General features: G+C 44.6%; 1 long non-coding RNA gene across 1 annotated transcript; it reads right to left on the bottom strand.

The window, feature by feature from the left end:
- Window positions 1-33,642: 33,642 nt before the first annotated feature.
- Window positions 33,643-36,745, bottom strand: LOC119952097. Its single transcript, XR_005457761.1, has 3 exons — window positions 36,704-36,745; window positions 35,858-35,910; window positions 33,643-33,902 (listed from the first exon to the last, which is right to left on the bottom strand). It is a non-coding gene; the product is annotated as an uncharacterized LOC119952097 (long non-coding RNA).
- Between the last annotated feature and the right edge of the window lie 35,344 nt (window positions 36,746-72,089).

Below are 72,089 nucleotides of genomic sequence, written 5' to 3'. Positions count from 1 at the left end.
TAGAGAACCTAGTGGAGTGGTGTAACGACAACAATCGCTCCCTCAATGCCAGCAAAACTAAAGAGCTGATCATTGACTTCAGGAAGCAAAGTACTGTCCACACCGCTGTCTGCATCAATGGGGCCAAGGTGGAGATGGTTGACATCTCCAAATTCCTAAGTGTGCCACCACCAACCATTTGTTCTGGTCCACCCACATCGACACTATGGCCAGGAAAGCACAACAGCACCTATACATCCTCAGGAAGCTAAGGAAATCAGCATGTCCACATTGACTCTTACCAATTTTTACAGATGCACCACAGTAAGCATCCTATCTGGCTGCATCATAGCCTGGAGTGGCAACTGCTCGACCCAAGACCGTAAGAAACCAGAGTGTCGTGAACACAGTCCAGTCCATCACACGAACCCACCTCCCATTCATTGACTCTGTCTACACCTTCCGTTGCCTGGGTAAAGCTGGCAGCATAATCAAAGACCCCTCCCACTCTTCCCACTTCTTCCATCGGGCAGGAGATAAAAAGTCTGAGAACATGCTTCTTCAAAAACAGCTTCTTCCCCGTTGTTACCAGACCCCTGAATGACTCTCATTTGGACTGATCTGATCTCTTCACACATCTTCTCCACTGAGTAGTAATATACTCCTGTCTGCTTCACCCGAAGCCTGTGTCTATGTATTTGCATTGTGCATTTATGTATGCCCTATGTTATTCTTCATGTATGGAATGATCTGTCTGGACTGTGTTCAGAACAATTCTTTTTACTGTATCTCGGTACACGTGACAATTAAATAAATCCAATCTAATACTAGCAAATCTTTCTGGATTTCTTCCATGGGAATTTATGCGATCATCAGCTCAACAATTCTGTCTGCTCATTCTGTATTGAAAAGGCCACAGTACATACATTTTCTCTTCATCTGCTGAGAGCGGTCCTTTGAAACAATATGAACTCTGTTGATGAATGCAGAGGTGTAAGCTGATTCTGAACTTTTCTTCCAATGGGGATCCCTTAACTCTTCTTCAGTTAACCCTGAGAGCGGCAGCATAATCAAAGACCCCTCCCACCTGGCTTACTCACTCTTCCCACTTCTTCCATTGGGCAGGAGATACAGAAGTCTGAGAACACGCACGAACAGACTCAAAGAAAGCTTCTTCCCCGCTGTTACCAGACTCCTAAACGACCGTTTTATGGACTGACCTCATCAACACTACATCCCTGTGAGCTTCACCCGATGCCGGTATAGTTACATTGTGTACCTTTTGTTGCCCTAATATGTATTTTCTTTTATTTTATTTTATTTTTATGTACGTAATGATCTGTTGAGCTGCTCGCGAAAAAATACTTTTCACTGTACCTCGGTACACGTGACAATAAAACAAATCCAACACTGAAGTGTTCAGCCTATGAAGACATTCATTCCAAATTGCTTGGTGATTTTGTTATAGCTTGCTTGTGTAGTTCAGACATAGCTGAATCAGGAAATCATTTTAAAATTTTAAAATAAATTTAGAGTACCCAATTATTTTTTTCCAATTAAGGGGCAATTTTAGTGTGGCCAATCCATTTAACCTGCACATCTTTAGATGGTGGGTGTGAAACCCACGCAGACACGGGGAGAATGTGCAAACTCCACGCAGACAGTGACCGGGGGCCAGGATAGTACCCGAGTCCTCAGCGCTGTAAGCAGCAGTGTTAACCACTGCGCCATCGTGCCACCCATCAAGAAACCATTTAAACACTTTGACCGGGATTTTCCGTTATAGAGACGAAGTGCTGACGCCGGGACTGAATTACCAGCCCACGACATCCCGGAGCCCCAATCCGGGAAGGCACCAACTTTCCATCAAAGCTATCTCCAACACCCTCCACCATCCCAGAGACACTCACCTCGAACTTTACTGAGGAGGCTCCCATCGCACTATCTGTTGCGCACCACTCACACATGCAGCAGTACATCAGTTGGAGGTAGGGAGCGGAAGGTCAGAGGGCTGCCTGACCCCAGGGACTAGCTGCCGTCTAGACCAGTTTAAGGATTCTGAAAGGGCAGTCCCGTCGATGCTGGAGATGCAGTCACAGAGCTGGGGACTATATTAGGGGTTGTTAACAACCATCCAGCACCTGCAGGTGCAGTTGGAGGAGTCAAATTGCTGCAGGGGCAGGAGGCGGTGCCGACCATGCATGCCAACCAGGCCAACACTGCATGGGTGACATCTGTGGTGGAGGCCTTGAGGGTGAAGGTATCGGCCAGGTATCGGGATATCCAAGGGGTACTCTGCGTTGGTGGTGGTTGAGGCACAGGATATGGCTGCCCTGTCATAGCTCAGCGATGTACCAGGGCCATCTGGACATTGCAGCTGCGGGTCACAATGGGTCACGGCTGCTGCCGTTCTCGGCATTGCCCAGGTCCTGGCTGTCTTGAGCCAGTCACAGAGGGACATGGCCCAGTCCAGAGGGAGGTGGCCAAGTCCCTGTCCTCCATGGCCACAAGCATTGAGGCCTCCAGGACTGGCAGCACCAGGGTGCGGGGCCACACCCCCAAACCATGGAGTAGCCCAGGGGCCATCGAGCACCACAAGCGAGGAAGGGATGTTGTGGCCAATGCCGGTGACTCCTGCAGGGGATGTGCTGGGACACCGCAGCGCCTCTCCTGTCCATGGCTCATCCAATGAGCAGCGGACAGAACAGGGTAACATCACACCACCTGGGACACCCGAGAGACTGCCAGGCTTGTTCAGGGCCAATCGCTCCAGAAGACGGTCGCCAAAGGAGATCGAGGTCACATAGCAGGAATTGTAGGAGGATGCCTCCACCCCTAATGTACCGCCTGAGGATCCACCTAGACATAGCGTTAGGACCCGTGAGGCCGGAAGTTGGCACAGGTGCAGAAAAATTAGTGTTAGGGACTAAGACACAAACCTGCAGAAACATCATCACTGTGTAAAATAGAGAGAGAGACCTGTTCACAAATGTTTCAACCAGCCTCGGTTTTCTGCCAGAAGGGTGTGAGGGATGGGCTGGGCTGGTTGCAGAGTGGGTGCTGAGTGGGTGGGGGGTGGATGTGCGGCATTTGGAGGAGGGCATGGGCCAGAGCCCCCAGGTCAACCACCACTCACTGCCCCGGTGCCCCCCCCCCCCCCCACCTGGCCGCATGCCACCCCCTCCCCCCCTGCTCCCAACACCCCATCCCCACCTTCAGCACCCCAAGGGTTCGGTGGGACTGTGTGATTAACTGGCTGACTCGCATGCAGGGATTACCCAGGTGGACAGTGGAAAGTGCTACCGTGGGCAGGAATCAGTTATTGTCAAACCAGAGCTCATTGCAGAGTGAGTCGGCATCATCCTCCATTCAATGGACCAAACTTAGTTACTGCTGATCCAGTGAGGCAGGTGTGAATCACGGACGGGGTGAAAGTGCCAGAGGGCGTTGGTGTAGGGAGAGTGGCCATGGGAGTGGGTGGTTCTGAGGGTGGGACAGGATGTTCGTGCTGCCGTTAGCTAGGCCGCTGGTCGGCGAATCTGGAGGCGATTAGAGCTCAGATATTGTGCAGCCTCCTGTGCCTGCCCAGGCCCTGCCCATCCTGGTCCTCTCCCACATCCTCTTTGGCGGACAAGTCCTGGTGTTCATCCCCCTCCTCAAGGATGCCGCCTCTCTGCTGTGCAATGTTATGGAGGACACAGCAGGCCACCACGATGTGTGAGACTCTGCTAGCACTGGGCCCCTGAACCGCATCTTCAGGATGCCGAAGCACCACTCGATCACGGCCCTGGTCGCAGCATGGGCATCGTTGTAGCGGGTTTCCGCATCGGTTTGCAGCGTCCGGATACGTGCCATCAGCCAGCGGATAAACCCTCTTGGCCAGGAGCCCATCTCTCACCTGGGGATGCGCCACGGAGGTGTTGGTAACAGTCCAGTGTGCCAGCCTGAAATCGACATGCACACTGACCGTGTGTCGGGCGCAGACGTGCATGATGTGCAGCCGGTGGGTCATACACCAACTGCACGTTAATGGAGTGGTACCCATTTCAATTAGTGAAGTCTATCCCCTCATGCAGCGTGGCTCATCAGGGATCTGCATCCTGTCAATCACCCCCTGGATTTGGGGCATCCCGGTAATGTGGCAAACCCCGCTGCCCAGGCATCCTGCTGGGCTTGGTTCACGTTGAAGCTGATATATTTTGCCGACTTGGCATATAGAGCTGCCGTGACAGGGTGGATACACCTGTACATCGAGGTCTGCCAAGTCCCCACTCGCCACCTGGAAAAATCCCATTGCGTAGAAGTTCTGGGTGACCGTCACCTTGATGGCCACCAGGAGCGGCTGTCCTCTCATAACCCCACGGTTCTAGGTGCGCCATGATCTGGCAGATACGCCGTACGTTACCCCTGCCCAGCTGGAGTTTTCACCCGCAATCTCGGTCCTTCAGGTCCTCGAATGACAGACGCTGTCGGTTCACACGAGGCCTAATGCTCCCCAGCACTTGTCCCTGTCGGCACAAGAACTGGTGGCTGGCGCGACCCATGCCATCGGGATGGTCCATGGCCCTTGTCTGGTGCTCCCCTGTAGGGGCTACTGTGGGCATTGCCCTTGGATGGGCTGCATGATGTCCCACCGGCAGGTGGTACCGGTTGTGGGGGAAGGGTGGGCAGGGGGTTGGTGAGGTGGAAGGAGGTGGAGGAGTGGGGTGATGGGTGCACCCATATGGCCGGTGTCGCTCTGCCCAACCACAGGCCACGGTAGGTGGTCAGTGGGTTGCAAAGCGGATGGCTACGTTGCAGGCCGCATCAATGGCGGTCCATGCCTGGACGCCCTGTTCCCAGTGAGGCACCCAACTCCACGGCCCATCCCCTGGTCACCCTTCGCTACTCCACCCGGCCCTGCCAGATGCCCCTCCCTCACCCAGCCATGCCAGCGGCAAGACTGGCAGCCCATGGTCGTGCTTCTGGGAACATGACCTATCTTCGCTCTTTCCCTCAGCAGCCACTGCGCCTGTTTCCAGATTTTTAAAACCACAAGTGAACCTCGGCATCAGTAATTCCTCCTGGAGGAGGCGGAGCATCACGGGAGCCCCGGAGAATACTGGGGGATGGGCCTGTCAATAATATGCCAACGGCGTTTATGTACGTGTGGAGTAGAATGCATTCACACCTATGTTGGGGCAGCCGAGCATGGCATTCTGTCGGGAATTCTGCGCCGGCCTCGATTTTCAGCTGACATGCGATTCCCCATCCAATCGTGTTTCCTGCTGCCGGAGAATCCCACCGTTTGAACTTGGATAGGAGGTCAGCTGCAACCCAATTCAATTTTGTGGGTATTTCGACAATATTTGTTTTATCTTTCTTCTATAGACCTGAGATGAGTGTCGCTCTAACTACTTTTGTTCGCTTTTCCAAAGCTTCGCCCGTTATAATCACAATCTTTTCAGGCCTGATTTTTTTTTGGTGGGGAATTTTTGCTTGACTCTCCCTCATTTATCCTTGATCCAGCTCACACCTTGGTCACTTCTCTTTCCAAACTGAGTTAACCCAGTGCTGGTCCTCTCAACGTGCTGCTCCAATCACTGAACTGGCACACTATACATTGCAATCTCACTATGAAAGATGTGTCGGCTTACCAGCTCTTTACTGAGCACTGTCTCTACTCTGTGCCTTTAAAGCCTTTCTCTGCAGTCAGTTGTTGCATTCTCACTCTATCCAATACTGCGACTCCGTTGCAGTCTGAACGGAACATCATGCCAAACAGCATGATCTGAGGCTGTTCACCATATCGTAACTTTACTCAATCTTGCTGCCAGGCTGTTTGACCACAGCTGAGCACCAGACCATGTTGCTATCATGATATAAGAGCACCAATCACTCATAAGGGATTGTGTTGTGGGTTCATGTATTTACACTCAGCACATGAAACATTTATTTTCAGCAGAGCTTGTGCATGTGTGTGCTCTGCTGAAAACAAAAGTGGATTGCATGGCACATTTCCCCTCTAGTCATGCTGCTGGCCCTTGAAGATATATTACAACACCTTTAACAGAACAGAACATTTGAAAGCACTTCACAGATATGCATCCTGAGGACACACCTAGACGTAGCATAAGAGCTATGCTGGCAAAGCATACTGAGGATCACTGTGGGCACTGGGGATGGGGATGTTGGGGGGATGGGGTAGCTAGGTGGTGAGGGAGAGTGGAGCCATCGGGAGAGTGGGGAATTGTTACACACAATAAGCACCCTTTCACACAACCAGAATGATGCCTCTGTTACTTTCGTCCACAATGCAGGCCTACCTCCATACCCTTGACCCATCTATCCAGGCATTCCTCCCTCCCCGTTACACTCACAAACCTTGCTTCCTGAGCACCCCTCCTGTTGAGAACCATTCCTCTTCACCCCTTCCCTCTCAAGCAGCTTGCCCTACTCTTCATGTCCTCTGTTCATACTCCAGGTCATGCTGGAGTGAACAAGAATGCCTCCTAATGCACCCATGATGAGAAAGGTCCTTGAAGACAGCAAAAGCTCTTAAAGCACCCCGTGTAAACTGTTACAACTTGAAACAACTATAGAAAGCACCAAACCTTTGTAGAATTGAATCAACAACCAGAACAAATCAACCAGAAGTTGATCATCTCTTTAAATAGCACTGTAGGAATTCCATTCATGCTGTGGAACAAGATTAAGTTTATTAGAGCATTGAGTTTCAAAATGGCACCGCTTGTGTCAAAATTGTTACGGGATGCCATATTGTTGAGAGTGCTAGACACTGATTAACATCATTATTTACCTGCTCTGCATACCTCCTGTGTGCTAATGCCCTCAATAATATGGCATCTGATGCAACTCACCCTGATGTTGTGCATGCGTGCCACAGATACCATTTTGGATAGCTAAGATCACTCCGAGTACCCAAAAAACAGACGTGAGCAATCCAAACTTCAGGGCAATGATATTTAAATCACTGAGTGTGCCTCATATGTTCAGGAAGTGATGAGAGACGAGACCCATATAAATGGAGAACAACATCCAATAGATGAAAAATGTAAGATCTGCCTATCTACAGAAAATATCCTTTTCATCCTGTTGAACCAATGAAATCTGATAGGTTAGAAGCTGCGGCTCTTTAAAATTCCCAGGCAGGGTGGGCTCTCAAGGCTGTTTCCTGACTGGCCAAAATCCACCAAACAGGGAGTAGCTTTTCCTGGTCCTCCAGATCCTGGAACTGAAAGCTGACAACAGCTTTGTACAGATCAAAGGAACTTGTGGGCCAAGCTGGCCCACAGGCCACATCTTGAACAATTTTGGCTGTTTGTGATTGTATCTAATATTGACCGACAACAGGAAAGGCTTTTCAGAATAATGCCAAATGTGAGTGTGATTCTGATTTCCACCTTCGTCAGCAGAAAGACCAAACTGTTCTTTTTCAATAGTTTGCGTTGAGGGAAAAAATGATCACCATAATAGGGTGCTGCAATAGTTGTTGTGTATGATTTAGGTTTGAGATTTAGCCAAGTGAGGGATGGTGGAGCGTGTGAATGAATGTCAGGCCTAAGTATAGTCTGGCTCCTGTCACTCCTTAAACTGTCTTTCTCAGGAAAATATTCTTCTTTACCTCCTGCAGAGCCTCCAGTTAAACACAAAAGAGATTATGGATAAGAAGAGATCAATTAGTCCACTGAAACTCATTACTCTTACACATTCACATTGCTATTACACAATCAAATTGTAATTTGATGAAGCTCAGAGCTTTTGACTCTGCTTTCTTGTTTGTTAGATTATTCTCAATCATTCTCCCTGTAAAGATGGTTTTTATATAATTTCTGCTCTGAAACTCCTTTTCCTTAATTTTGATTTATGTCCTCTGCCCCTCTCGGCATTGGCACAACACCCTGGGCTAGTGAGCGGTCAATTGACCCGTAGCCACAACACAGACGGAATTAGGTTTTATTTAAAATACCCAAGGTCCTTGGCTGAATGCAATAAACTACAGTCACCAGGTTGCACAGTTCTTCCACTTCAGCAAGCAGGAGGGAAAGAGTGAGCATTTCATTCACTTCCAAGATCAAACACTTCTGCTAAATGCTCTCAGAAAGCATCACGCAGGAACCAATCACTGCCCATTGTCAGGCAGAACACCATCACTGGCAAACCCACCACTTGCCAGTTAATCAATCGAACCGACTCTCTCCAAAGCTGATTGCTAAGATCCACTCGGTTCTGAGGAGTCTGTTTTTGCATTTCCAAAATATACAAGCTGGAAACATCTGATGAAGAAGCAGCAAGCACCAAGAACTTACCTATTAACAACTGATAATCGTTACGAGATTATTCATCATCAGCCACAGCTGCAATGAATAACCGCTGTTACCCAGGAGCCAACTCCTCAGCCGGGTGTGTGCATTGAAGAGGTCATGAACTGTCGCGTGTGCCAGGATGAAGGCATTGTGAACCCTGCCCGGGTTTCATACAGACGTAAATGATGTGCAGCTCATGGTCACAAACCAGCTGCATGTTCATCGAGTGGAAGCTCATTTGGTTTGTGTAGAGTGGCCTGTCATAGGCTGGCACCATGGGGGCCTCTGGCCTTGGCGCCCGTCCTTGCTGCCAGGTGTACGGATAGCTGGCATTCCCTATGCCAGTGGTATACACTGCGGCCCCCATCTGGTGCTCTCTGCAGGATCTACTGTGGCCACTGCCCTTAGGTGGGTTGTGTCCTGCCCTGCTGGTGGATGGGTCGGTTGAGACGGTTAGTGGGGTGGGGCCACCCAGTGGTCAATGGGGTGCGCAGCAAGATGGTTGCCTTGCAAACCGCGGCAATGGCGGTCCGTGCTTGGACGCCCCAGCCCCATGGGAGGCTACCCCAAGCACATGGCCCAGCCCCTGGTTCCCCCCGCCACTGCCCCCCTGGCAGATAGAGCAATCCCCCCCCAGCCAGCCCTGCCAGTGGCAGGAACAGCAGCTCATGGTTGCCCGTCTGCATGTCCTACCTTCTCTCATTCTCTTATCTGCCATGGTATCTGTTTCCGAATTTCTAAAACCACAAGTGAAACTCGCCATCGGAAATTCCTCCCGGTGGAGGTGGAGCATCGCAGAGCCCCTGGAAAATACCAGGTCGGCCCGCTAATGATATGCAAACAGCGTTTACTGTATGTGCGGAGTAAAACCCATTGATGCCGCTGTTGAGGCACCAGCGCATGGCAATCTGGCACTTGCCCGGTGCTCGCCACAATTTTGGCTTCACAACCGATTTGCCACCTAATTGCCTTTCCCGATTTCGGCGTCACCTCGTACCGATGTTCCACTCGGAAGGGGGCTAGCATCCACGCCACGTAAAACTCCCGGCATTCCCGACATAAACGGCCAGAGAATTGCCGGGTCCGTGGCCTCACATGCGCATGGCGATAATTTGCAGCGGTTGAGCCGTACAACATGATGCAGGCCGCACTTGGACCCAACTAGCCAAGTAGTCTCCCCCTGGATACCCCCCACCAGTCCCCCCAGTCCTCGCCGAAGGATCCCTGCCAGCAGCACGGCACCTGCCCGACTGGTGGCACTGGAGACAGTCCGCAGCCACCACAACGGCTTTACAAAAACCACACGAGACCCGCGCATTTGGGAACTCGGCCCACTTTGGGAATCGAGCATCAGGGGAAGGCCTCAAAGCGCCGTGCTAATGCTGTTGCAACAGCATGCGGCGCGTGCCTCAATGACGCCAATTTGGAGGGGGAGTGGTGCATCTGAAAAACGGCGCCAACCCAGATTCGGTCGCAAACGGGGATTCACCGCCTGACCACCAAATACTATTTTGGGGTCGGGGAACAGAGAATCCCGCCCTATATCTCTGGTCCAGACACGGTATAACCACCATCACGGGTTATGGGGATAAGGTGGGAAAGTGCGGCACAATGGTGCAGTGGGTAGCACTGCTGCCTCACAGTGCCAGAGACCCGGGTTCAATTCCATCCTTGGGTCACAGTCTGTGTGGAGTTTGGAACTTTCTCCCCGTGTTTGCGTGGATTTCCTTCCGGTGCCCTGCTTTCCACCCAAAGTCCAAAATTGTACTGGTTAGGTGGATTGGCCATACTAAACTGTCCCTTTGTGTCCAAAAGGTTGGATGGGTTGCTGGGATGGGGTGGGTTAAGATAGGGTGCTCTTTCGGAGGGTCAGTGTGGACTCGATGGGCTGAATGGCTTACTTCTGGACTGTAGGGATTCCATGAAAATGGAGTTGAGGACTTTCAAGGTGCCAAACAGGCATTTTGTGCCCGCGATCAGGCTGGGGGAGCCCTGCGTGGGTATTGGAGGGGTGCGGGGTGGATCGGGGATCTTCCCATAGTGCATTCTGGCTGGAGGGATTTGCGGGTCTATTCAGAGCCTCGTAGATCAGGACGCCACTTTTAAATGGCGCCCGCTCTCTCCCTCACCAGTGTACAAAAAGGGGCCATGTGCAGCCTTTGCCGCATTTTCCCTCTTGTGGTCCCTTATACAATGCAAGTCTCATTGAATGTGTTCCCTGGCGCTGCACATACTGGGAAACACGCGGCTAAACTTGCTCGCTATGGGACTTTGTTCCCATTTAGTTGAATCGAGCCCTCTTTCATTTCCATTAAATCGCGCCCCTAGTCACTCATTTCAGTTCAACTAGTGAGATCTCAAACTTGGTAAATTGACTGCGCCCTATTTGCGAGATCGGGCTGTTCACACCGACGGGATCTTCTGGTCTCAATGATGGTGCACCATCACCATGGGTTCCCTGGTAGCATGGAATGAATTCAATAGGAAACCCCACTGAAAGCGGTGGGACCAGAAGATCCCATCACTGGCCAACGGCGTGCCACCTTCCACCACCAAGAAACAAGCAACAGGGGGAGGAGGGCAGAAAATCCTCCAATTGATTATAATAGTGACTACATGCCAAAGGTACTTAATTAGCTGTGAAACTCTTTTAACCATTCTGTGGTGGGGAAAGGCACAATATAAATGTAAGTTCCATCTGTTGAGAGATAGTTAAGGGCTGTCTTGCGTGGCCCACCCTCTGAGTTTCTGTTTCTTTCAGTGGATACAATCTTTTGCTTTTGACTCTCACACACTCTGACTATTTGACAAAGTCAGGAATTACCATTTCAGCAGATAAGACATGACAACCACATCCGTCCAGCGGTTGATGAAATCCATTAGTACACCAAAGTTCCATTCAACAGGATCATCCTTGATTTACTAATTTTTTTCTTTCAGTAAAGAACTCTTGCTTTGGCACTCAAATTGGATCTCATTATTGATTGCCAAGTCAAATAACTGAAGAAAGGGGGAGGTTTTGTTTTACAACAAACGGTTCCAAAATAATTGGACACACTAACAATGTCTTTTTGGAATGATTATGTTCATAGCTGTCCTAAATAAATAAGGAAAGCTGTTACAGAATCTCTCATCCTCACAAGGGGCTGTTTAGCTCACAGGGCTAATTGCTGGCTTTGAAAGCAGATCAAAGCAAGCTAGCAGCACGGTTCGATTCCCGTACCAGCCTCCCCGCACAGGCGCCGGAATGTGGTGACTAGGGGCTTTTCACTGTAACTTCATTTGAAGCCTACTTGTGACAATAAGCCATTTTCATTTTCAATTGACAGTTCAACTGTTCTTAATGGGTAAATGATTTAAACTAAAGCAATACCTCAAAAGTGAAGAAGTTGGGCTGGATTCTCCGTTGCCCGTATTTAGTGATCGGGCGGAGAATCCCGTTTGCAACCAAATCGGGGCCAGCGCCAGTTTTCAGATGTTCCGCCCCCTCCAAAATTCCCTGTCATCGGGGAGTATGCCGCATGCTGTTCGGACAGCATCAGGACATCACCTGAAGGCCCTTCCCCGATGCTCCGTCCCCGATGGGCCAAGTTCCCGATGGCGTGGTTCACTTGTGCTCTCAGTTTTCGGCAAGCTCCTGTGGCGGCTGCAGTTGGGGAGAGCCATTCCGCTGGCGGGGGGCGGGGGGGGGGGAAGCTTCGGCGGGAGCTGGGGGGGACTGGTGGGGGGTGGCGAAGAGGGAGTAAAGGGGGCACTATCTGGCAGGCCGGGTCCGCGCGCTGCCGGCGCCATGTTGTACGGCGCGACTGCTGCAGGTCGTCGCCGTGCGTATGTGCGGCCATGGACCTGGCAATTCTCTTGCCGTTTATGTCTGGAACACTGGGGGGGCTTACATGGTGTGGCTGCTAGCCCCCACCAGGCGGAGAATCAGTACGGGGCGCCGCCGACTTTCATCGTATAACTCCGGACATAGCCTGAATATCGGAGAATCCAGCCTGTTGTGTTTCTTTCATAGATTGACATGCAGCATATTGTCTCACTGAAGGGCTGTGCCAAGAAAATAGTTTGATACAAGATGTAGTGCCACCAAAGTAGTTTGACACAATGAAATATATCTGCATGACAGATGGTATTCTTTGAGCAGGGAATTCCAAACTTGGCTGGACGTGCAGAGGGAGGAAGAGAAAACTAAAGGGTGAGTCATGGTTCTGCGCTTCATCTTCTGGTTACACAGCAGATTATCAGAGTAGGGTGAGTACCGTGAGGAGAAACTAATGGAGGATGGGAAAAGGTATCAATTGTGTAGAAAAGTAATAATATTCGACAAAATGGCCTTGAAAGCATATATTCTAAAATCAGCTCTTGAAGTGAGTGACTTGGTGGTTGCCATCACAAGGAGCTGGCCTACTGAAGCTGGAAGGCCTGAGTTCAAATTGCAGTGTTGACTAGCATTTACAATTAGGCTTCCTAAAGAGAACAAGCTTGACTGGTCTCAGCATGACGTCTCCACATTAAGAGTAAACCAGTGAGCGAGAGTTTTGTCCTGCACCACTCAAACATACCTCCCAGCTGGTTGACCTGACAGCAGTAAAAATGATTGCAGATAAAATCTTCTTTCTCTCCTGATCCAGCAAACAATACAATCTCACTTAAATAAGTACAAGTCCTTGCTTTATAGGTACACTAGAGTTAACCCGCAAAAGGTCCATCGGTAAATGAAGGGAGAAAATCATCAAAACCATTGTTAAATCTACTTGATAATCTCAAGTGTTTATTTATTTATATGTTTCAGAGCACAAAATTAACCAGTTGCAGATAAAGGTAGCCAAGATAAGACCAGCTGCTGATTGCAGAAATTCTGCTGTAGTCCCCAAAGTCCCCAGACAGTGGCAGCCAACCGGAATCTGTGTAAAAACACTGCAATCTCACATGAAGGCTTGCAGTTCAAATCACTTCAATTAAAGGGTGCCCTGGCTTCTCCAATATCCACCTCTAGTAGATTCAATGCTGTTAAATTAATGTTTTAGCAGTAAGTTCCTGCCACAGTTGCATCTTCTTTTATTATATTGAATTTAAACTCGAAGTGTAGGACAGTCTATATGACTAATGATGCTGGAGATCTCGTTTCACATTTATGGTGGCATCTTCAATGCAGTATTTCCTTTTGGAATCTATTTTTCTGTAATATTGATTACTGTTGATTCGATGGCACGCTACTCAGAAATAATGGACGGGATTCTCTCAGCCCAGGCCGGGCCGGAGAATCGCCAGGACGGGCACGAATCACGCAACGCCGCCCCGACGCCGGTTCGCTGATTCTCCGGAGAGCAGAGAATCGGCTCCATTGGCGCCTGTGCGGTCGACGTGGTGCCGGTCAGGGGCTGCCCTACGCGGCCCCCCCACCCGGCGATTCTCCACCCAGATGGGCCAAGCCGCCGCCGTCCACGTGTGGTCTTACCTGGCGGGACCTCGCCGAGCATGCACCCGGGTGTGGCGTGGTTGGGGGGGGGGAGGAGAGAGGGTATCCGACCCCGAGGAAGGCCTCCGCTGTGGCCTGGCCCGCGATCGGGGCCCACTGATTGGCAGGCCGGCCTCTCGGGCTGGGGGCCTCTTTTGTTCCACGCCGGCCCCTGTAACCCTACACCATGTTGCGCGGGGCCAGCGCGGAGAAGGGAGCCACTGCACATGTGCACATTAGCACTGGTCCCACTGTGCATGCGAAGACCCGCGCCGCCCATCTGACGCTGGGATCAGCAGCTGGAGCGGCGTGGGTCGCCCAATGAGTTCAAGTATAATTAATTTACTTTTTATTCACACCCATTTGTGGAACAAAAAGCATAGAAGTTTAACCACATCAGAACAGGTCTTTTTTATATCACTGTTCAAGGATCAAAACTGCATTAATTCTATGTTCTTTAGCCCTAGATACATTTTCATATGTGTCCCTGTTTACTACAGTCTTTATCATGTCAGAGACTATGTGGTACTATTTACTTGATGACAGATAAAAAATTTTGAAATGATAAGTTGAACAGTACAATACACAATTGGTCTACAGTAATAAAGGGTCCACCTGAATTTTCAATTGAGTAGTTAAATGTATTTTTATGCACGTCTAAATTATATGGATAGATTCTTTCGGTAATAATCCATGTGTCCTAACCTGTTTGTTTCCTATTCTCCTCCTTGTGCTACTCACTGAGGTACATCCCTAAAATTAACCCCATTTTAAAAATGAAGTAAGGATTATCAAAACCAATAGAGAATTCTGGAAAATACACAGCAGGTCTGCCAGCATTAATAGAGAAAAAGGACGGGTTAACATTTTGAATCTAGGTCCTTCGTCAGAACAGGAATATAAGAGTCCCCACATGGACCATTAACCTAGTTTTCATTTTCTTTCAGATTCTGAGAAATTGCAATGTATTTGCAGATTGTCTTATTCATACCACATTTCAAATGTCCAGCATTCATATTTTTTCCATTGGAACTTGACAGGATCTCTAAATATTTACTTTTTACTTTTCTAAAGGCAGCCTTTAATCTTAGCTGACAAAGGCAGCGTAATGCCATGTTAATTTTCATCAGACATCATTTACAAAAACTCCCAACGAAAATAAAAAAATTCCAAGATTAAACTTGGTGGAAAGCAGCTGTACAGGAAACCAGGCAGTACAAGGGTTAATGATTTCCCCCTTCAAACATGCAGGAAGTCCGGCACTACGAGGGTTAATGACTTCCACCTCAAACTTGGCAGTATCCCAACCCCCACAAAGTGTTTGTTTGACTGTTTTGTTATAATAACCTCTGGTTTATCATAGAGGACAGGCTGGTAGTTTTACAATTTTGCAGCTCACAATGTTGGTGTAAGGGAAGCTAGCCCCTCCTGTACGACCTACGGAGTGCTGAGGTATGAGACGTGAGCCACATGATCAGCTGAGCTCTTATCCATTTAAGACAGAGCTTCCCACAAAGACTCCGAGCTTACTGAGAACTGAACAGCCATTCAGTGAGCACTGAGGCACGCACACGCCTCCTCTCACAGCGACTGATCAATCTACAGCAACTGCAAGTTCACACTGAAGGCACAGCGCAAAGAATATGAACGTCAAGTTCCATACACTCGTCCTCTTGGTCCTCTTTGTCTCTCTGACTCACGTAGCTGGAGGTAAGTAATTTATTGAATGTTTCAGCAATAAATCTTTCCTGCAGAAAGCTGAAATAAAGTTAATCAGCCACATATTTCATCAATAAAGGGAATCTATGGAAGGGCACCTGTTAGCAATTAAATGCAAAGGATAAATAAAAACATTTGGCAAAGTTAATTATAAATAGAACTTTTCAGGTATAATTGGGACTCAGTAATTAATACATTACATTTAAATCTCAATTATTTTTGATGCACGGAAACTCTCTGTAGAGATCCAAAGCTAACCTTTTAGATACGTGTCAAAATTATTTTGTGGCTGTGACAGTTATTGGACCACGTAAAAACTTGAGGGATTGATAAATATATTGAATATGGTTATTTTTGTTAGTATTATTTTATTATTAAATATAGTAATTAGTAATATGTTGTTTAATTTGGGTCACATTCAAATAATGGACTTCACTGAGTTGTTTTTCTGCATCATGCTGTGGAACCTGCCCTGTGGGGAGAATAGTGGCTATTCAATTTGATTTTTCAAACATGGCCTGTTTTGTATCATTCATAAATGCAAAAATATGTTGTTTTGACTGGGTTCCTTAGAAGTAACACCTTATCTAATATTCAGCTTTGTCACTGGCAGTTTTGTTTGCTGAGATTGTCTGATTTTATAAAAAGATCCTACCCTACAAAAGAAATCTAATGATTTTTGGTCTCACTTGGTAAACCCTGAGATTCACTGGCTGGGGATCTCAACTGGCTGTCAATCACCATGTGAATTGTTGTTTTTGCAAGATGTGCCAATATTGTCCCCGTGTTGTATTGGATCTGATAAAAATCCAATGTGCAAAAACAACAAATACACAAAAACAACTATTGCACCGTAGTTGTGTTGAGAGAAAAGCAAAACAAGATTTTTATCTGAATATTAATTATTCATTGGGATGTGAGCAGGGAAATAGAAATAAAGCAGATAGCTTCATCGTGTAGCTAATACCAGTACTGGCACAACAGGACAAATACCTTCCTCTGGGTTGAAGTTTTAATGGTTCAGTGAAGCATGGTAAAACACATATTTACCAATAGCAGTGATTGAGTGCAGGGCAGAATCTTGATGCTTTTAAACATAATCAAGGGATGGGACCATTTCCATTATTGTCAGCGTGCCACCTGGGAGATCTTCCTGCAGGTAGCTAACTAAGAAGCCACCTCTGGGCCTGTTACCCAATTAAGGACACCATGTGGGTTCCTAAGCCTGGGGGCCCAACCAGAGGGTTGGCAATGTTGGAAGGACAGCAGCACCACTCTAGTGGTCAGCTCGGTCTCTGCAGGATAGGAACTGCAAGGACTCCTCTCTGAAGACATTTTTGAAAAATTTAAAATTAACTCTGGCTGCAGCTAACGCCACCTTTATGATGAAGAAACCCTTCCACTGGATGGTCAGCAGCTGCAGATGCTGCCCACTGATCAATGCTGGTTCAGAAGAGGGTAAGAACAGGAGGCATTGTGGGCTTATCTGGTCAGCTGCTTGCAAGCTTCCTCGAGGCAGCTCAGTGAGGGGTTGTTGGGGCTGCGGGTGGTCACCTGCCACTGGGAAGATACTGGTGGTGTTCACCAATCAGCCCACAAATGTATAGTTGTTGGTTATTCAAATTGTCTACCCACTGCTGATAGAGTTTTTCGAGGAGGTCACAAAGATGGTCGATGCAGGTAGGGCAGTGGATGTTGTTTATATGGACTTCAGTACGGCCTTTGACAAGGTCCCTCATGGCAGACTGGTACAAAAGGTGATGTCACATGGGATCAGTGGTGAGCTGGCATGATGGATACAAAACTGGCTAGGTCATAGAAGGCAGACAGTAGCAATGGAAGGGCGCTTTTCTGATTGGATGGCTGTGACTAGTAGTGTTCCGCAGGGATCAGTGCTGGGACCTTTGCTGTTCGTAGTATATATAAATGATTTGGAGGAAAATGTAACTGATCTGATTAGTAAGTTTGCGGACGACACACAGGTTGGTTGAATTGCGGATAGTGATGAGGACTGTCAGAGGATATAGCAGGATTTGGATCATTTGGCGACTTGGGTGGAGAGATGGCAGATGGAGTTTAATCCAGACAAATGTGAGGTAATGCATTTTGGAAGGTCAAATACAGGTAGGGAATATACAGTGAATGGTAAAACCTTCAGGAGTATTAATAGAGAGATCTAGGTGTACAGGTCCATAGGTCACTGAAAGGGGCAACACAGGTGGAGAAGGTAGTCAAAAAGGCATACGGAATGCTTGCCTTCATTGGCTGGGGCATTGAGTATAAAAATTGGCAAGTCATGTTGCAGCTGTATAGGATCTTAGTTAGGCCACACTTGGAGTATAGTGTTCAATTCTGGTCGCCACACTACCAGAAGGATGTGAAGGCTTTAGAGAGGGTGCAGAAGAGATTTACCAGGATGTTGCCTAGTATGGAGGGCATTAGTTATGATGAGAGGTTGAATAAACTCGGTTTGTTCTCACTGGAACGAAGGAGGTTGATGGACGACCTGATAGAGGTCAATAAAATTATGAGGGGCATAGACAGAGTGGATAGTCAGAGGCTTTTCCCCAGGGTAGAGGGTTCAATTACTAGGGGGCATAGGTTTAAGTTGAGAGAGGGGCAAGGTTTGGAGGAGATGTATGAGGCAAGTTTTTTTTGCACAAGTGGGTAGTGGGTGCCTGGATTCCGCTGCCAGAGGAGATGGTGGAAGCAGGGACGATAGTGACGTTTTAGGGGCACCTTGACAAATACATGAATAGGATGGGAATCGAGGGACACGGACCCCGGAAGTTAGAAGATTTTAGTTTAGAAGGGCAGCATGGTCGGCACAGGCTTGGAGGGCCGAAGGGCCTATTCCTGTGCTGTACTTTTCTTCGTTCTTTGTTCTTTACTGCCAGGTTGATAGCCTCTGTCAGTAATAATCCATCTTTGGGGAAGATTGCCCACTAGCCAGAAGCTAGGATATCTGAATTTCCTCCTGAATCCACCTTCAAGTTCATCCCACACATGACCAGAAGGATTCTGCTCTCAGAGTATCAGCTCCAAGACCAGTCCCCCCTTGACCAAGATTGTTTACTGACTGGCTTCTGCTGTTCCAGTTTTTCACAGTTTGGCCACTCAATAAAAATTTTCATTGGCATAGTGGAGCAAAAGATACATTTCTTTCACTCTAAACTGTGTTTCTTGTTGTGGTTAGTATTGGAAGGGGTTAGATATTACCACTGATTAATGGCCATAATAATATTTCAATTTTAGAATGATTCACATTGAACTTTGGATTCTGATATAATGAATTGATCAAGGACTTCAAGCAATGTATGTAATGAAATTAACCATGAGGAGTAGAGAAGGAGTTTGAATTCAACAGTTATCAAATTAAGCGAATTGTATTCTGCTTCATTATTTTCGGAACAATTCCATTAAGTTGTTTCTGAATTTCCTCTGCGTACAGAGTCCTTACAGTGCAGAAGGAGGCCATTTGGCCAATCAAATCTGCATTGGCTTTGAAAGAGCACCTTACTTAGGCCCACGCCTTCATCCTATCCCCATAACCCAGTAACCCCACCTAACCTTTTGGACATTAAGGGGCAATTTAGTATTGTCAGTCCACCTGACCTGCACATCTTTGAACTGAGCACCCGGAGGAAACCCACACAGACACAGGGAGAAAGTGCAAACTCCACACAGTCACCTGAGGCCGTAATTGAACCCGGGTCCCTGGCGCTGTGAGACAGCAGTGCTAAGCACTGTGCCACCGTGCTGGCCATTTACAACGTGGAAATTGGGTACAGCAATTATTGCAGTACAGTGATGCTATGAAGATCCTACCTCCTTCCCAAGTGGACATTGGCAACTATGGACCTCCATCAGATTGGCCTATGATTATGGTTGGCACTACAATTATTTGCTGTTTCCTTCTGCAGTATGACTCAACTTTCCAATTCTTAGCGCCTGGTTTAAGGCTGATAATCAACCTGGTTGGCCACATTATGCATGCACATTCGACAGCCAAGAAGTCCCAGAGTGGGACTTGAACCCAGAGCTTCTGGACCAGAGGTGGGGACACTATCACTGTGCCACAAGATCCTCCTGGTTGTCATAAAGATAAATGTTCAAATGTGAATGTTAGGTTGCCAATCTAAAATATGAAAAACCGACCATCATTTGAATCAATCGAGTACTGTCTTTTTCATAAGAATTATTTTAAAAATTTGGTGTTTCTGTTGTCACATCATGAATCAATGTTTTACAAGTCTGGACACTTCACTTGCTCAATGAAGCTCTTGGTATTGCTGTCTATTAGTGCCTGAACTTGCTGTAATTAGAAACGGCTTTGCATTCTAACATTGTGAACCGGAGTAATATCAAATAGTGTCAACTACTTTAGTTGTGAAAACTAATCTAAATTCCTGTAAAATAATCTGAAATTAAAAGGCAATTAGAGAGGAAGAACGGTTAAGATTGAAACAAAGGATGCTAGTTCAATCACAGTGCAATAGGACAACATGTATCACTTTATAGGAGTGCTATGGTGATGAGAGGTATAATTTAACACATTAAGACCTTGCTCCATCCTATTCAGTCACTCCCATAGAGGCAAAACTGAATGAATCTACTGGTTTCTCATAGGACCTGTGTAATATGTCTCAATAAATTGGGAACTCTGATATTTTTTCCATTTGTGCACATTTTTAATTTAATATTTCTGAAAACTCTCAATGTTTCACTGCCCACTTGCTGAGACGTGTTATGCACCGGTGATTCTCCTGGGCCTCACCCAAGTGGCTATTTTTCATGTGCCAGACCAGAGTGTATCAGCAGATCATTCAAACATTGAAGCATTAAGTAGTGCCTGATCTTGTTCACAACTCATAGTAATACCTACAGGAGAAGCACAGTAAGAAGTCTTACAACACCAGGTTAAAGTGCAACAGGTTTGTTTCAAATCGCTAGCTTTTGGAGTACTGCTCCTTCCTCAGATGAATGAAGAAGGAGCAATGCTCCGAAAGCTAGTGATTTGAAACAAACCTGTTGCACTTTAACCTAGTGTTGTAAGACGTCTTACTGTGCTCACCCCACTCCAACGCCGGCATCTCCACATTACAGGAGAAGCCACTAAAGAGGAAGCAGAAATAAGAACCCTGTGTAATGTGCTTCCCTTTATCTAGATCAAAGACATCACAACCAATGCAGCTCCAATTTCCAATACATATGGGATCACAGGTTTGAAGTAAAATCCGTGATCTTCCTTATCTGTGTGGCTCAATCCCAAACATTGTGAATTCAACTGCGGAACTGTTGCGGAATTTCCATTTATTGTATTCTGATATCTATCTTTATTTCAATTAAAGATTCTGATATTTATGTCTTTATTTATTCTTTAGTTTTATAATATAGCAGTATAGGTTTCCTCAACTCTGTTACAATGAAGATTGTGCATTTTCTCTCCAGACCAGAGAACAAAAGCCTGTTGCTATGGAACGGAGGTCACGTTATTTGATCTGTTAATTGATCAGATAAGGAGATGTTATTATGAGAGGGACAGACACACATTAGTTAAGATTTAAACTGCCGGGCAGAAAACTGAACATTGGCACAGTTTCCCTAACCTAGGAATTCTTGAACGAGGCCAAGTCAATTTTAGTGGCCCCCAGCCAGCGGCCTTGCCCAGAACAGCTGTGTAAAGAGATGCTGGTCAACTTGCGTCTCATGAGACTAGGCGGCCCAGAGACTGTCGACCAGTACTTAGCACAGCTGCAGGGTGGGTTTCAAGAAGGTTAGGGTGGGTTTCAAGAAGGTTGAGCTGGTTGGGGGTTAAGGGAGAGAGTTGTTGCATTGACAGAGGCCAAACCTCCGTAAATGGACTCCGAGCAGCATTCCTGCACCAGCTGGCACCGCAAAGGTAGGTTTTACACCTGTCTTTGGGGCCTTCCACTTCTGCTCCAGTCAGATTGAATGGTTAGAGTGGGCACATCCCCAGTGAGTTGTTAGAATCACTCCTGAATCTTATCTGAGTCAGTACCTGATTTGTATATGATTCTGGGGAAGGCTGACACTGAAACAGGGTGGTATCTAAGCAGCAAAATGTATCGCATGGCCTGAACTCCCAGTTTGTGCCATTGTTATACACATTGTGTATACACATTGTGTATACATTATTATACACATTGTCTGTTTCAATGTGTATAATATTAAGAAGTAGCCTAAATTAAAACAATATGCACATACTGTAAAACACATAGGTCAAGTTGGTAAATAAAATGACAATTTTTCTGGCCTCAATCTTCATGGGCGGGATTCCCCGACCCCCCTGCTGGGTCGGAGAATCGCCGGGTGTTGGCGTGAATCCCACCCCACTGTCCTCCAAATTCTCCGGCCCCCCAAAAATTGGCCCGGCGTCAATCGCGCCGCCCGCCTCGGAGAATGGCGGGGACCGGCGTGACTCAATGGGCCCCGGGACTGCCCAAATTCTCCGGCCCGCGATGGCCCGAAGTCCCGCTCGTTTTTTGCCAGTCCCGCCGGCGTAAATTAGAGTAGGTCCCTCACTGGCGGGACCTGGCGGCGTGGGTGGCCTCCGAAGATCTTGGAGGGGCGCGGTGCGACCTGGCCCCGGGAGGTGCCCCCCACGGTGGCCTGGCCCGCGATCGGGGCCCACCGATCCGTTGGCGGGCCTGTGCCGTGGGGGCACTTTATTGTTCCGCACCAGCGGCTGTAGCCATTGCCGCTGTGGAAACGAAGCCCTCTGCGCATGTGCGGGGATGACGCCAGCACACACTGGCGCTCCTGCGCATGCGTCAATTCGCGCCGGTGGGCGGAGGCCCTTCGGCGCTGGTTGGCATGGTGCCAAGCTCCTTTCCCGCCGTCCGGCGGGGAGCAAACCACTCCGAAGCGGGCCTTGCCCCTGAAGGTGTGGAGGATTCCGCACCTTTGGGGCGGCCCGATGCTGGAGTGGTTCACGCCACTCCGTCCCGCCAGAGTTGCCTGCCCCGCTGATTATGGCAGCATCCCGCCCCATATTTTTGCATAAGCTCGGCATTTAAATTGATCCCCTCTCCCCCTCCCTTCGTTTTAGCCACAAAATACTCTACTCCCATTTATAGTCAGCCTCAATTTTTCTCCCCACGAATGCATGTCTTACTTGCCTTACATTTGACCTTGCAACTGGACCTAAGGGATCAAGTAGGTGATATGTGAAAGTGCACAGAAGTCTAAGATGCACCCACTCGGAGACAGATATGTATATATATAAAATGTGTGTGTGTGTATATATACATATGTTCTTTGTACTGTTTAGTACGGGGTAATGTATTCTATATTTAGATTTTGTGTTTCATCTTAAATATGTGGCTACTTTGACCTGAAATTTCCTCAGAGGGTGGTGCTAAGTGTGCACCGCAATGTGATTCATATCCCTTTCACTACCTCTCACTAATTATAGGAAGCACTTCATTAGGTCTGAGCATGAACGCTGTGGTTTTGGTTCAGTAGCACATATGCACAGTGAGGACCAGTCATTAATTTTTTGCAGAATTAGTTTTTAAACAAGGGATGTAGTCAATGATAACGCATTAGTTACAAGGGATATGATCCTTGCGGTTACATTTACATTCACTCTATCAACCTGATACCAGCCAAATCAGTCTGACTGGAATTTATTTTGTCAGAGTTTGAATGTCAGAAGTATTATGTATGGAAATTTGGAGAGCAGTTGAATCATTATCAAAGCAGGTCAGCAGCCCCTGCAGTGGTCCAGCACATTGATCAATGAATAAGTGTATAGCGAGGAAGATCCTTGTATGGTTTTCTTGGCCGATGCTGTTTTTATTGATACAAATTCAGCTGCAGACTAATGGGTGCTGACACCAACTGAGGAGATGGTTCGGAGGATGGGACTAGGCTCAGCTGTTATGCCTTTCGCAGTCCAATAGCAAAGAATGTTTAGGGTTAATTGGACTGAAATCCATCCAACTCCCTTGGGGAGATATTCCTCAATGACCAAAAAATTACCACAGCCAGCATTATATTGCAAATAGGCAATTTGAAATGCATAGTTAGAATCCCAACTGAATTAATAGTCCTTCTGCCTTCTGTATTGCGTGACAGTGAAATAATGAAATGTCACAGGAACGGGTAAGCAAGAAACAAGAAGTTAATTACATTGGGGTAGGAATTGGGTGGATGGAGGCTGTATTGAGTGGCAAATCCCTCTGAGCTTGGTAACATGATGCCTGGGGCAATATATTCCCAGTTGGTGGCTCACTGGAAATAGGTAGGAAATGGCAAGTTATTGGGCAGGAAGCAGCAACTTGGACGATATACTCGGACAAGTCACAACGAGAAGGCTTTACAAGCATCATGCACTTGGGAATGAGTAACCTGGGGCAGAGGTGGGGCACAGACAAGTAACCTTGACCACTCAGCCCTAAACGGAAAGTAAAATAAACTTACCAGTTCTTCTAGCTGTGGATCCTCTTGCTGTTACCTTCAATGGTGGAAAGTCAGAATGCCTTCCCTAATCAGATCGCCAGTGAAAATAGCAGTGCCCCCAATGACATTATCAGATCCTGATCTGTATAAAGAAAAGAACCTGACCAACTCCAAGAGGCCACTTTGCTGCCTGCTTAGGAATTAAGCAAATTAAAATAGAAAACGGTGAGAATGGAGAGGGATGTGAAACAGTTAACGCTGTGGGACAATTTTAACTGTCCACCTGGCCTGTTTCTGAAAGACAGGTAAAATTGAAATTACTTCTCGTGTATCTTGGAATTTAGGCCCACTCAATTTTCAAGTGACTATGCCATTCAAATGAGGGAACAAAATGTACAAGCCACCGAGACTGACAGAGGGCCGAAAGTCAGTCAATGAGACTCAGCGGGGCTGATCCAGGTCTGTCACAAGTTGTCCAAACCAGATGGAGCATGGCATTTAAAATTAATGAGTATATGTTTGAATGGAGTTCATCATTAAACAATCAGGGTTGCTTAAATTTTCACATTCTTTAATGTGGCAAACAAAAGTCAGATTTTCAATATATTGTCAAAGTGATCAGACAATCTCCTTTCAAACTTGGACTATCTGGTTTAAAGCTGGATTGGTGGTCATATTAAACTGCACAATGATCACAGCACCTTAGGGAAGGTATTTTGCACTTTTGCAGATCCTTCAAGGGCACTGTACGGATCATAGTCCAGTATCAATGGGTATTATTATGGTACTATCTGGTTCTACTATTTCAGTGTGAAGAGAACCAGGGAATATGTGTGTGCTCCTTTTGAGAAAAAAGGAAAGGCGAGCGTTATTGCTCTGAGTACTGGGAGTCATTTGCAGCTTTCAGATGCAATTATTGCTGGGTTACGGTTAAACAGTGTTCTTCTATAATGTTTTATTGATGAATACTCTGAATTACAATTAGAGAAATGAACAGAACTGAAATGGTTATAAATAATTATTAATTTATAATCTAATTCTTATGCAGAAATGTTCCTGCAGCCCTCCAAGGATTATGCTAATTATTGAAGCATTTTCCTTATCCAATTAGTTATATTTACAGGCTTAAAAAATATATATTTTCAATTTGTGGGCTAAGGGAATGCAACCTTGTCATTTTTGCAGACTATGCATGACTTGTTCATCCACATACCTAAACTCCAAAAGGAAAAATTCAGTTAGTGATTGGGCTGACTGTTTGTTTTTTTTTTAATGTCAGACTGGCAAATTGGCTGATCTTGATTTTTCTTACAGTATCCTGAGGAAGCATGTTCGTTCAACGTCAGAAAATTAAGTATCTGGGGCAGAGGATCTTTTCTTGAGAAGGGATTGGTCAGAAACTGCAGCAGTGGAGTGATAAACTGGATCATAGTCTCAGAATGTGGTTCGCCAAGAGATCATAGAGTCCAGGACAGATGGATTGAGAAAAAGAAAGAGCATCTGCAGGGCCAAAAGGAGGAGACAGTACTCTGAAGTGCAGGGAATGTCGAATTACTGGAATTACCTAATTGAAGATAATGGTTCCAAGTCACTCAAAGTACAGTGGTCCTGAACTTCACTGTGGAACAAAGATTACCCAAGAAAGTGAGCAGCAAGTAGATGACAAGATAGCACAGGGGTGGCAGCAAAATCTCCTTTATGCAATCATGAATGGAAATCCCATATAGCAGGATGTTTTTCTAATAGAGGGAAAAGGATATCAAAGAATGGGTGAACAACCTCTGGGCAGAGTGGGTGAGCTGTCAAAAGTCTTTCTTCATGTTGAATTCGATGACAACCAATCTATGTTCATGCCCATGCAGGGGGATTTCAGAAGTTAGGCATTCGATTGAGAATAATACCTCCAGGATGGTAATGTTTCCTGTGCTAGGCACTGCACATGTGGCTACAGAGCTGGTGCAAGGAGGAAGGGTTCACATTCAATGACCAAAGCAAGAACAGAACCCTGCATTTAAGATGTGAGGGGGAAAGAAATGAAATTAAATGAACAAGAGCTAATGCCTTAAAATATTGGGGTGAGAATTAGATGGTACAAATGTGAACACACAAAGGATTCTACACACAGTTCCCACACAATCAACCAAAAAAGAAGATTCTCATAAAGGAATATGTTGTGATTGTTGGAGGACAATAATCTCAGTCCCGAGATATTGCTGCAGGAGTTCTTCAGTGTAGTATCCTAGGCCCAACCATCTTCAGCATAACCATCTCTCCACCATAAGATCAAAATTGGGATGTTCACTGATGGTTGCAATCAGTGCCCAATGTTCAGCACCATTTGCTAGTCCTCAGATACTGACGGATTTCGTGCCCATATGTAGCAAGCCCTGGACAGTCAGGCTTGTGCTGATAGGTGGGCACATAAGGCAATGACAATTTCCAATAGAGAGAATTTAACCATCTTCCTTTGACATTCAATGGTGTAACCATCACTGAATCCCCATCTAATGACATCCTGGGGTTACCAATGCCCAGAAACTGAACCGGAATAGATATATAAATACTATGGCTATAAGGGCAGTTCAGAATAGGAATTCTGTGAGGAGTAACTCATCTCCTGACTCCCCAAAGCCTGTCCACCATCTACAAGGGACAAGTCAGGAGTGGGATGGAATACTAGATGAGTGCAGCGCTAATAAAACTTGAAAAGATTGACAACATCCACAACAAAGGAAGCTGCTGATCAGCACCCCACAAACCTTAAACGTTCCCTTTACACCGACACACAGTGGAAGCAGTGTGTGCCATCTACAAGATGCATAGCAATAACTCACCAAATCTCCTTCCAAAGCATCTTCCAAACTCTTGAACTCTAGCACCTTGAAGGACAAGGGCAGTAGATTCATGAGAGCCCGATGACCTGCAAGTTCCCATCCAAGCCACAAGCCATCCTACTTTGGAACTATATCACTGTTACTAGGTCAAAATAGAACCATAGAATTTCGCCAGTGCAGAAGAAAGCCATTCAGGTCTTCAAGTCTTCACTGACCCTCTGAAAGAGCACCCTATTTCGGCCCACTCCCCTGCCCTATCCCCATAACCCCGCCGAACCTATGGACACTATGGGGAAATTTAACATGGCCAATCCACCTACCCTGCACATCATTGGGCTGCTAGAGATTCAACAGCCGCGTCCCAACACCAATACGGGCGTGACGAGGCTCCTATGTGTGCATTACAGGCCAACAGATGAGGGAGATGGGATAGTAAAGGTGATCTACTTGTAGTTCAAATATATGCAAAACTGAAGAGCAGTAATGTCTGATTATTCTAATCATTCCAAGGCGGACTGAAGCATAGGTAACCTATGTGATAAATGTCTGAAACCTTTTTTAGAAAGCAGGATTGCTTCCTAGAACAATCTGTTTCTACTGTATGAAGGAAACCAGCATTGCTTAATGTATTCTGAAAAATGAAATGAAGCAAGTCGTTGTTGGGATGAGGAGAATAATTGGAAAAAAGAGGCACGGCATAGTTTCATTGTCAGAATAGAAGGAAAATGAAGAGTCAAAGATAAGAGTGTGGACTAAAAAAAGGTAAAGTTCAGTTGCGATAAGGGATCTGACCCAAATTAACTGGGCAGAAGACCTCACAAACAGATCAATTGATCTCAATCAGTATTGTGAAACCTCCAAATACAAAATAAATATTTCTGTAAGGCAAAAAATGGCTGCATCAAGGAAAGGTTTCCACAATAAGTACAGAGTTTAAAAAAAACTGAAACTGGAAAAGGAAGTATGTGCTAAAGTTAGGACTGGTAATATGAACATTTCTATACATAGCCATAGAAAAATAATCGATTTGAGGGTTGGACTGTTCAAGCAAGGAGTAGGGAAACAGCAATTATAATGGTTGATGGTCTTGCAGAGATACTTCATATTGTTATCCGTTATTTTAATGCTTGTGGGAGTGAGACAGTAAGTGTATTAGAGAGTGCAAACAATAGAAGTGATGGCAGAAAAATAAATGGTTCTGAAAAATAGCAGAATACAAGAGAGTAAGTCACAAAGCCTTGACAACAGTCACCGCAGATTTTTGAAAGAATTCCGCATATTTAGGAATGATTGATTAACAATCTACCTCTGTTGGCTCCGAACAAAAGGCCTTTGCCAGTTTTAAAAATCATTTTATGAGACTGGTGCCTCTCCAATGTAAGTACTATGTTCTCGGAGAGAGGATAAACCAGGCGCGGGATTCTCTCAGCCTGGGGCCGGGCCGGAGAATCCCCGCGACCGGTGCGAATCATGCCACGCCATCCCGACGTCGGCACGAATTCTCAATTGGCGCCAGCGTAGTTGCCGCCGGCCGGGGTCCGCTCTACGCGGCTGGCCCGCCGATTCTCGGCCTGGGATGGGCCGAGCAGCCGTCTTAGAAACGCAGAGTCCCGCCGGCGGCGTCCACATCTGCTCTCAGCCAGCGGGAACTCGGCATGGAAGGGTCAGGGGGTGGCCTGTGGGGGGGCGGAGGGAGGGTCCGACCCAGGGGAGGCCTCCGATGTGGCCTGGCCTGCGATCGGGGCCCACCAATCGGCGGGCCGGCCTCTCTGGCTGGGGGCCTCGTTTCCTCTGCGCCGGCCCCTGTAGTCCTGCGCCGTGTTGCGTCGGGGCCAGCGCGTTGAAGGAAGGCACTGCGCATGTGCGCATTGGAGCCGGTGTCACTGTGCATGTTTGGATACTGCGGCGCCCAGTTGACGCCGGGATCAGCAGCTGGAATGGCGTGAACCCCTCCAGTGCCATGCTGGCCCCCTGTGGGGCCCAGAATTTCTGATCCTGAGGCGGTGTTGGCGCCGTCGAGAAACGCGACAGCGTTTCCGACGGCATCAACACTTAGCCTTAGGGTCACAGAATCCCGCCCCGTAACTAAAGACCAATTAGTCTAAAATGAGTTAAGGGAAAACTCTTAGAATCCATAATTTGAAGTCAAATTTGTGAGCATTTTGAAAAGCACGAGTTAAGGACAGCTAGCTCAGACTTGTTAAAGGCAAGCTGTGGTTTGCAAATTTAATAGAGTTTATAAAGTTTCTGATTAGATTGACAAATGGACAGCAGTTGTAACTGGATTTTCAAAAAAACACATTGATCCATGGAGCAATAGAACTACTTCTTTTTCTGTACTGTCAATTCCTTTTGTGAGATGCAACAGGAAAGTGCTCAAATTGTCAGCTTTACTTGATTAGGTTTGGATCCACTCCAGGTAAATCTGTAAGCATCAAAATTTGATGTACTCATGACTCTTATAGCCATTCATAGACTGCACCATTGAGATGAGGCGGGGCAATAATTGTATCAAGTTAACCTTGGCTAACCTGGACGCTTACTTCCAGGTAGTACATTAATGCAAGGTAGTCTACCGACTATTAAAAGTGTAATGACAATACTGCTTATTCCAACATACTGGCATTTTTACATTGCAATTGTTACATTTCTTTTAGCAAACTCAATAAAACATTGTCAAGGCACATGTGGATCTTAAATCAATATGGTGCTCAGATTAGTATCGGTATCTCTGTATTATTGAATACAGGTAATGAATATGTTACTCTCACACCGAATCATGACAGGTCATTGATTGTTTCTTTTATTGAAAACTGTGTTCTACTATATATTCCTAGTGTATATATTCTGATTGGGCAAAATCTACTTGGCCAAAAGCTTGTAGACATGGATTAACATTGCCCTTGAATGAAGTGAATATACTTGAGCATCTGTCCATTGGGAGAGAGTAATACACATTGAACGTTAATCAAATTTTCAGTTTTCTGATTGTATGGTGGACCAACAAGGCAGTCATTAAGATATTGTCCCAAATCTGGGCTATGTAAGATATGTCTGATGTTGTGAATTCATACACGGTAGTTCCTAATTTTGATCAGACTTTCAGAGAAAAGATTCTAAGAAATAAAGAGCGCACTCTTCCCACAGAAATCTTTCGGGGATAAATTCTGAGTTATTTTCCATGACACAGAAGCCAGTGGGAGACCTTGACTCAGATTTTACAAGATGACATTTATATTTTATTCACTGTTGATTCATTCTGTGAGATGCGCGTGGAAAATGCTCAAGTTAACAATTTAACCCTATTTATATCCTGTTTAGTTGCATTTATATCCTCTTCCAGCAATGCAGAGGACATCAGAACAATCTGATTGACTGACTATTCATGGTCTTTGCTGTGATGAGTTGCTCAATTGCTATCTTAACCTTGCTAAGCTGATCCCTTGGGCGCGATCTTCTGGCTGTTCATGCCGGCGGGATCTTCCGGTCCCGACGATGGCCTGGTCCCATTTCCTGGCGGCGTGGGGGTGGATTCAATGGGAAATCCCATTGACCCAATTATCCTGCTGCTAGCCAATGGTGGGCTGTCTCCCGTCGCTGAGAAACATGCCACAAAGAGGCTAGCGAATCTCGCCCCTTCTAGATGGTATACATAAAAACAATAGGTACACTATTTCGTATTAATTTCCACACAGTGGTTAAAATTACATAGCTCTGCCATGTTCTATAAGCTATAAAAGATGGGTGCAACTAAACAGGATTAAAACAGAATGGGTTTAGCAGGGTGTTTCTCAGCACCCACAGCCCAGGTATCAGTGCCAAGGTGCCAGGCTGGCAGTGTCAAGGTGCTAGCAGAAGTACCAGGGTACCACCCTGCCCAGAGCTCGACCACGCGAGGATTTCTAATGGCATGGGAGACTCCCTCCTCCACTGAGTGCCATTACACCTGGTCCATGTTTGTGGAAACCAGTGCTAATCGGTGCCCTGGCGAGGTCACCCAGGCCATTAGTTCCCGGGCCCCGGGAAAATAAAGTACAAATATATGATAAATCTGGATCTTGCCCAGTGAGGTGAGATCCAGATTGCAACTCGTTAAATCTCACCAGGCTTTTCATGAGTCAGAATCTCACGAGGGACCTCTCGCGAGATTTAACAGCCTCATTGCATCATCAACTCCGGCACCATGAGGCAATTAAATTGCACCCAACGTACGCAGAGATTTTTCCATATAGGAATTTATAACGAAATAAGATAGCAACAACTGCACAGAGATTTAAGGGATTTGATTTTGGAAGCCTGACGGAAGCAGGCAGGCCCAGACTTTTCTGACATCATCTGGCCTACGGTTTGCCAGCATCTTCATGCCTCTGGGCCAATTATAAGGAGGAAAATCTGGCAGAGTGATGCTATTCACCGGAAGCAGTAGTTAGCTCATTCACATAATTCATAATTAAATGACCTATTAAAGCTAATGATCAAAAGTTTTTAATGAAAATTTTCAGTGAGTCATTGGGTCCCGCGGGCTCCTGCTTGCAGACCGGAGTGGTAGGGGGAGGAATGTTTGGAGGTGGCGACAGCCAGCACCAGAATTGATTTGAAACTCCACCCACAGCCCCGCCCACAGCCATTAAATCTACATGGCTCCAGCTGTGGTCCCAGGATGCTCTGAGCAGTGGTACCCTCTTCACAATGCTAGTCTGACAAATGGACATTTTGTTTTTTTTCAACTTTATAACAAGGGCAGAGACAGCTCTTCCATCTTGGGACAACCTCTCTCTCCATTACCTGCATCAGAAGGTTGTTACTGTCTGAGCTGGAGGAACTCCAATTGACTCTCTAGCATTGGAAAGTCACCTGCCATCCTCAAATCGTGCAGCAATCTAATTGGCCAATCCTTTGAAAATCTTGTGAGGTGATTAATCCCCTCAAGGTGTGGTGTTGGTCCCTAAATTTGTTCCCGACATCGAGATGTCAACTCCAAGATGAAAATTTAGTCCAAGGTGTTGATGAGGAGAAATTCAACAGTCATGCATTTGCAGCGGAATTATCTGTCAGCATAATCCTCCGGTCCGCTGGCAGCGCACCCACGCCCGCGGATTTCCCGATGGCGTGAGGTGGCCACAATGGAAAATTCTATTGCCGGCGGGGGTACCCCGTGCCAGAAAATACGGCTGCGGAGCAGAGACTCCTGTCGAAGGTTTTTTTTTTAACATTAAATCAACATCGCGTGATGAAATTTAATTCGGGCAGTGGTGCAAAACCGGTGATATTAGATCAGCCACCCATTATGACTGCAATGGAACTGATTGTGCCACCACCTGAGACCTATTTCTATCCCTGCAAAGCTGTATTTCGTGTCAAGACCTCTCTTGACAGATTCCCCTTGAAGTGCACTAACTACCAGATTGGACGTCGGCGACCTCTAAATATTCAGGGAAGCCAGCTGAAATACACAAAAATATATGTTATTCAGGGTCAGCAAGTGGGTGGAAATTGGAAATTTGGTGACCATGACCGAACTAGAGGTGAGAGGAGGTGAAAAAACATTCCTAATAATTTTGCTTTTGTGTAGCCAGGACAAGCTGGAGCAGAGATGAGCTGTGTGTCAGTTTGGTGTCAGCCAGCTAGAATTAGTTACGTTCCAACCTGCAAGCTGTATCAGAAGGTCCAATTGGTGTCTGCAGTTGACTGCTTTTATAAAGATGAGCCCTGAGATCCAATTACAATTGGGCCTCAGGTTGGTATCTTCAATGGCAGGGCTGGAATGACAAGTTTACCCAGGCAAAACCCACAAAAATCTGAAATTGGAAATTTAAAGTCGGCACAAAAACATTAAAAGAAGACGTCAGTGATTCGGACAGGAATTTGGCACAGATTTAAATTTTTAATATTGAATACATTAAAAGCAAAATCCACACATGACACCCAGGTGTACTAAATATAAAGTAGTCATGACATTTAATTGTAATGTGACATAGACAGGACATGCTGTTTCTATGCAAAACTTTTAATCTGGCTGAATGAGCAAGATATACATTTTTTGATTTTAGCAAATAATTAGTAGGTAAGCAGCGACACTTTTATATTTTAGAATGAATATTAATATATAATGGACAAGGAGCAACTAGACAGCTGTTGTGAAGAACATTAATCTGTGGCAATAAATATTTTATGTTAACAGGGAGATGATCATCTAATAAGAGAAGTACTGTTTTTGTATGTTGTGAGGAATCCGACTCATTGTTTTGAGAGTATACTTTCATGTGTCTTCGTTTAGATTTATAGACAGATTTAGATTGTGAAAAGTACTGATTAAAACCAGAAGTGTGCATGTGCCTTGTGATAACTTATTATAAATGAACATTCATCTCATTCCAAGTAATAATGAGAAACATATCTTACAATGTGATATGCAGGTGATTTACCTGGAGGCGGCAGACATCAGAGGAAATATTGATTTCAGGTTGCTGCTCAACATTTTTGTAGAGAACTTTTAGTCCACGAATATAACACTGACTTATTCTGTGCCAATAGGAATTTGTGATTTCAAGCTGAAGGTTTCTGCTCTACAAAATATCATTTGTGCGGCTAAAAATGGTTTAAAAGTCAGTTTCAGTTTACTGAGGAAAATGTTTGCAAACCTGTCCTGGCCGTCATACTTTGCAGAATTAACTCCATGCACACACCCAATTTGCTGCACCTTCCCTCGGCTCCATAAGTAACCCTTTTTATCATATTCACAGGGCCGGTTGGTGTCCTATCAGAGGGGTCAACATTGGATGAGAGCGGTATCCGAACTTATGTACAAAAAATGGGCAGACGTCCCAGCCAAAGGCAAGTACCAATGAAGAAATACAGGAGACTGAGACCCCGGCTCTCACACAAAGGACCCATGCCCTTCTGAGTCAGGTAAATGAAAAGGTAGCTTAACACATGGTGCCATGAGCTTTGTGTATTGCTGAAAACATGTGAGAATTACCAACTGCTCATATTATTTTAATCTCTTGCCATTCATCCTCTATCTATCGTTATGTTGTGTAATGATTACAAGGATCACAAGGTTTTTGTCTGTAGCTGTAGCTGCAGTGCAATAGATGATTATCTGTCTTGTAGTATTGGTGGTCCCTGAGTGTTTGCACAGTCGCCCCACTTAACTGTCCGGACAGAATGGAGTTCAGCCTAAAATACAGTTTAACAAATGCAGTCATTATAACTTTTCAATCATATAAAATGGGAATGAACTAAAACAATACAAATACCCTCCACACTAATAGGAACACATTGAATGGGAGCCAACCATTATTCCTGCTACTGCAAGATGAATCTCACACAGCAACTATCCGTAATGGGACATAAAATGTACAATGAAAATGTCAAGAGCTACTCTCCCGTTGAATACTCTGCAAAGCAGAGAACCATTAGGAAGGCCTTAAAAAAAAATTAATCAAATTGCCTGAACCTCATTATGGGCTACAATTTCTCTTGCAACTACTGTCACAATGTCTAAAATAGTTATAATTGACCTAATGTTTGAATGAAAAGTTCGAGAGCAGCTATGTCATTGATTGAGTTAATCTGATCTACAACATTAAATATTGTTCCATTAGCTAAGAATGAGCTGTCCTGCCATTCATTAGAGTACTATAGATTAAGCCGCAAAGCCTTGCATTCTTTAGATTGATAATCTCGAAAGACTGATGCCATTCTAAATAGTTTGCCCTCACTAAGGAACTTTCTTTTTGTGAATAAATGTAATCAGTAAAATCTCTCTGGTTAGAGAGCTCAGAATGTTTCCTTTTGTGGAATGAAACCCTTGCAGAGCACCTATATTTTTAATAGCTTATTACAAGAGTGTGGGGACTGGTGCTTCGTGTACAGAGCCACCTGATGTATTATGTTTAGTTTTGGGCACCATAACTCAAAATACATATTAGCCTTAGAAGGGGGTACAGTGCAGATTCACTTGAATTATACCAGGGTTTAAAGAGAGAAATTATGAAGGCAGGTTGGCTTGTGTTTCCTTGAAGTTAAATGGTTGACATTGACCTAATTGAGATGTTTAAACCGAGCGGCTGCAGAGAAACTATTTCCTCTGGTAGGGTAATCCAGAAGAAATTTTAATATTACACTGAAAACATTGAGGAATGAAGTCAGAATGCACACTTACATAAGGTGTAATTGGAATTCTAGCATGGTGGCACAATGGTTAGCACTGCTGCCTTACAGCACCGGGAACCCGGGTTGAATTCCGACCTTCGGTGACTGTGTGCAAGGAGTTTGCACATTCTCCCCGTGTCTCCATGGCTTACCTTCAGGTGCTCCCGTTTCCTCCCACAGACCAAAAATGTGCAGGTTAGGTGGATTGGTTAAATTGCTCCTTTCTGTCAAAAGGTTGGGTGGGGTTACGGGGATAGGGCCTAGGAGGGGGTGCTCTTTCAGCGGGTCGGTGCAGATTCAATGAAAAATGAAAATGAAATGAAAATCGCTTATTGTCACAAGTAGGCTTCAAATGAAGTTACTGTGAAAAGCCCCTAGTCGCCACATTCCGGCACCTGTTCAGGGAGGCTGTTACGGGAATCGAACCGTGCTGCTGGCTTGCCTTGGTCTGCTTTCAAAGCCAGCGATTAGCCCAGTGAGCTAAACAGCCCCTAGTGAGCTAAACAGCCCCTATGGGCCAAATGGCCTCCTGCACTGTAGGGATTCTTTGATTCCATGAAAATTGTTCGGTTAATTTTCAGGACTCAGAATGACAGGCTTTTATTGGATAAGGCTATCGAAGGATATGATCAAAGGCAATTAAATGGAGTTGAAATATAAATCAGCCATTATCTGTTTTATTGGAAAAACAGGCTCAAGGGGATGAATAACCTATTCCTGTTCCTATGCCTAGTCTAATTCAACCTGAGTACTGTTGGCTTTTAGATAACTCCAACTTTCCCCTCTTCTTTGCTCAAGATGTTAATTCCTCCTGGAATTTGATAATATTTGAGCTGGTATAGACATACCTTGTCTAAGTAGCCATTCTTCCTGTGAGAGCATGGGAGGTGCAGGGGTTGGCAGTCTATTCAATATGTACACATGCAAACTTTCAGTGGAACAGCGTAATGATACAATCTCATATAGATATCACTTACGACTGATCTGGCTAGTTCCTTCCAGTTCTGGATCTTCTGAGATTCATCATTAACTGGATAGGAAATCAAACATTTTGATATATACAGGATGAGTCACTCATACAACTTCTTTACATTTTATAGACTATGGAAAAAATTCTGAAGTTACTTTATAGATATTTCTTTAAATGTTAATTCCAATCCATTTTTCTTGTACAAAGGTAGCGAGACTAAATCCATTAGTACAACTGTTATCAGACTATGTTGCTACTGTGAGCAGACTGTCAAGCAGAAGTAGTCACTGTCTCTAAGACATCTTTAAAAAGTAAAAATAAGTCCCTTGGTTTTCAGAGTGTGAAACATGTGGTGCCTAATCACTCTGAGCTTGCATGAATTTCTTGCTGTGCATTGGCTGAACTTGAAAACTTCTAATCAAAAGAAGGTGGACTAAATCTGTAGTGGTAACCGGATTTATCACCCTGTAATCCCCACTGAAGTGTCTTCAGAATTAATCAAGAAACAAGGGGATCTCTTTTTGAAATGTAATTCAAATTTAATTTTAAAATATTAAAAATTTAAAGCCACATTAAATAATTCAAATTCCCTTTATGTTCAGTGACCTCCAAGAATACAGAGAGTGCAAAGTTCCATTATTTGCCGTCTGTGTAAATTTAATATATAATTGCACTCATGACTCCATACAAAATTTTCCCTTGCAAGTGACCTGAATTCTTTTTCTGCCCATTTTTTTGCTTCAACTATTTTTCTTTTACTAATGATACGCAGTGGGGGGCCCCAGTGACACAAGTGAGTGAGGTCCTGCCACCCAGCCAGGAATGGGTGAACCCCTCACTCAAATTTGCTTACTTCAGTAGACTGAGCGTTGATAGTTGTTCGCCAGGCTGCAGGGCTCCAGAAAAATATAAAAAAGGAAGATAAGAAAAATCATATAATCCTGAAAGAAACAAGTATCAAGCAAGTCATTATAATCCTAAATATATAATAAGTCTGACAGGATATTACATACGTAACACACACAAGTCTTCTTGCGTTTTTGGTATGAGTACCTGTGTCCACCAATAGATTCATAAAAATAACACGAAAGAATTAATACCAATTTTCACTAACTTAAGTGAAACTACCAGGTTTATTCAGAAACACTGTCAGAAATATATGGCTGTCTGAATGAATTTCATGTCCCTCTTATTTTTCCCTGGGTGGGAGTTCAGGATCATCGAAAGTTGATGGACTTTCGGCTGGGCTGTCGAATCTCCTGCCACGGGTCCTGCCACAATGGAACCGGAAAATCCCGGGCCCTGTTTTTGCTTCACTAGATTAGATGAGGAAACCAACTAAGCACATGTAACTTATCCTTCTACCATCCCCCATTTCAACATCGAACTGTCTGTTGAACTATTCCAGAATTTTTGTTTTTATAAGGCCCTTACCACTTAGCCACTTAATTTCTTTACCACTTTAGGCCCTCAGTTGGCCCACGAGTGGGCAAGCCACCTGTGCCTCCCATTCCGCACAGTAAGCTGCAGTAGGGAGATACAGGTAGAGGTTAGAAACGGTGCCCATAGATTTGTGTCCAGTTTTAGAGGCCTCGCAATACTGCCGACCCACTCCTAGGGTAGCTTAAAATTCAACACCATGATTGAAAAAGGCTTCAGAAATATCATGTAGTGTTGAGTTAACCTAGAAATCTTTTGTGTTACTAATAATATAGAAGATCACGTATTATATACAAGTGAGGAGCCAGTCGGAAGCGACATAACCCAGACAGAGCTTACAGTCAACTCTCACTTCACCTTGCCCCGCCTCTCCATAGGTTTCTTGCCTCACTATCTTGCACAGGCAGTTTAGTGCAAAAAATCTGCTGTCATTGGGGGTGTGGGCCTCTGTAAGGTGCTCTTTCAGAGTCGGTGCAGACTCGCTGGGCTGAATGGCCTTTTTCTGCACTGTAGGGATTCTATGATTCTAAAATGTTTGTTTGTAAAAGTATGAGATTTTCTGATATGCTCTTGTGTAGGCTTGCTCCATAACTGGGTTTGGAGGTAGCTTTGCTGGAGGTAAATGCTACTGTAAAGGAAAATTCTGAATCTGTTCCAGAGTTCGAATTTATAGGTTTATAAAATTTGCTTTTTTATGTTCTAATAGCTGCAAAATCTTTGTTCTAAATCTGAGATGGTGCTGTGGTGCGGATCTATTTATTTTACTTGGCCACTTTTAACATTGAAAATTTGTTACATCTGGTAATTTAGGATAAACATGAATCCAATTCAAACCAATCCTTTGGTGCTTTTAATATATATATATATATATATATATATATATATATATATATATATATATATATATAATGTCAATTTGTGAATATAGTATACACTGTAAATCCTGATACAATGTCAATCTGTTCAGATGTATGATATAAATGTTAGTCTGTACAGATAATATACAATGTCAATCTGTGCAGATAATATATACTGCCACTTTGTGCAGATACTATTATATAACGTCTATGTGCAGATTATAATGTACAGTGTGAACTTGGACATTAAATACCAGAATAAAAACACATTGAGTGAGAAGGCCACAAAAGGTCATGGCTGGATTCTCCACTTCAGCGGCTAAGTGCCGGAGTGGAGCATGTGTGGTCTTTTACAACGAAAAAATCAACGTGAAACCCTCACCGATTCCGGGACCAGTGAGGGGCTAGCACCGGAGCCAGATGAAACTCCAGCCTCCCGCGCTGAAAATGCCAGAGAATTGCTCTGTCCTGGGCCGCGCATGCACATGGCTGACGACCTGAAGCAGTCATGCCGTACAACATGGCGCTGGCCATGCGCGGACCAGACCCGTCATCTGTGACCACACAGCCCAACCCCTGGCCACCCCCCCACCATTCCCTCCAGCCCTCGCAGAAGCCCCAGCCAGCGGCATGGATCCCGGCCGAGTGTGGCGGCGCTGGACACAGCCTGTAGCCACCATGCCGGGTTCCCGCATGGCTGCGACGACATGTGTTACATGCCATCGGGAACTCGGCCCATCGGGGGTGGAGCACTGGTGGGCCGGTCGATGACACACCAACACCGTTGCAACAGCGCGCGGTGTGCGGCGTGATGATACCAGTTTGAAGGGGGGCGGAGTATGGCTGACTGGCGTCAAACCGGCCCTGATTGCTGTGTTTGAGCCCATTCTCCGCCTGATTGCCGAACATGATTTTGGCGTCGGGCAACGGAGAATCTTGCCCCATATTTTTTATTTTTCATAACCACCAATATATTTTGCTAATACCATAAATTTTTATTGCAATGTTAGAAATTTAGACTCGTTTTTGCTTTCTGTGCTTACTCCTACATGGCACATTACTGCACATTCCATACATCGTGTGAAGTGCTTAGAAATACTTCCATGATACAAGGTGCTTTATAAATTCATTCTACCTATTTCCAAAGAAGCAGAATGGTACACTGATGCATGTTCAATCTGTTTGTGACTGCCCATCAAAGTTAGTTGTTCAAATTGGAACATTAATCCTGTAAAAATTAGCATTCTTCAAGTATACTTTAGCACCAGGATTAGGATTTTTTTTAATCCATCCCCAGATCCTCAAAAGTCCAGCTCTCTCCAGCAAACTAAGGCTGTTAAGATGCAAGTTCCACACCTTTTAATCATTACTACACTTAATCTCCCCCTTCGTTATTTGACATTTGTTACAACCTTGGTGCTGCCCTGCACTATTGGCTTGGCCATTCACCAAACCTCCCAATATAACAATTGGAAATCAGCCAGAAAGGAAATTGCACATGTTGAGAATACCACCTATAATGGAGATATGTTAAAGCCAAAGTTTAATTTAGTTCAGCATTGTCTAACTGTTTAGATATTTTGAATGTTTAATGGATTTATGTAGCTCCATTGCAGGCCCCAACATCATTTATATTTAGTATTTTTGGTTCCCAATAAACTGAAACTGTGGAACAAAAATATGCTTTGATTCACAGCCAACACCCATTGGCATTGATAGCATACTGTGACTAATATCCTTCTTCAGGTTAGGTAGGACCTAATATAATGTTTCAGGGAAGGCACTATGTAGATGCATTTGGATTCAGTTATAGGGGCTGAAAGGTTTGGCTGACACTCCGGTTTCATTGTAATTGGCTCAAAGAAAATCAGTGGCCTTGATATTAAAGCTCCATGATGGGTGATGGAAGATTGGCGGGGATGGTTAAATCATCAAATGTGTGGTATGTGTTCCTAACCTGCTACCAATGCTTCCGTTGCCATATTTACAGTCGTAGGTTCTAAGGCGTTCGAGTACCCCTTGCCGAAAGTCAGGACACAACATTAACATATTTAAATCAGGATCCCATAGTGCAATTTAAAGATTGATTTAAAATGCATTGGTGTAGGAGCGTCCTGGGGTAGGGATGCCAGACAGTGAAAAGGAGGCAGGAGCTGCCAGCAACACAAGCAAAGTGTCTTTTCCAGGACTCCTTGTGGGCTATCAGGTGCAGGAGTATTCTCTCAGCCACTCAAGGAAGTTCATAAGAAGTAAGAAGCAAGACTGTGCCATTTAGCCCATTGACCCTGGTCCATCATTCATGGCTGATCTGATTGTGGCCTTAATTCCACTTCCCTGCTTGTTATGGTGGCCACGACGGACATGGGGGATCGGCAATGAATCACCCTTTGAGCTTCATGGAATATGAATTCCCCCATTAAACTAGCAGTAGCAAGCCCAATAGGAAATGTATGGCGGGAGCTTAAAGCCTGCTTTTTCGATCCAGATTGGCATCGTTCGTAGGTCTCCGGGCTTGGACGCATGTGTTGTAAGCCACAGCTGTGGCCTTTTTTGTTAGTGTAATAAAGGGGTTTATTATTGGAACACTGTCCTTGGCAAAGTTATTACACTACCTGTCCCCTGATTCCCTTGTAGGCCTAACTCAGCCTTGAATATATTTAATGGTCTGTCCTCCACCGCTGTCTGTGGAAGAGAATTCCATAGACTAACAGCCCTCTGACAGAGAAATTCCTCCTTGGTTAAGCCTAAAATCGAAGACTCTTTATTTTAAAACTGTGACCCCTACTTCTAGATTGTGCCATGAGAGAAAACTTCCTCGGAGAACCTACTCTGTTTAACTCCCCCATCATCAATATTTCAATAAGATCATCTCTCATTCTTCTAGACCTCAATGTGTATCCGCCCAACCTGCTCAAGCTATACTCATACGGCAACCTTTTCAATCCAGAAATCAGCCTAGTGAACCCTCTCTAAACTGCTTCAAAAAGCATTTGATACAATGCTGAACTACAGCCATGTGAGCAAAGTTATAGCTCATGGAAGAAAAAAGAAAGTAGCGACATGGATAAGAAATTGAGTGACAGGAAACAGGAGAGCAGTGGTTAATGGATGTTTTTCGGGCTGGAGAAGTGTTTGTGATGTAATTCCCCAGCAGACAGTGTTGTGACCGCTGCTTTTCCTAATAACCTAGACTTTAGTGTACAAGAGCATAGTTAGCAGATGATACTAAAGCTAGAAGCATTGTGAACTTTAATGAAGATAGTTTAGAACTTCAAGAGGACATAGGCAAGTGATGGAATGCCAGACAGATGGCAGATTAAGTTCTACGCAGAGAAATATGAATTGATTCGTTTTGGTAGGAAGACCATGGAGAGATATTATAAAATAAAGGATAAATCTCTAAAGAGGATGCAGGAAGAGACGGCCCTGGGTGTATCTGTGCATGAGTCATTGAAGATGGCAGGACAGGTTGAGAGCACAACCAAAGTATACAATATCCTAGACTTTATTAATAGGGTGTAGAGTACAAGGGCAAAGAGGTATTCCTGAACGTGTATAAGTCACTAATTTGACTTCAGCTGGTGTATTGAGTCCAGTTCTGGACAGTGCACTCTAAGGAAGATGTGAAGGCTTTGGAGAGGTTAACAAGAATGGTTCCATGGATGAGCAACTTCAGTTATGAAGATAAGAGTGGAGAATTTAGGACTGTTTTCCAGGGAAAAGGCTGAGAGGTGATATTCAAAATTATGAGGGGTCTAGACAGGGGAGATAGGTGAAGCTGTTCCCACTTATGAAAAAGTCAAGAACAAGAGGGACATATTTACAGAAAATTGCAAAAGGAGCACAAGCAATACGAGGAATATATTTTTCATAAAGCAAGTGGCCTGGAATGCACTGCCTAAGTATGTAGATCAAGCAGGTTCAGTCATATCATTCAAAAGGTAATTAGGCTCTTCTTTGAAAAGGAAGATTGTGCAGGGTTGTGGGGAATGGCACTAGGTGAATTGAGGCGAGAGTTGGCAGACGTGATAGGCCAAATGGTCTCCTTCTGCACTGTAACAATTCTCTGATTCTGTGTTTCCAATGCAAGTACATTCCTCCTTAAGTAAGGACCACAGTTGAACCTGAGGTGTAATCTCATCAATGTCATGCCATACTCCATTCCTCTTGTAGTGAAGGCCAACTTTCCATTGACTGTCCTAATTACTTTCTAAAGCTGCATGCTAACCTTTTTGTGAATCATGTACAAGGATATCCATATCCCTCTGTATCACAACATTCTGATCTCTTTCTCCAATTGAATAACATTCTGTTTTTCTATTCTCTCTATTGGACAGCATCACATTTCTCCCCATTATACAGTGTTAGCCAAATTATTTTATTGCCCAATCACTTAACCTGTGTGTCCAACAGGTCAATGTGATGTGACGATGAAGAGAGTTGGTATGCTTTCTGCATTTTATGCTAGTTTGTTTCTCATTTTCAGCCTGCACCACTTTCTAGCAGCGGTGTGAAAAATAACTCGAGTCAAATGTTTCAGTCTCTCTCCCTCAGTACATGGCCTCTCCAACATCAATGCATCAGCTGTGCCTCCTCATGGTGAATTGCAGAAACTGGGTCCCCAGCAGGCCCAGGCTAAAGCTTCAGAGGAACCAGGAGGAGGTTTGGTCCCCAGACATGCAGTGTCCAGGCCCACTGGCACGTGGACACACCCTGACACTCATTAACTGAACTCTCAGCTATAGGTAAATATCTCCACTGCCTTGTGGATACCTTGGGAGAGTTGAAGGCTCAGGAATAAATCCTGACAAAACACTGGATTACAACCCATAATTGGACTGATGTCCAAATATGTCACCTGCCCAGTGACCTCTGCAACCAAGCCAGTGCCAAACATAGTGCTCTGTACTCCTTTGGGCTCAATCAAGCGATTGAGGGGACCCAGAGGTCGCCATACATTTGACGCAGTCTTGCACCCTGGAGAGTACACCAGTTTTGCTGCACAGCATTAACACAACATGGGGTCAGCAGTTACGAGTGATAAGTCCAACTTGATTGACAATGAGAATGGGCGTTATGGGCTGTTTCCAACAGCAAAAGGAACCATCATCTCAACCACTGTTCACCTCAAGTCAAGCAGTCCCCGACTAGTAAGGTGCTGACTGATCACGGTCCATCGACTTCAATAAATGCTTGGAGATCAGAGTATCTGCTCAACAAATGGATGGAATCCATTGCATTAGACAAACAAACAAAACCAGCAAAAAGAAAGAGATGCTGATTCTTTGACAAACTAGAACATCAGGACTATTTTCATGAAATTAATAGACAACTTGCAATTGGCCAATAAAGTGCACATGACAGCTGTGCTCAGTATGGAACTTCATGGGCTGAACATTAACATAGCTTTCTTCCAGGAAAGAGCAGTTCACTAAAAGAAAAAACATTAATGTTCATTTGAGAGAAGAAGAGTCAAGTTTTAGGCTTTGCTGTAAATGAACTCGCTATTCTTGATGATAGACTCCCACCAGATGTAGTCTCTGGCATTTGGACACAGAGTGCAGAAGTGAAATGGAACACACTTCGAGACACCATCTACAACATCACATGCTCAATGTATGGGCAGCAAGAACAGAAAAATTACTGACTGGTTCAAGGCTAATATCACTTTGGTGGAACCTGTCATTAATGAGGGTGACAGCTTGGCTCCAAATACAAGAGAGATCTGGGTGAGGTGACTCTGAATGCAACAAAAGCCAATTAAAGGTAAGTCCAACAAACTGTTAGGTAGTGCGTCAGTGACTACTGCTTACAACTTTGCCAGAATATCCATATGCCCTTCGATACAGGGAATGCTGGGGACATGTGTGAAGGGTTCAAAACGCTAACGGGTCAATCAGCAAAGAAAATGGCTCAAATGGAAACAAAGGCAGTGGAGCTCATCACTGACTGCAGTAACATTTGGAGACATGGGTGGAACACTAGCTTGACTTTTACTCAAAGGAGAACACAGTTCAAAGGATAATAATAATATTTATTATTGTCACAAGTAGGTTGACATTACACTGCAATGAGCTTACTGTTAAAATCCCCTCGTCGCCACACTCCGATGCGTGTTTGGGTACACTGAGGGAGAATTCAGAATGTCCAATTCACCGAATAAGCATGTCTTGAGGGACAAAAACGGAGTACTCGGAGGAAACCCACACAGACACTGTGCAGACTCCGCACAGACAGTGACCCAAGCCGGAATCGAACCTGGGAAGCTCTAGATACCATAGAAAGCCTCCCTGTCACAGAACAGCTGGCTATTGAACCCATAGTGGTTTGATTCAAAGTAATTGGCCCTAAGACCTAGCTTCAGCTCACATGTCAAAGCAGTTGTCGTATGTTCCATCAAGGTTCAGGAGTAATGCAGAAGAGAGGTTATATAGTGAACTGGAGTGAACTAGAACAGGGTTTAATTATCACAAAGGAAATTAAAAATACACAACAAAACAAAATAACCTTTTGAATACAAAAAAAACATTAATTTATGTCGCACTTGAATTGAAACCTCTCAGTACTTTGCACACTGAATTATTTTGAAGTGCAATGGTTGTTGTAGGCAAAATATACCAACCATTTGAAACTCCCAAGCCATAATGGGCTGAATGATTGTTTAATTCATTTTTCTTGTTGCATGTAGAATAATGGCTGCCATATCAGGTGAATCCCTGAATTTTCTTTTGACTATTGCAACATGAGATTCACCACATTCATCTGAACAGGCATTACTCTCTTTAATAATTTTAATAACATGGAGACATTCAGAGAAAAGCTAAAATTCATACAAGTTCAGTTGGGGAAAAAAAAAGCTTAAAAATTCCAATACTTTTCAAACACGTTTTTATAAAGATAATTAAAACCTTTGGCTAAAAATAACCAGAATCTGTTTAATGCTTCTGCCCCATATACCTGCCATCCAGTCCTACATCGCATTATTAATTAACCTCAAATTCCATTCTTACATAGAGTGTAGTAGATTGAGCAAATATTACAACGGTATTTGTGAATTCACACGAGATATTGAAACACAAAGAAAAAGTAGAGAATGCAGTGGAGATACATACCATTTTATGTGAACAAGGACTTAAATTCACCGGTAATCTGTACAAGAACATGCAGACAGCAGCTCCCTCGCACAGATGAAATTCCACACGTGACAGACAACAACAAATAAATGTATAACTTGAATGTCAGAGAACTTGGACTTTGGGAACAGTCCAAGTCAAATGCTCTTGTTTTTCAAATACAGTCATTTGGGGACATATGCATACTAGTTCTTTGACATGTCTGAAGCCATTACAAATACATGCATAAGGAGCTCTTCTAACACTAGCTGTGTGACAGGTAATTGCCTATTATTAGATCAACAGTTTACTTGCGGGCCTAACTGCGGTCTGGCCTGTATCCAGCTTGGTTAGCTGCTGTGAAGGACTATTCCCCACTAATCCACCACAGGCCAAAGTTTGATTTTGTATTATATGTGTGTCCATAAAAATAAATGAAGAAAATTAAACTAAACTGACTTTTCATTTATCTGCCAGGGCTGTGTAAATCTTCAGGGGATAACGTGCATCAAACACAAATCAAAATGACATACATTCCACTTTATGGAAAATAAATGTTTCCAGGTCTATGGCTAGCAGGGATATGTTTCAAACAACACGTCTACAACACTGGCAACTTGTTAACAGAATGATTCACAAGCAGCTGCGCTGTCCATCAGTCTCTCTTTTCTATAAGGGCTTTCTGAAAAGCCCAGCATGTCCCGTATAACAGAATTCTGTGAAAGCAAAAATATGAAGCATTTTAACCTGGTGTTATTCTTGGACACACAGACATACAAATCTGTTGGAGTCCCAAAAGATTCAAATCATTAATATGGCTTTATAGGATGAACCTTGTACATTCATAACATCCCATTTTAGTTCATTCTTTAGTCTGCCCTGACAGTCTATCCCAATGGCCGTTTCATACTGCTGATATTTAGCCAGTCCCAGCTGAGGCAACAAATGGGTCACTACAATTAGCTTCAGCACCTCTAGGCTAAGGAAAGGGAAAGAAAATAGTCAAATTTTCTCATTTCTAATTATTATGCAGGGACTTCGGCTGGAAAGAGAACTGAATTGGGCTTGGCTCCAGATCGAACCATTTGTCAAAATAGCAGGTGACAACCATTATCTGTAAATAATGGATACTTCACTGAGGAATAGAGGTCTACCAGCATCTCTGGAGCTATTTCCTACTGAGAGCAAGAGTTTCAGGAAAGAAGGGAGAACATTAAGAAAGGTTACAAAGCAATATTTGTCAGGGAAAATATGCCCCAAATTTAAGACAAGTCTCAGAAAACCAAATGGAGTAAACCCCAAGAATTCTACTGAAGAAAACAATTTCCTGTTTTCTGGTGAAACTCTAGCATCCTTAATCTTCCTGAATGTTTAGTACTTCCTTTTACCATCGATATCATGATATTTAATATATATTGATACTTTCATTTATTCCATTAATCTGAAATCCATATGTGGCATCCGTGCTTTTATGTTCAATCACTAACCAGTATTGTCAATCACCATTAGGCTAACTATATGGCACTTTGTGACTGAGTGATCTAGCCTTGCCTAATTAACAGTGGGCTGTTGTTTATAGACGAGCACTTGCAGGGGGAATATCAAACCTCCATTCACAAATATTCCAATTTTTAAAATAGAAAAGTTATTTATAGAACATTTACATTTTATGGTGGCACTGAAACATGATCATTATCATAATTTCGAAACACCAGAGCATTTCCTATAGCATCAGTTTAATGTTATAAATAGATCCCAACACGCTGCTTCTAACCTGCAAACAAACACCCCAAACCTTTCATCACTTAATCTAGTGGTGAGTAGCTTCATCACTTGCATTGAAAATGTGTTAACATGTGTATCAGACATTTTCTATTCAAGCATCATCCTCAAACCCTTTTTTTTCTTGACAGTATTGGTCCTCACTTTTTCAATTATTATATTTTAAATTGAATTTTGGTTTCTTCCTTAGTTAATAGGTCAGGTACATCCCATTAATATTGGCCCTGCTTCTCTCTTCATGCTTCTTTGTTATACTTGGAGCCTATTTGATTATCAGACAGGAGTATGGACTTAATTGCTTACTGTGGGTTAATAGCTCTAACTGTTTCTAGCACTGCTGGTTTCACTCTCAAGCACAAGTAATATCTTCCCACATTTCTTGGAAAGTGACCAAACTACGGGTAACATGCCAACTATCACAACATGTCTAGGACTAAACAAACTGGCCTAATCAAAGCTTAACAGCTGCCAGCTGCTAATTTGGCACTCGCACCAAAAGGGCTGGCCCATAAAAAATTTAAATCTCACCATATTCCTTAGATACTTTTAACTGTTTTGAATGGTTTGGAAAATAGCAATTCAAGTACTTGCGTCAAGCCAATAAATGTTAGATTGGATGGCCCAGTGTGATTAATGCTGAATGTTTAGCTCTGAAAATTGGTACCTGTCCAAACTAGAAAATGGGGAACTAGAAAACCAGAGGCAAACTGCAATATAAACTGTCTTTTCATCTGAAAAGCATGGGTTCAAATTCAACTCAAACAGAAACGATGAAATTATTTTCTCTGTTGAAGGAATAGGAACCACAATGAGTTAGATCATTGTTCTATCACCTCATAAATCCAGTCCAGGAGGAGAAGATAATAAGATTATGGATTATGGCGTAGCATTGTATTGTGGGACAATGGAATGAGACTGCAGTGGCAATGCCTTCTTTTACACCGTGACTTCCCAATATTTACCACAAGGTGTCCTGGCAAGAATAACCTCTGAAGATATTTGCCAATTATTTATTCGGCAACTTCAAAGCACGAATCAAATTTTATTTCTTAGCATTTAAAAAAATTGTAAAAGAAAGTGAGAAGAATGATTGATTGTATCTGGGTTTATCAATAAATTGGACTGGTAACTTGGTTTTGAAATATTAAAATGTATAGTAATCTATGCCTGGCATTCACAGGAGACAACACCACAGTAGACAGTCTTAGACAAGTCAATGCTTCAAGGATTAGTTTGAATTCCTATTTTGTTATCCATTCTGTGATAACCCTCACAAGGACCTCATGTGGTTTGCTGATTGATATTCCTGTGGGCTTCGTAGAATATGACTTCCCATGATGAGCGGGCAGTGACCCATCCAGTTAGGGCTCATTAACGGGACCTTTAAACGTAGGTCCCAGACCCGGACTGGCAGTTCCTGATAGTCCTGGGCTGGGATCTTTGTTTTGTGTGCCGTGGTCGCGGCTTTATTTTCAGTTTAAAATAAACCAGTTTGGCCATTTACTCCACGCCTCCAGGAATTATTACACTACAGTAAGGCCAAATATTATTCCTTTTCTTTTTCTCCTTTGTTCTGTGTTTTCCCTCCATTTTTCACTTGGCTGGTTCCCTACTGTCAGCTGGGAGAATAGCATGGTTCCCATGACCAAACTAAATGCTGTTCTTTGATTAGCAGGCAGGAAACCTGATACCGGCAGTGTGTCCAGGCAATTTTGATTCCCTCTCATTTTTACCCTATGTTTGAGCATCTTGCTAACCTGAAGTGCTTTACCCTCGCAGGCAGGTTGGGAAATGGTGCAACTTACCTGGTTGAAGCAGTCAAGATTAACACAAGCAGCCCTAAGTCTTCAACTCAGGACCATTTGGATTAGAGTCAAACATGTGACTGCCTGGACTGCCAGAGCAAAAATTGATTTTATTTTGCGGAGGAGCTGGTGACATACTTTATGAGTCAGTCCTGTGCTGTTTGCTGCTCTGTTCCTTTCATGTTAACCCTTCGGTTTCAGAAAATGCTCTACAGCTTTCAAAGTATCTGAACCATCAGTATATTGGGGTTTTGGAGAGGCTATAGTGAGGTATCTATTACATACATGTAGGTCAATGTGAGAGACAGTGGGGTGCCTGTCTCTGATTTTAGATCTGACATTTGAGGGCAATGCTGAAAATACCTACAAAATACATCATGCCACAAAAATCTGCTTCTTTAAAATCGATGTTCATGTCTTTCACTTGCATTTGTGTTTTCTGTGATGTTTACTTTAGGGTGGATTTTCATCTTCACTGCTTAGACAATAATCTGGTGGATTCCCTCATTTTACGAAACCCGTCTCTTAAAATGAATGGAATAAAATCAAGTGGGTACAATAAAGGGCAAAAGTCAATTGCTCAGCTAATGAAGGTGAAAATCTATCCCTATTGTTATAAGGATTTCAATATTTTGTTATCTAAAGAACAAATATCACAACTTGATAACCTCCTGTTTTGATCTTGTTTTAGTTTGGATCTTTTAAAATATATCAACCCTATATAAATGGAGATGTGGGGCAACAAACTTTTAATCTCATGTAGCAAAGAGACAATGAGACATTGAAAAGAGTGGTATTATTATTTCCGAGAGGCAAATCAATGGCTCCATCATTGGTGTTTGAATGGACAGTGCTACACTACAGATGGTTTCAGGCTATATGGCATACTTCGGTCGCCAATCCATTCTCTATCTCAGCAAAGTTGAGATGCTTGCATGCAGGAAGACAGGATAACTAGTCAAAATAAGAGAGTGGCAGATTTCAAAGACAGGCGGATGTGGGAGGGGAGGAACAGCTTGGATGCTTGACACTGCCATGTTTGCAGCATGTTGTGTGAGAGCTCATGTTCCCTATCTTCATTTAAGTTGTAGTGGAGAGATTTATCTGCCCAGAGAATAGTTAGAATGTGGAAGTTCTGATCAGATGGAATTGTTGCGGTGAATCACATAGATATGTTTAAAGGAAAGCTGGGGGAAAGGAATAGAAGGTGTTAATAGGGTTAGATGAAGAGGGGTGGGAGGAGGCACTTGTAGAGTATAAACACCCGCATTGACATGCTGAGTCGAATGGCCTATTTCTGTGCTGTAAAATTCTATGCAATTCCATGTACAATTTGGGGAATTGAAGGGCAAAGCAAGACTATTCTGGTACAGAGGAAGATTGCCAGATGCATAGGAACAGCTGACTACTTTTATTCATTCACTGCAAAGGCCAGCATTTATTGCCCAGCCCTAACTGTCCTTTACCCGGTAGTAGTGACCCACCTTCTTGAACCACCGTAGTCCACGTGGTGTCGGTACACCTACGATGTTGTTAGAAAGAACGTTCCAGAATATTGAGCCAGCAACCGTGAAGGAGCAGTGATATAATTTTAAGTCAGGATGTTGTGTGACTTGGATAGAAACTTACAGGTGGTGGTGTTCCCGTGTGCCCTTGTCCTTCTCTATAATAGTGATCGCGTGTGTGTGGAAGGTCCTGTCGAAGGAAGTTCTGGCCACCCTGCCAGGCTGGAATGCGATGAGGCACAGGGAAATCAGATATAAAGAAAGGCATTTAAAATAAACCATCTGATACGGCATCCGACAATTTATTAACACAATGTTTTTGTCTTGTGATTCTTGTTTCTCCAGGAAACCGTGAAATTCTCCTTCCTTTCAAGCTCATCTGTACCTTTGAAACCTCAAGGTCACCCAGTCTGCCCCCAGAAACTGAGCACCCAAGCCTCACTATAGCAACATCTCCATTTACAAGCATCTCAGTGTCTACAATGAAGACAAATGTCTCCCAGAAGTGAAAAGGAACAGGACCTTGTTTGCTTAGCTGACCTGCAACCTTGTCAGACACTCCCTGCACTGTGCACCATGTGATTCAAGGGCCTGTCCGCATTGATTTTATCTTAACACAACACAGTTGTCTCCTTTGGGAGAGCACGTCTATCTCAGGGTGTTTAACGAAACAACATGCAAAAAAAGTTGTGCTGATACCTATGTATTAAATTTGGAAAACAAGTAGGGCCAAGGAAGATTTTAATTCTTCAGAAGATATTCTGTAAATACTTTAATTTTTGTTACTAAATTATAAATTTATGCTTAGCTCTTTGGAGCATTACATTACTTCTGTAGCTTGTGGCATAAGCTGTTTTGTCTATTCTTATAAAGATTGTGTTGTGCTAAATAATCCTAATTATTGTAAAAAGCAAGCTTAGAAATAATTATTAAAATAAAATGCTTCACTTTATTATATTATGGAGTTTTGCTGCTAATATATTGTCATTGAAGGGGAGGCTCCCAAGTCCTGTGAAAATAAAATAAGAATATAATTATTTAAGAAAATGAAAGAAAGCCTCGGTGCCTGATTGCATATAACAGATTTTTGATCGCACACATCTTATTCTAGGGGCTTTTCACTTAGCAACAGTCCTTTTCCGTGTTGGACTGAGTATTGGCAACAGTTCAAGGATGTAAGGTGATGAATGTGTGTGGAGCACTGAATCACATAAACCGCTCGCAGATCAGGTTGCCAATTTCCATTACCTCTGTTAACCGCTGTCAGAGGTCAGAGAGAAAGAGGGAAAGCTTCGTCCTCTTCTGTTTGGCCTACAGCAGATCACAATTCACAGAGGCGAAAAAGAGTGTCCTGTGACAAGGAAACAACTCAGTCCCCAAAGTGAGTTTGACAGAAAGACAAGAGAACTTCTATTGCTAAGCCAAATTTAAATCTAGATTCCAAAAGGCCATGTTCAATCAACTGTTCCCTTCAGTACATAATCGGAGAGAAGGAAAATCTTTCACCTAACCCCAGATTGAATTTGATCCCAGGTCACAAAACTAAAAGGCAATGTTCTAACACAGTGGCTTGGATTTTCGTCCTCAAGGGGCCTGGGGAAGTCGGGAACATTTTTGGCTCAAGAGAAAGGCCCAGTAAGGTGGGATCTTCATTGCTGAGGGGAGGGTTGGTGTGAGCTAGAGTCTGGCCAGACACCCAGGTAACAAGCTTGGAGGCAGTCACATAGGCTACTGGGTGCTGAGAAGGCTGTTTACTATCCTGTTTGGAGCTATGGGACTGTATCTCAGTTAAAGAAAAACACAAAAGTTCTCCAGCCCACACCACTCACTCCCTTCACCCTGGAAACACTCTCCATGCACCATCCATGCCACCTCAAGCTCCCACCCAACTCATCAGCCCCCTCATGCCTCCTCTGCCAGGCACTGCCCTTGAATCCACCCCCTCAGGTCCCTTATGCTCCCATGCCAAGCTCTTCCCATCCACCTACCACCTCCGGCCCCTCATATCCCCTATATCAGGTTCTGCCCTTCCACCCACTCCCCATGCCCTTCATGTCCCCATGCAAAGTTCTGCTTTTCTACCCACTCCCTCATTCCTCTTTGCCAGGCTCTGGCACTTCCATACCCGTTGACTTTTCTAGAACCAATGAACACCACAGTGTAAAATGTATGTGTAAAAAAAAAAGCTTTGAAAAAATGTAATCCTTTGATCACTTTCCCTATACCTGTAAAAAAGCCTGGACAAACCCTTTGAAGTCTCAAAACCCATAAATCATAAACACTTGAAACCACTTGAGTCATGTAAACAAACATTGTGACATTGACCGCTGAGATCAGAGAGCCTGAGCTGTTGATTAGACAATGTTTCCCCGAATAGATTTTAGGCTCTGAGCCAAATCTCATTATGTATGCAAAGCAGTTAAAGTGGAGCAGGCGATTCACCCATTATCTCAAACTGCCATAGTGAAATCTCTAAATGCGAAATCTCTCCTAGATTCCTGCAATACCAGCCTGACAACCTGTGACAATCTTAGCCCTCAATCAGACCATTACCAACTTGGAACGGCAAGCACATCATGAAAACCTGGCGCACAGATGGAGCACATCAAAGCTATCCCTTAAACAATAGTTATCCTGATTACATAATTTGCTCACTGCATTTCACACATATTTGTAAATAGACCAAAGGGTACGATGTCAGAGCTAAAAAGTTCCCAGTCTACCTAAAATTACCTTGAAAAGCAAATAATGTGAACAACAGATTAAACAAGCTGTCTCATGCTGCTCCTACACAGTGGCTATGCAAGTGGTATTATCCACCAACAGAATGCCTACCGGATAACTGAGCAACATAATGCATGAATTTCAGTGCTGGCGTAATGGCAGGTATTTAGGGCGTACATCCCAATAACTGGCTGATTGAATCAAAAACTATGTTAATTTGGTTGTTTGCAGTAGACAGAGTACAGACAAAACTTGTCCACACTTGCAAAACCCAAATCAAAATGTCTGTTAGATATGATTCAGTGTTTGGGCTGTACTGGTTAAACAATGCTGAGTGTGCCAATAGCAACACTAACAACTAATCAAAGATAATCAATTGAGCTTGTAACCTGGCTCATTTGCACTTCTAGAAGGAGCATACATTCATCCATAGGGACATGTCAGCAAACTAAAGGAATACGTTCAAGTATTGCACCTTTTTTGAATTACACAATAGCTTCCGGAGTTCACAATTCCACATTATTTTCTCCATGGTAACACCTTTGGGAATCAGAGTCAACTTGCCAATCAATCAGTACCCTTTTCTCCTCTATAAATTAAATTTGACATTCTTGTTTTTGTCCTGATGAATGAAAAATTAAAAGTTTTGGCAGCATATCTCTCTTTTCAGTGACATCCAATTTCTGTACGACGAATAGGAATTCTGTAAGAATTCATTCAAAGTTAATCTGTGATCTGGTGAATAATATCCCTTTCTGTCTCTTGGGTGACTTCTCATTCATATATCGCATCTGTATTATCTGTTTATCTGCAATTTTCCCTGCTTAGTGGTCTGTTTTATCTTCCACTTTCTCTCACATAAATGGCCAGGAAATAGCTGAAGGAAGCATGCTATGCCAACTGCTCTTTCACCCTTATTGAGATAGAAGAGTTTTACATTGGAGGGCAACTGGCTCAATCCAACATATGTGAAGAGTTAACACTGAAATCATTGTTTCAACCTGAGACCTTCTTGGTCTGTGCGTCTGTGTAGCGTATAATGACCAGAATATTCAGTATGGCGGGGGCTTAACAATTAAATTCTGGCCCAGTGACACATTGCACAGCAGAATAAAGTAAGCTTCTTTGCTAGTTTATTACAAACTTGTGTTTTTCTAAAACCATGATGGAATGAAATCTTTGAGTTGATGGAAGCACCAAATAGCAAAGAGAGATCAGGACCATAAAATTCGACTTGCAGCAAAACAGAGAGCAAGCCAACCAAATGCTCGTTTTGTAGTCCATGTCATTCTTCAGACTGATTAAAGTATGAAATCAGGCCTGATTTGAATTAAACAGGTTAAATTCCAGGTATTAATTGGAAGATCCTGCTGCAGCTTTCTGGTCAAGACTTGCTGAATTCTGGCCGTGTTTAATGCAGATCACCTGTGGGATCCTCTGTTTTGGTGGCAGCGCACCCACGTCTGCGCATTTTGCGATGTCGGGGGGTGGCCACAATGGGAAACACCATTGGCCATCTGCAGGAACGGAGAATCCTGCTGCCGGCGGGGGCACACCGTGCTGGAAAACGGGGCTGGCGTGTCAGAGAATCAGGCCCCACATGTCGGAAGTGGGGAAAGTGATAAAGCAGACAAGTGTGAGGTTGGGCCAACAATGGTCTGATGGTATTTATTTAAGGCAAGGAGGAGCATGTTAGTGAATATTGCCCAAGATTGAGTCTGACAGGGCATAGACATAGAATCCCTACAATGCAGAAGCAGGCCATTCGGCCCATCGAGTCTGCACCGACCCTCCGAAAGAGCACCCTACCTTGGTCCACTCCCTCAACATATCCTCACAACCCCCACTTAACTTGCACATCTTTGGACATTAAGAGACAATTTATCATGGCCAATCCACCTAACCCGCTCTTTTGACCGTGGGAGGAAACCGGAGCACCCAGAGGAAACACACGCAGACACAGGGAGAACATGCAAACTCTACACAGCCAGTCACCCAAGGCCAGAATTGAACCCGGGTCCCTGGCGTTGTGAGGCAGCAGTGCCAATCACTGTGCCACCGTGGGCATGTGCGCTGGGCCCATGGTAAGGCAAAGAAACAAGAACAATGGCCAAGGAAGAAATCAGGCAGACTTGAGATTAAAGGAAGAAATCTGAGACTCAGGTCTCCCAAGCCATAAATAAGCCTCGAGAAATAACAGTAATATAAGAATGTGGGATTGATACAGATGTATGGGGGGGAAAAAACTCATGTTTTTAGGGGAATTACAATTTTTTGATATAAATTTGTTTCTTGTTATTTTGACAATTATGCATTAAGCTGGGTCAGATGTATAATTGCTGACTGGAACCACTTTGAAAAAATAACATCAGTGCCGTGATTGAAACTGCAGTTTATCCACTGGTTGCCTTCCTGTGGGTACTCTGAAATCTTTGCTGATCTATATTACTTCAAAACGTATGGCTATGTTGTTTATTTAAGGAGATGAGGAAAGTGAGACAGTTGGGCAGGATTTTAATCCCCATAGCAGGCACGTAATGTTGCAATTATGAAATTTATAGTAGGATTGTTACGTTTTGGGACCTTGCCTTTAATTTAAAGAAAAATGTAGGGGGTTATGTTACCTATTCTGAAGTCTGCCTGACAGTAAGTCTATGCTGTTAGAGACGAAAGGGGACCCAGATTAATTTATTGGGAAGAAGGTGCAAAGGCGTTTACGCTCGATGACAATGGCAGCAGTCTTTGTGTTCACAGTGTTTGCTATGGGTGGAATTTTCCAGTTCCCCTGCAGTGAGTCTAATGGTGGATGGACGGACGGACAAAGGGGGGGGGGCAATGTGGCATGGGCTCAGAAATCAATTTCCACGGATGTAAAATGACGTCAGGATTTTCCACTTCTGTCCACCATGGCAGGTTGCAATTTATGCCAAAGGCCGAAGTGAAACTGATTAGAATCCCTCTAATGGGATGCAGATGAAGGCCTAGCCAGAACTGCTACCCAGCACATCTCGCCGCCCACGCCCCCCACATTTCTACACAGGAATTTATGTCGGTCCAGAATGTGCCTGGAACAAAGTCGCATCTACTTTAAGGTAGCATAACCAATATTATTGAATTTTGACACCCTGAGAAAGTTAGCAAACAGACAGCAAACAGACATTATTGTGCGTTATCAAGATTGCATTTGATCCATCAAAAACTGAATAGGCAGAACAACCATTATTCCCTTAAACTTTTACAGTCAAAAACTAGAGGCGGGTTTCTCTGATCCTGAGGCTACGTGTAAACGCTGTTGCGTTTTACGATGGCGTCAACAGGCCCCTAGGAGCAGCGATACTGCGCCACACAGGGGCCAGCACGGCACTGGAGCGCTTCACGCAGCTCCAGCTGCTGATACCGGCATCAGAACGGGCGCCGCAGGTCCGCGCATGCGCGCTACAGCCGGCGCGCGTTCGCGCATGTGCGCTACGGCCACCGTGAATTTGCACATGCGCATGGGTTGCCTTCTCCGGCCCGCCGGCCCGATGCAACATGGCGGAGAGCTACAGGGACCCGGCGCGGAGGAGCATAGGCCCCCACCAGGATAAGCCCGCCCGCCGATCGGTAGGCCCCGATCGAGGGCCAGGCCACCGTGGAGGCCCCCCCCCTTCCCGGGATCCCACCTCCCACCCACCAGGCCGCCCCCCGCAACATGAACGCTGAGGTCCTGCCGGTAGGGACACACGTGAACGGCGCCGGCAGGACTCGGCCTATCTCCGGAGAATCGGCGGACCGGCATCGGAGTGGCGTCGCATGAATCGCGCTACCCCCCCCCCCCCCCCCCCCCCCCCGGCGATTCTCTGACCAGGCGCAGTGTCAGAGAATCCTGCCCATGGGCTTTCAGTTTTAGCAGTTATTTTGTCTGTGAAAATATATACAGACCTTGTATCCAACTCATTATCCGCGAAGGTCTGACGTCTCTGCTTCACGACTACATTTTGAGTTACCATATTCTAAATTAAAACATACAACTATGTTTAAGCACACCACATGTAAAGCTAGATTAAATTATATTGCCGGATTCATAGATTTAAAAATTACCAAACCTATGTTCACTTATAAATATTGAATAATATAATCTTCAATCATAAAGAAAACTAAAAATTACACCAATAACAATAGCATTAATTGTTTAAAAGAAATAACAAAAAATGATTTAAAATAAACAACTTACAAAATCCTCAACATACCTTAACAATAGTAGGAATAATAGTAGGGAAGCTTCGTGTTGTCTGTCTTCATTTTAAAACTGCTCTTTCACAGCATGCCCTCAATGGGCGTTCCCAATTTGGCCTCGTTATATGGGGCGTGGCTACACTCCTCCTATGCCGTGCATTGTGCCACAATGCAGGCCCAAGGCTGCTTATGGAGCCCGAACATTAGTCAGAATTTTTGAATACAGGTAAGTGGGCACTTTTTTCAATTAGTATCTGTGAGCCATGGCTTCCTTTTGATACACGGAAGTTACGGGACATTATTTCTTAACTTTTCTTTGCCTGCCATCTCTTCTCAGTGTTCCCCAACATCCCCAGGAGGGGTGGAGGCCCCTGCTGACCAGTTGACCCTGGTTGCCTTTGATGACCTTGGCATCCGTCTTCTGGAGTCCCGGGGCCTGGAGGGCCCTACCTTACATTGGCTGTCCCACTGTGGGCCAGCTACTCCCTCGAGGGACACAGGACAAGATTGAAGGGGGTCACAGGCAAAAAAGCTTTTGGAAGGACCATGTGTCTAGTCATGCCTGTGCCATTCGATTAGGAGGGTTCATGAACGATTATACAGCTGTTAAGGTCACCCATCATTTACCATGCAGTTGCCATTGTGTGAGCAGAGTTAATAATAATAGCTTATTGTCACAAGCAGACTTCAAATAGTTACTGTGAAAAGCCCCTAGTCGCCACATTCCGGCGCCTGTTCGGGGAGGCTGTTACGGGAATTGAACCAGCGCTGCTGGCCTTGTTCTGCTTTACAAGCCAGCTGTTTTTGCCCACTGTGCTAAGCCATCCCCTGGTTAATAGAGTGAGTAGTCTGTGTGTGTGCTGATGAGGAAATTGTGACTGTCCAGAATTTGAGGGACCTTAAGGGAGGGGGTCCAGTCATCACTGAGTACAGCTGACTGCAAGCGGGGCAACAGCTGCAGACAGGATGAAGATACTTGGAGATGAGGATCAGTAGCAATGAGGATCAAGATTTTCACAGGTGTAGAACTTTGGATGTAAGAAGGACAGGGGAAGTAGGCTGCAAAGAGTGGTTATTTCTATTGTACTTCCAAAATTTAAATGAAATGAACTGAAAATCACTTATTCTCACATGTAGGCTTCAAATGAAGTTACTGTGAAAAGCCCCTAGTCGTCACATTCCGGCACCTGTTGAGGGAGGCTGGTATGGGAATTGAACCGTGCTGCTGGCCTGCCTTGGTCTGCTTTCAAAGCCAGCTTGTTAGCCCTGTGCTAAACCAGGATCTTATGAGGAAGCTACCTGGATATGTTGGAGAGTCAGTGCCAAGGGAGACTGTGTCTGTCTAGACAGATGGCACTGAGATTTGTGCCCTTGTTGAGGTAGATCTCAAACCTCCTAATACTGCTCAATATGCCCTGCTAGTATGCATTAAAGTCACTGTGAGTTTGAACCTCTGTACTGTTGACTCTTTTTAATGATCAGCCTGGAGTATTGGTGGCATCTTCAAAGCAGCAGCACACTATTGCATCTCATAGTCACTAATGTCCTATTTGTGACAAGCCAAAAATCCTTCCAAAATAAGGTACACATCCTTTGTTACGGTCTTTCACACTTTGATTTTTATCCCCCTACCCCAAATAGTCCAATACCCCAAATATGGCCCCTAGGGGACTGGGTTATAGGCCCAACTGTAATATTGTCGAGAATGCCTGTTCAAAGCAGTTGAGGGCATTTGTGAAATGTGCTGGAGGGGAGCGGTCAATCATGTGCACATGTTTTGGCTGTGCCTAAAACTGTGGAAGTTCTGGAGCACCTTCTTTAGCATCATCTCGACAATGTTACCATTGGCCTTTCACACTTTGAGTGCATTGAGATGAGGGACTTTCACAATACAATGAAAGTTTGATGAGACTGACTTCATATTCATCTAACACTGGTTGAGTTTCAATGTCTTCATGTGTGGCAGGAAGGTGAAGCAGCTGGTATTGTTATCCTGGGTTGCTTCGAAAAGGATTTGTAATGTTTACAAGTAGCTGGGATTGTTCACATTTTAATGAGGTATTTGCCTGAGCTTCAAGTCTTGAAGCCAATATTGCCAAATTCACATCTTGTCAGCCATCTTAAAAACTATCATGTCCATTTTTTACAACGTACAGCTTTAAACTTTGTGACATCTTCATTCCTGTCCTGGGCTTGGCACTGACATATCCAAAACTCTTTTTCCTGTTCCTGCCTTGACTGAGAATGCCAGTTGACATACAGGCAGCCCATATTGTCGTGCAACACGTCCAGGTGGCACATGTCCTGAAAGTGGGGTGGGGGATGGTCGTGCATGTTCATGGAAGAATCAAATCCACCCCCCCCCCCCCCCCAAAAATACCATAATGGCTGTGAGACAACAGCTGTGGTCCAAGGCCATCTTATGGAGGATATCCCCCCCAAGAGCCTGGCCAGGCAGCTGTGGCAATTTTAAAAATACTGTTATGGGCCAGGGTTTAGAGAACCCCAAAGTGTATCATGGAGTTCACCTGACCCACAACTTTTAATAGATTGTGGTATGGGGAGCACACAACCCATTCTACAGGCGTGGTACAGCAGTAATGGAAAAGTATTTTTGAAGCAAAACAATGTTTATTCTATGAACTCAAGTTAACCTTTTTAAAACATACAGTGAACATCTTAGCAACCATTCATTCAAATACAACCCCAAAGAATACAACACTAAGTAATTCTTAATAACTTATCAAACAACATCCAGAAGACAAAAGAAACATCTTTTAACAGAAGCACATCAGGTTTACATTCACTAATGAAAACATTTATAATTCTGAATTCACCAAATGATTAAGAGATAGTCTTTCCATGGCAGAGAGATCAACAGTACACCTGCTCTGTCTGGCTTCAGCTCCAACACTGAAAACGAAACTAAAACACACCCTGCAGCAAACAGCCTAAAACAAAAGTAAAAAGCTGACAGACAGCCCAGCTCAACCCACACTCTGACATCACTGATAAACACCCATTTCTTAAAGGTACATTTCTTAAAGGTACATTTCTTAAAGGTACTCTCACAAGACAATACAAAAAGACTTACTTGGACTCCATCCTCTTTCCATTGGTCCTCCAGCCTTTTACCATTCATAATTCAATAGTGAGTCCAATCTCTGGCCTTTAAGTGGTCATTCTTTTAAAATTAGCAATGGGAGTGGATTAGGATTCAGGATTAGGATTAGCAGGGTCAGGATTCAGAACTACTGCTGGAATGAAAATTCAGCCGCTAGTCTCTGTGGACTTAATTGACTTCAGCCAAGGTGGCAGTAGGCAGTCTAGCAGCATCTATGGACAGAGAAACAGAGTTAACGTTTCAGATCTCTGACTCTGCAGCAACATTTTCTGTTTTTATTTCCAATTGCTCGAATCATTTGGTACTTGGAAGCCTCAATGCTCATTGGTTCGAGTGGGTTCCGACTCCTAATTACTCTAACATGCCAAGTTGGATGGTGCACTAATATGAATGTCAGTGGGAAGAAAATCGAGTTCAGTTGTACTGCCTTCCATAAGCACTGAATCTACAAAGGCTCCCATCTCTTTTTCTTCATCCTGATGAATGTTATAGACGGATGTGTTTCTCCAATGGGCAACTTAGACAACTAGACGCTATCGAAACCCCCAGTGACTTTGCATTCTAATGGCCCATTTCTCCAGAACAAAAGACCTGTACTCAGATAACAGATACAGAAACAGACTCATCGGTGCCACATCCTTGCTCAGGGAGCCCAAAAATCCAAGGTCAATGACCGCTCAGGACACGCCCAGTCATCAAGCTACCTGCCCCTTTATTGGCCAAAATCAAATGCAGTAATCAAAGCCTACCAAATTATTGGGTCCAAAGCTAAGGACTGCCCAAAAGGGCGCGAAACCCCAGAAGGATAAAGAGAGACACTGCCATGTGTTCAGTCTCTCTTGGCCCCGGCACTCGGTCTCTCTTGGCCCTGACCTACGCCTAAAACCAAGTGCAGCATCATGACCAGAAGACAAGTTAAAGACCAACGATCGCTACCAGATGGATGAGCCCAGCAGAAACGAAGCCACTTCTCCAGACCCAGCCACGCAAGAACCGAACAAAGGCTTTGTTCCTCTGCATAAAGCCGGGTGCATGAAGGTAAGTACAGGTTGTTGTAGTGCTAGGTGCAATTTAGCTTGAAGTGTTTTATGTTGCATGTCGAAGTAATTCTTGTGTGTAAATAAACTATCATTGAACTTGAACTAACTAACTGGTTGTTTGGTCTTTGAACGATATCAAGTAAAACCTTGTGGTGGTATCATTTGATACCTGGCAACTCTGAAAAGCAATATTATCATTAATAACTGTCATATCAGTATCCAGTTAAAAAGAGCAACATTATTGGCGTCTCCGGTGCTGATTGGCAACAAGTGCCAATCCTTTTTATTCCTACCCCTCTCTTTACTGTCTGAATATGAGGGGACATTGTAAACCCTCTTTCGCATTTTGCAAATAACTTGTGCAAGTAAACTCACCCTTTGGGTTCATCGTACCTTGAGTTTGCTGTGGGGTTATTAACAGAAAATTGGATTGTACCATAACTGAGGGCTTGGGAAATATACTGCTGCTTATAAAGAAGGAAACAAATCAAAACTCCTTTCTGTTTATAGGCAGCTGTTGAGTGAAAAAATTACTACTGTTTCAAATAACATCCCCCTTGTCTATAACAGAAATTGGGAGCTCAAATCAGGCATAACATATTTGAATTTGACCATGTTTAAGACACAAGCCAAATCCGATATAGAAGAATCAATTGAAAACTGAAAGGAAAATCTTGTTGGTTTGAAATACAGTAACTTACCAGAGCAAATTCCTTTCTTCCTAACAGTAAAAAAATAGCAATGCTTGATGCGGGTCAAGCAAGGAGAGCTGAATGGTGAAACATTTTTGCATCCCTTATCACAGAGCAACTGAAGGCTGTAGCTAGAGAGGTGCAGTTAACGTTACCCAATAAAGTGAAGTGGAGTGAATTGGCCAGTTGTTAGTAAACGTTTGGATCTCACATATCCCATGTAGATGTCGAGCTCAACTATAACTCTGAATCCCTTCCCCTAGCTAAATTCAAGCCGGAAAAACTCAAATTGAGGCTAAACTTTCAGTCAATGGAACAGGAGGGAGAAAGAGGGGCAGAAAGGGCGAGAGAAGAATTGCAGCTATGAAAATTGGAAATGGAGTTAAAAGCTCAAAGAGTGGGAGAAACCCAATTGTTGGAAGCTGTGAGGAATGCTATCTGCTAGCACCTCGATCTCCATAACCCAGGATCATTCTCTGAGGCCCTCAAATATGCTACATTCAATCCCAACTTCGAATACAGTGAAGTGATATCCTGGAATTGAATCCTGGAATTCAACAACCACCATCACCATCCTTTGTGCTAGCGATGACTCTAACCAGTGGATAGTCTCTCCCCCCCCCCCCCCCCCCCCCCCCCCCGATCCCCATTAGCTTCAGTTTTGCTAGGGCTCCTTGATGCCACACAATGCTGCCTTGATGTCAAAGGCACTCACTCTCACCTAACCTCTGTAGTTCACTTTTCCCATGTTTGGCCCGAGGCTGTAAGGAGGTCCGGAGCTCAGTGACCTTGGCAGAACCCTAACTGAGCATCAGAGCGCAGGTTCTTGCTGCGCAATGCTGCTCTGTGACACAGGGGCCACTGGTCCATAATGCTGGAGTGAAATCTACGTCTACTCCCACCCCTGAGTCGTCTCTGAAAGCCAACGCCCTGATCAGTGAAGTGGGAGGTGGATCTTTCCATAGGGTCCACCTAGAGAGTGACCTTGTTTCAGGCCTGGCATGGTAGGAATTGTCCCTGAACTTCCAGCAGCAGGAATTGATTTCCTCCTCAGAAATGATTTGGCTAACAGCAAAGTGTTGGCCAGCAAAAGAAAAGAGGCCAACACCAGCCAGCAGACATTCGTAGGAGTGCAGAAAGTTAGGGAATGTTTAGAGGCCCAAAGGGATGAAATAACACACATAAATGTTGAGTGAGAGCTGCTTGGATGTAATAACGCCAAAGTCAGGCGAGCTAAAAGTTAAAAGAGGTCCAGTAAGGGTCAATAGAATGTAAAACAGACTGTATCCCAGAATCAAACAGGGGCCAGAGGGGCCAGGAAAGAGATAGTCAAGGGGATGCCTCACATAATCGAAGAGCCTGAGGTAAGACAAGTTATTAAACCAGGAAAGACCAAAGCTCAGGAATTGCCTGAAGTATGGCTGGCAGAAACCTTCTTTCCAAATTTAAATAGGGACAGAAAGATTCCCCAAACCGATGAGCACATAGGGAGCAATATGCCCCCCTCCCCCCCACCCCTCTCCCGCCCCCACCCCCCCCCCAGTTGCAATGTCACAAGGGAGTGTAGCCAGAGCTGCATTACCACCTGAGGGCAGTGGTGTTCCAGAGAACAGGGAACAGGTTGGGAGAGTGTCTACTCCCAAAGCAAAGGCACTGGCTCAGAAGACACTGGCTAAGAAGTCATTGATTGGTCTAGCTGGAAGCTTTATGGTGAATTTAAGTGGGGACCAGGAATGTTCCCAAATTGGCCCACAAAGATTGAGGGTGATATCTCACATAGTTGAAAAGCCACTGGGAGGTAAAACGAGAGATGACCATCCACGAGATGGCAATAATGTTCTGAAAGACACGGAACCTCCCACCTAACTGACCAGCAGAGAATGGATCTCATGCCCACCTACCTTAGTGCAGAATTGTGAGACAGGCTGATAGGCCTGTCCACTGCAAAGGATCTGTAACAATTCACCAGGTTCGCACTGTTACCCTGCCCGGAATGGATGCAGGGGAGGCTGCTTCCAGAAGGCAGTCTTCCTATCATCTGGGCCCAGAAAGGTTGGCACAAGTTAATGAGCAGATTGCCCACCTGCTGCCATGCCAACCCATAGCACCTAGCTACAGTAACAGGAACACCTCAGTGTCCCTGATGGTCAAAGTCCCATTAAAATACCCGAATCTACTGACACCCAGCCTAACCACAGGCCCTGTGTTTCAACAATTGAACCCACAAGTGACCAAAGTGAATAGGGGAACGCCTCTCAACCCTGTGATAAAAAGACCCAGCACTCGTGGGATATCCAGCATTTCTCTGCAGATAGCCTCGAGCAGCTGGACCATTACTCACCCACTGTGCTAACCACAATGTAAACCTGCATGGCCCTTTAGAGAGCACTTAATCAAGAATTGGACAGGCAGAGATCTGAAACCAATAGCTTTGCTTATGCATGCTCCCCAACAGAAAATCCAGACTCCACCCCCAACAAGACTTACCATAAAGACAGATTTGAATCTTCCTGTGTCACCTAAGCATTGGACATCACAGGACAGGACAATATCTTTGTAACCCAGATTTAAACTGCAAAAGAAGTACAGCAGGAAACTGCATATACCCCGACAAGCTGTGTGTCTGACGTGCCAGTGTGAATGAGACAACAAATGCAAACTTTGCTTCCCGTCCTTGCTCATTAAATCACACAAAGAAAATTAAATAGAATTCATTCTTTTCTCCAAGGCCACAAGGGCTGCGAGGGACTATGATCACAACCATATATATTTTTAGCAATTATATGTGGATATGCTCTTCAGTAGTTTTAATTTTTAAGGGGTGTTCTGAGCTGCATAATTCCTCCCATCCCCCCAAGGACACAAATGATACCCCCCCCCCCCCCCCCCCACCTACAAGCATTGGGTCACCCCAACCCACATATGGGTGCCAACAATCAGTGCCGGGGCACTGTCAGCGCAGGTCCGTCACCACCCAGGGGGTATACTGTGTGCCCCCGGCGTGGTCATCACAACTGAAAACAAGTAATGATTCGTGCCAGTGTGACGTTGTGCCAGCAGGGTGAAAAGATACAGTGAGAGAGGAAATGGCACCATCAAGCCCACCAATTATGTAAATCTGACTCGCGCCCTTCCTGGGCGTGAACCTGAACATGGTTAGCACCGCTGCTAAATCGTGGCCCTAGTATCATTTATCTCCTATTTCTATCAACTTTGCAGGCAAGCAGATTTAACACTTCAAGTTAATGACCTTTCATCAGAAGCATTGATGTGAAATATTAGGCGATATTCTCTGGTCTCCCTGTGGTGTGGTTCTCGGCAGCGAGAAGTGACCCACTGCTGGTCGGCGGTGGGATCTTCTGGTCCCATTGCTGTCAATGGGATTTCCCATTCAATCCACCCCACACCACTGGGAAACCCACGGTCGTGATGCGGTGTCGACGGGACCGGAATATCCCGCCAAAGTCAACAGCTGGAAAATTGTCCCCCTTATCTCTCACACATAACTTCCTGTCTCACTGGCATTGGATTTGGGGGTACCCCAAAGAGGTGCTGGAGAAACCCTCTTGGAAGATCCCACATAAGGGTTTACCTGGCAAGTGCCGAGAAGTGCTAGCATCCCCTGGACAATTGTGCTGCGCTGGAATCACCCAACAAAGAGATTCAAATGGTTAACTTTGGATAGTTCTGCCAGTTTTTACACCAACAATTACTCTGAAGGAGTTTGAAGAAATAAAAGCGCTTGTAACTGCAGAGTAACTGTTTTAAACAGCCAGACCGAGCCCCCCAAAGCTCCAGATCCCCACTTCCCAAGTAATGAACCCCAGGGCGTCCCAACTCACCTCCTCCCTAATCACCCCCTTGGGATTCCCTCACCCCCTGACCTCCAAAAGCATGGGACTCACCCCATCTCCAACCTGGAGTTCCCCTTCCTCCCCTGATTTGACAGCCCCTCCCCAAACTCCACAAGCGGACCCATTTCAGGGCCGTGAACCCCTGTGGAAATGAAACCACCCCACCCCCCCCCCCCCCCCCACCCCACTCTCCCAGACCCACCATATCCCATCCACTTACCTGGACACTCTTTCAGGTCTCTCTGACCTGTCAATCTGACTGGCCCTTCAAACCTACCTGCTTTACGACAGTCAGTGCAATAAAAAGGTGGGTGGACCGGTCTTGCTCTGTGCTGTAGCCTTTTGGGGACTCTTCAGGCTCCAGCCCCAGTGGAGGTTCAAATGAAGTTTTGCTGGAGCTGGCAAGTGCACTTTAAACCCTTGTCATTTCAGCTGGCTGCGACTTTACGCCACTGGGTGGAAGTTATGAAAATGTTTATTTGCTCCACAAATGCTGCGAGGCTTGCTGAGTACTTCAAGTGTTTCCAGTTTTTATTTCAGATTTCCAGCGTTTGCAGTATGATAGAATCATAAAATTCCTACAGTGCAGGAGATCATCTGGCCCATCAAGTCTGCACCCACCCTCCCGAAGGGGCACCCTTCCAGGCCCATTCCCCCGCAACCCCACCCAACCTGCACATCTTTGGGTTGTATTTTGCTTTTTGTTAACATATAGTCAGTCGTGTGTTACTAAATAAGTACAGTTGAGGCTATGCAATGTAATTTTATCCATAATATGTTTAACTAAAAAAAAATACAATTGTCTTTTGTCGTTGTTCGACAAAGTAAACATGATGTAAACCTCAGCAGGGTTTTGTAAAAGGAATCCTCATATCTGGCATGGTTTTAAGTGACAGGAGTTGTAGGGCTTATACTTTACTGATGTTATTTGCATATTTTTGGTTTTGTGGTAGTTTGCCAGAGTGAACCGCAACTCCCCTCAGGAGATTAGTTTAATTGCAGTTTGCTGGAGTCTAATATTGCTGTTGTTTTGCCATCCATGTATACCTACTTCTGAAAATTTAGCTTTACACATGAAGCTCAATTTATTATCTAGATTCCTGCCAAAGAATTTCCACATGTGCCTTCTAAGGAGTGAAAGTTGTGGATGTTTCCCTTTTCTCAAAATCAACTGAAAATGCACCAGAAGAGCCTTCTGGGATAATCCAGAGACAATTCTCAATGTTTTCAAGCTTCTGAACCAGGAAGGGAAATGAAATGAAAAATGAAAATGAAAATCGCTTATTGTCACGAGTAGGCTTCAATGAAGTTACTGTGAAAAGCCCCTAGTCGCCACATTCCGGCGCCTGTCCGGGGAGGCTGGTACGGGAATCGAACCGTGCTGCTGGCCTGCTTGGTCTGCTTTAAAAGCCAGCGATTTAGCCTTGTGATCTAAACCAACCTAATGCAGGAGGATATTTTTGTTTAAACTGCTTTCTTTTATATGAGAGAGTATACTGTATTGATATTTATTTGGCTTTGGCCGGTGAATGCTACATCTTTGTGTGTGAGATTAGGGTTAATACAATTTAAGGCAGTGCATAGGACTTATTTGATTGTCATTGATGAATTGGTTGTTTACGGGAGTGGAGGATAAGTGTGAGCATTGTGGGAGAGACCCGTCTAACTATGTGCACATGGTGAGGTTGTGTCCTAAGCTCATAGGGTTCTGGGTCTCCTTTTTCACCACATCGGCAATTTTGAAAATTGAACTAAAACCCTGTCTCTTAGGAGCCAAGGGGTGTCAGACTTGCCGGAGCTCCAGACGGGGCAGGGCCGAACCTGGCCTTCGCCTCGCTGATTGCTCGTAGGCGAGTGCTGGCGGGATGGAGGTCAGCTTCTCCACACACTACCTCAGTGCGGCTGGGGGATCTAATGGAGTTTTTATACCTCGAGAAAGTCAAGTACACCGTGAGGGGAGCAATTGAGGGGTTCTACAGGAACCTCTGCACTTCAAAGAGCTTTATTCTGCATTTTAAAGAGCTGGTCACCGTTAGTTGCAAGGGAGCGGGGGGAGACAGCTGGAGGAGGGAATTGGTGAGGGTTTTTTGTGGTGGCAGTTTTTTTGGTTGGGGAGTGGGGTTTGGGGGGTGGGAGGGGTGGTTTTGGGTTGTTTATTATTGTTATGTATAAAATTGAAAATGTTGAAGAAATAGATATTTTAAAAAAATATTTATTTGTCTGTATTTGGCATTGAGATTAGTGCAGTACTAAAGAGGTAAGGTGCTACACTACTGTCTTTTGAATGAGACATTAAGCTGTCTGCTCTCTATGTAAAAGATCCAATTCTATTGGTTTGAAGGAAGTTCTCCCCGATAGCCCGGCAAATAATTATATTTCAAAGAGCATAAAAACAGATAATCTGGCCATATTACTGTTCCTGTGAGCTTGCTGCACAAATAGTCCAACGATTTCTCCGACAGTACAACATTGCGGGTGGAACGTTCCAAAAAAATGACAGCGTCATTTTCAAGATGAAATTGAGGTCGTTCCCGGTGGCGCCGTCTGGAGCCCAGTTTTCAGGCACTTAAAAGAATTTTCATTCCCCGCGTGAAAAATACAGGGCGGGATTCTCTGATATTGGGGCTAAGTGTCAACATGGCCTCAGGATCAGCAATTCTGGCCCCTACTGGAGTGAACCACGCCGCTCCAGCTGCTGACCCCGGCATCAACTGCACGCTCTGTGGAGAATGGCTTCCCGGCGTCGGGGCGGCATGGCCCGATCCGCAGCAGTTGCGGTGATTTTCCGGCCTGGCGTCGGGCTGAGAGAATCCCGCCTGCCATGTTTGAGGCATAATATGTCTGATTTGGCAGGCTTGGGGTCATCTGAGCAATTCAATGAAGGGGCCACTGCATTTAAACAGCTCCATAGCACTTGCTCTCATTCAAGATAGGAGGATGGCAGCGAGGAATCCAGCTCTCAGATTTATGGAGAGGGCTCCTCACCCTATGCTAGCTGCCATGGATGTGAAGCCAGCTACAATGTACCCTTAGGCTTGCAGGAGGTCCTCGAACAAGGTGACGCATTCCACCTGGGAGACGGTGACAGTACTGGTCAGTGTCATAGAATCAATAGAAGAGCCATAGAAACCCTGCAATGTAGAACAAGGCCATTCAGCCCATTGAGTCTTCACTGACGCTCTGAAAGAGCATCCTACCTAGGCCCACCCCCATCCTTTCTCTATAACCATAACCCCACCTAACCTGCACATCCCTGGATACTAAGGGGCATTTTTAGCATGGTAATCCAACTAACCTGCACATCTTTGGATTGTGGTAGGAAACCGGAACACCTGGAGGAAACCCATGCAGAACTGGCATGTGTAGATACTGTGTGTAAAAAAGAGGTATTCTGAAGAGGAGGGACAGAGGATGTAGGGCCCTATGAGATGGTGGGATATGGAATTGAGGTGACGCAAGGTGGAGTACAGAGAGGACACAGGAAGTGCTTACCCTAGCCGAACGGAGTAGGTCATTCATCTACTTGCAGCACTGCACCCCAGCCTCTTGTGCAGGCTGCTGGAACTGTCCAGTACTGCCATTGTCTCCCAGGCAGGATTTTCTATATTGCTGGATGGTCTCCTGACACCATGAGTGTTTATTGTTTCCCGCCTCTCCTCCAAGACAGCCAATATATGTGTGTGGGCTCCCGCCGTGAAGCGAGGAGCTGACTTCCTCACTGCCAACCTCCTGGCTTGAATGAGAGCAAGTGCTGTGCAGCCATTTAAATGCAGCGCTTTCATTAAAGTGCTCAGACTCCTGTGACAGATGTGCCAGGGGCTGGATTCTCCGCCCCTCCACGCCACATTTCGATTTCACCCTGCCAGCGGGTGCTCCGTTACTCTGGCTGCTCAATGGGGTTTCCCAATGTGGGGCAGCCCCACACTGTCGGGAAACCCCCGGGCTGCCGGCAAAACGGAGCATCCTGCCGGCGGAGAATCCAGCCCATGTTTTGCTCCTCAGGTGTGGCATTTTTCATGTGTGCACCTTTTTTTTCTAAGTGCCTTAAAATTGCTGACCGGGCCATGCCACCGGGGCCATCGGGAAACGTGCCGGTTTTCGGGACAAGATTGACACTTAACCATTTTGGGGGGAAAATTCCACCCATGATATTTTTGCACCCCTGCCCCATGTTATAACTCCTGTCAATGAAGACCACCTGAAGTCAATACCAAAGGGAACAGTTCCCTGCACAGATGGTGCTGTAAGGAACTCTCATGGAGCACATCTTCCCCTACACTAGCTATGTTTCCCACCTTAATCTCTATTCTCTTTAATTATATGTAAACATTCCATACTGACTTTTCTCATTCGGATTCATACCAGGCCTGATTGTCAATGGAGTTTTTTAAAAATGTTGAAAAATAGCACCTTGTGTAATCAGCTAACTGGTATAAAATTTCCAACCGCCAAAGCACTAATTATTGTATTAGAGTTCACTCAGTTGAATTTTTGTGAATTAATCAGGATTGACATAAGCTTTATTCATTTATAACCAGTTACAATGCTTTATTAAACAGTTGACAATGATTTATTTTTAATGTGGTTCCTTACCATCGCTGTGAAAATAATCAAGCCATACCCAGCTGCCAACTACCACCAGGTCACTCAGCTGTTTTTATAATTTTTCAAATAAATAGATTCTTCCAACTTGAGGGATGAGTTTCAACATACATACGTGAATAACTCGTGTTGTGGCAATTTGAAAAGTGGATTTGAACAGCCATCTGTGTGCACCATAAGCTAACATTGATCTTTACATGGGAGACTGATAATTTTTTGGAGGAAAATTTATTGCAATGTCAAAAATGAAGATTTTCTGGATGGTACATACCAGCGGTGCACGATAAACATTGAAGAACACGTGAAAACAGAGGTTTTCATTTCTGACACTTAATTTAGTGCACTTGCAATGAAATAACATTCTTCAGTGGCAAATGTGGAAATAGGTATATAACAAAACGTATCAAATGCTGTACGGCTTCTTGCACAGAAATAAATTGAATCTAACAGCCTTACAGTCTACATAATATTATGCCGGTCAAGTTAGGTGGATTGGCCTTGATGGTACTCCAGCACTCTTGCCCACAGCACAATCAAAACCATCTTTTGTGTCCAAAGATGTGCAGTTTAGGTGGGGTTATTGGGTTACGAGGATGGGGCGGGGTTGTGGGCCTAGGTAGGCTGCTCTTTCAGAGGGTTGGTGCAGACTTGATGGGCTGAATGGCCACCTTCTGCACAGTAGGGATTCTATGATTATATGAAGAGAACAGGAAAAAAAACTTCCGTTTGCTTCCCAACATATACTTAGCAATCTATTTGGTATTTGACATTTTAAAAACTCTGCCTAACATTCCGAATGCATGGGCATTTTCCTGAATCTGTTTGCAATTGTCAGATTTGTCCACAAATGGGGTAACTGAAAGATTATGCTTGCCCCATGGCCAATTACAGTGAAGGTCCCACCTGATCCTTGGAAAAGCTTTCCGGGCCTATTGAAATGGTGCTCCAAATATGCACCGGACACAGAAGAGGTGGAGATTTGGTGGCATGGATCACTACCCCTTTTTATATTACTTGATCGAGTACTGGAGTGTAATAGACAGCAAAGATCATCCAGAAGATACTCAGGAAGTCTTCTTCCAATGTGCCCAAACATTTTCACTCTATGCTCCCACATAAACTTGGCCACTTCAGTAAATTCCAACAATGCCTTTCAACAATGCCTTCTCCTGTCTCAGACTCTATCCATAACATTGATACATGTTCTTACTTGACAAATGCACCTCCTCATACATTGTAACATCTATAATATCCTTTTAATCCTAGGCTATACTTCAGCTAAAATATGCATTTATTAATTACAACTGCTTTGTGCTACGTGCAATGCCACCCGGCCATAACTGTAAATACATCCACTGTTTCAACTACATATCTTGGAATGAGATAAATAAACTCTACAGATGCTATATTTGCAGTCAACATGTGCAGTCAATTAACGATTTGGACATCTGCCTCTGCTGACAACTTTGCAGCAACCTAAAGCAATT

The sequence above is a fragment of the Scyliorhinus canicula genome, chromosome 17 (genome assembly GCF_902713615.1).
Source record: "Scyliorhinus canicula chromosome 17, sScyCan1.1, whole genome shotgun sequence".
NCBI classification, from domain to species: Eukaryota; Metazoa; Chordata; class Chondrichthyes; order Carcharhiniformes; family Scyliorhinidae; genus Scyliorhinus; species Scyliorhinus canicula.
This window is presented reverse-complemented; position numbering and strand designations above follow the sequence as displayed.